This window comes from Bombus affinis, chromosome 2 (assembly GCF_024516045.1).
Source record: "Bombus affinis isolate iyBomAffi1 chromosome 2, iyBomAffi1.2, whole genome shotgun sequence".
Lineage (NCBI taxonomy): Eukaryota > Metazoa > Arthropoda > Insecta > Hymenoptera > Apidae > Bombus > Bombus affinis.
Window position 1 is genome coordinate 7,504,855 of NC_066345.1, and position 72,089 is coordinate 7,576,943.

Below are 72,089 nucleotides of genomic sequence, written 5' to 3' on the forward strand. Positions count from 1 at the left end.
TAACGGTATATACTATAACGCTATAACGTAGAACGTTATATAGTGTTACGTTATAACGTATAACGTTATATAGTGTTACGTTATAACGTATAACGTTATATAGTGTTACGTTATAACGTATAACGTTATATACTATTACGTTATAACGTATAACGTTATATACTATTAGGTAGTAGCGTAGAACGTTATATAGTGTTACGTTATAACGTATAACGTTATATACTAGTAGGTAGTAGCGTATAAAGTTATATAGTGTTACGTTATAACGCATGACGTTATATACTACAACGTTATAACGTATGACGTTATATACTATTAGGTAGCAGCGTATAACGTTATATAGTGTTACGTTATAACGTATAACGTTATATACTATAACGTTATAACGTATGACGTTATATACTGTAGCGTTATAACGCATAACGTTATATACTATTAGGTAGCAGCGTAGTACGTTATATAGTGTTACGTTATAACGTATAACGTTATATACTATTAGGTAGTAGCGTATAACGTTATTTAGTGTTACGTTATAACGTATAACGTTATATACTATTAGGTAGTAGCGTATAACGTTATTTAGTGTTACGTTATAACGTATAACGTTATATACTATAACGTTATAACGTATGACGTTATATACTGTAGCGTTATAACGCATAACGTTATATACTATTAGGTAGCAGCGTAGTACGTTATATAGTGTTACGTTATAACGTATAACGTTATATACTATTAGGTAGTAGCGTATAACGTTATTTAGTGTTACGTTATAACGTATAACGTTATATACTATTAGGTAGTAGCGTATAACGTTATTTAGTGTTACTTTATAACGTATAACGTTATATACTATAACGTTATAACGTATGACGTTATATACTGTAGCGTTATAACGCATAACGTTATATACTATTAGGTAGTAGCGTAGAAAGTTATATAGTGTTACGTTATAACGTATAACGTTATATACTATAACGTTATAACGTATGACGTTATATACTGTAGCGTTATAACGCATAACGTTATATATTATTAGGTAGCAGCGTAGAACGTTATATAGTGTTACGTTATAACGCATAACGTTATATAATATTACTTTATAACGTATAACGTTATATACTATTAGGTAGTAGCATATAACGTTATATAGTGTTACGTTATAACGTATAACGTTATACACTATAACGTTATAACGTATGACGTTATATACTGTAGCGTTATAACGCATAACGTTATATACTATTAGGTAGTAGCGTAGAAAGTTATATAGTGTTACGTTATAACGTATAACGTTATATACTATTAGGTAGTAGCGTATAATGTTATATATTGTTACGTTATAACGCATAACGATATATACTATTACGTTATAACGTATAACGTTATATACTATTAGGTAGTAGCGTATAACGTTATATAGTGATATGTTATAACGTATAACGTTATATACTATTAGGTAGTAGCGTATAACGTTATACAGTGTTTCGTTATAACGTATAACGTTATATACTATAACGTTATAACCTATGACGTTATAAACTGTAGCGTTATAACGTATAACGTTATATACTATTAGGTAGTAGCGTAGAACGTTATATAGTGCTACGTTATAACGTATAACGTTATATACTATTAGGTAGCAGCGTAGAACGTTATATAGTGTTACGTTATAACGTATAACGTTATATACTATAGCGTTATAACGTATGACGTTATACACTGTAACGTTATAACGTATAACGTTATATACTATTAGGTAGTAGCGTAGAACGTTATATAGTGTTGCGTTATGACGTATAAAGTTATATACTGTAACGCAATAACGTATAACGTTATATACTATTAGGTAGTAGCGTATAAGGTTATATAGGGTTACGTTATAACGTATAACGTTATGTACTATTACGTTATAACGCATGACGTTATATACAATAACGTTATAACGTATGACGTTATATACTATAACGTTATAACGTACGACGTTAGATGCTACAACGTTATAACGTATAACGTTATATACTATTACGTTATAACGCATGACGTTATATACAACAACGTTATATACTATTACGTTATAACGCATGACGTTATATACAATAACGTTATAACGTATGACGTTATATACTGTAGCGTTATAACGTATAACGTTATATACTGTTAGGTACTATCGTATAAAGTTAAATAGTGTTACGTTATAACGCATGACGTTATATACTATAACGTTATAACGTATGACGTTATATACTACTAGGTAGTAGCGTATAACGTTATACAGTGTTACGTTATAACGTATAACGTTATATACTGTATCGTTATAACGTATAACGTTATATACTATTAGGTAGTAGCGTAGAACGTTATATAGTGTTACGTTATAACGTATAACGTTATATACTATTAGGTAGTAGCGTATAACGTTATTTAGTGTTACGTTATAACGTATAACGTTATATACTATTAGGTAGTAGCGTATAACGTTATATAGTGTTACGTTATAATGTATAACGTTATATACCATAACGATACAATGTATGACGTTATATACTGTAGCGCTATAACGTATAACGTTATATACTATTAGGTAGTAGCGTAGAACGTTATATAGTGTTACGTTATAACGAATAACGTTATATACTATTACGTTATAACGCATGACGTTATATACAATAACGTTATATACTATTACCATATAACGTATAACGTTATATACTATTAGGTAGTAGCGTATAACGTTATATAGTGTTACGTTATAACGCATGACGTTATATACAATAACGTTATTACGTATAACGTTATATACTATACGTTATAACGTATAACGTTATATACTGTTAGGTACTATCGTATAAAGTTAAATAGTGTTACGTTATAACGCATGACGTTATATACTATAACGTTATAACGTATGACGTTATATACTACTAGGTAGTAGCGTATAACGTTATACAGTGTTACGTTATAACGTATAACGTTATATACTGTAACGTTATAACGTATAACGTTATATACTATTAGGTAGTAGCGTATAAGGTTATATAGTGTTACGTTATAACGTATAACGTTATATACTATAACGTTATAACGTAGGACGTTATATACTGTAACGTTATAACGTATAACGTTATATACTATTAGGTAGTAGCGTATAAGGTTGTATAGTGTTACGTTATAACGTATAACGTTATATACGGTTAGGTACTAACGTATAACGTTATATAGTTTTACATTATAACGTATAACGTTATATAATATTACGTTATAACGCATGACGTTATATACAATAACGTTATATACTATTACGTTATAACGCATGACGTTAAATACAATAGCGTTATAACGTATGACGTTATATACTATTAGGTAGATGCGTATAACCTTATATAGTGATACGTTATAACGTATAACGTTATATATTAATATGTTACAACGAATAACGGTCTATACTATAACGCTATAACGTAGAACGTTATATAGTGTTACGTTATAACGTATAACGTTATATAGTGTTATGTTATAACGTATAACGTTATATACTATTACGTTATAACGTATAACGTTATATACTATTAGGTAGTAGCGTAGAACGTTATATAGTGTTACGTTATAACGTATAACGTTATATACTAGTAGGTAGTAGCGTATAAAGTTATATAGTGTTACGTTATAACGCATGACGTTATATACTATAACGTTATAACGTATGACGTCATATACTATTAGGTAGCAGCGTATAACGTTATATAGTGTTACGTTATAACGTATAACGTTATATACTATAACGTTATAACGTATGACGTTATATACTGTAGCGTTATAACGCATAACGTTATATACTATTAGGTAGCAGCGTAGTACGTTATATAGTGTTACGTTATAACGTATAACGTTATATACTATTAGGTAGTAGCGTATAACGTTATTTAGTGTTACGTTATAACGTATAACGTTATATACTATTAGGTAGTAGCGTATAACGTTATTTAGTGTTACGTTATAACGTATAACGTTATATACTATAACGTTATAACGTATGACGTTATATACTGTAGCGTTATAACGCATAACGTTATATACTATTAGGTAGCAGCGTAGTACGTTATATAGTGTTACGTTATAACGCATAACGTTATATAATATTACTTTATAACGTATAACGTTATATACTATTAGGTAGTAGCATATAACGTTATATAGTGTTACGTTATAACGTATAACGTTATACACTATAACGTTATAACGTATGACGTTATATACTGTAGCGTTATAACGCATAACGTTATATACTATTAGGTAGTAGCGTAGAAAGTTATATAGTGTTACGTTATAACGTATAACGTTATATACTATTAGGTAGTAGCGTATAACGTTATATATTGTTACGTTATAACGCATAACGATATATACTATTACGTTATAACGTATAACGTTATATACTATTAGGTAGTAGCGTATAACGTTATATAGTGATATGTTATAACGTATAACGTTATATACTATTAGGTAGTAGCGTATAACGTTATATAGTGTTTCGTTATAACGTATAACGTTATATACTATAACGTTATAACCTATGACGTTATAAACTGTAGCGTTATAACGTATAACGTTATATACTATTAGGTAGTAGCGTAGAACGTTAAATAGTGCTACGTTATAACGTATAACGTTATATACTATTAGGTAGCAGCGTAGAACGTTATATAGTGTTACGTTATAACGTATAACGTTATATACTATAGCGTTATAACGTATGACGTTATACACTGTAACGTTATAACGCATGACCTTATATACAATAACGTTATAACGTATGACGTTATATACTATAACGTTATAACGTACGACGTTAGATGCTACAACGTTATAACGTATAACGTTATATACTATTACGTTATAACGCATGACGTTATATACAACAACGTTATATACTATTACGTTATAACGCATGACGTTATATACAATAACGTTATAACGTATGACGTTATATACTGTAGCGTTATAACGTATAACGTTATATACTATTAGGTAGTTGCGTATAACCTTATATAGTGATACGTTATAACGTATAACGTTATATATTAATATGTTATAACGAATAACGGTATATACTATAACGCTATAACCTATAACGTTATATAGTGTTACGTTATAACGTATAACGTTATATACTATTACGTTATAACGTATAACGTTATATACTATTAGGTAGTAGCGTAGAACGTTATATAGTGTTACGTTATAACGTATAACGTTATATACTATTAGGTAGTAGCGTATAACGTTATTTAGTGTTACGTTATAACGTATAACGTTAAATACTATTAGGTAGTAGCGTATAACGTTATATAGTGTTACGTTATAATGTATAACGTTATATACCATAACGATACAATGTATGACGTTATATACTGTAGCGCTATAACGTATAACGTTATATACTATTAGGTAGTAGCGTAGAACGTTATATAGTGTTACGTTATAACGAATAACGTTATATACTATTACGTTATAACGCATGACGTTATATACAATAACGTTATATACTATTACCATATAACGTATAACGTTATATACTATTACCATATAACGTATAACGTTATATACTATTAGGTAGTAGCGTATAACGTTATATAGTGTTACGTTATAACGCATGACGTTATATACAATAACGTTATTACGTATAACGTTATATACTATACGTTATAACGTATAACGTTATATACTGTTAGGTACTATCGTATAAAGTTAAATAGTGTTACGTTATAACGCATGACGTTATATACTATAACGTTATAACGTATGACGTTATATACTACTAGGTAGTAGCGTATAACGTTATACAGTGTTACGTTATAACGTATAACGTTATATACTGTAACGTTATAACGTATAACGTTATATACTATTAGGTAGTAGCGTATAAGGTTATATAGTGTTACGTTATAACGTATAACGTTATATACTATAACGTTATAACGTAGGACGTTATATACTGTAACGTTATAACGTATAACGTTATATACTATTAGGTAGTAGCGTATAAGGTTATATAGTGTTACGTTATAACGTATAACGTTATATACGGTTAGGTACTAACGTATGACGTTATATAGTTTTACATTATAACGTATAACGTTATATAATATTACGTTATAACGCATGACGTTATATACAATAACGTTATATACTATTACGTTATAACGCATGACGTTATATACTATTAGGTAGATGCGTATAACCTTATATAGTGATACGTTATAACGTATAACGTTATATATTAATATGTTACAACGAATAACGGTCTATACTATAACGCTATAACGTAGAACGTTATATAGTGTTACGTTATAACGTATAACGTTATATAGTGTTATGTTATAACGTATAACGTTATATACTATTACGTTATAACGTATAACGTTATATACTATTAGGTAGTAGCGTAGAACGTTATATAGTGTTACGTTATAACGTATAACGTTATATACTAGTAGGTAGTAGCGTATAAAGTTATATAGTGTTACGTTATAACGCATGACGTTATATACTATAACGTTATAACGTATGACGTTATATACTATTAGGTAGCAGCGTATAACGTTATATAGTGTTACGTTATAACGTATAAAGTTATATACTATAACGTTATAACGTATGACGTTATATACTGTAGCGTTATAACGCATAACGTTATATGCTATTAGGTAGTAGCGTAGTACGTTATATAGTGTTACGTTATAACGTATAACGTTATATACTATTAGGTAGTAGCGTATAACGTTATTTAGTGTTACGTTATAACGTATAACGTTATATACTATTTGGTAGTAGCGTATAACGTTATTTAGTGTTACGTTATAACGTATAACGTTATATACTATAACGTTATAACGTATGACGTTATATACTGTAGCGTTACAACGCATGACGTTATATATTATTAGGTAGCAGCGTAGAACATTATATAGTGTTACGTTATAACGCATAACGTTATATAATATTACTTTATAACGTATAACGTTATATACTATTAGGAAGTAGCATATAATGTTATATAGTGTTACGTTATAACGTATAACGTTATACACTATAACGTTATAACGTATGACGTTATATACTGTAGCGTTATAACGCATAACGTTATATACTATTAGGTAGTAGCGTAGAAAGTTATATAGTGTTACGTTATAACGTATAACGTTATATACTATTAGGTAGTAGCGTAGAACGTTATATAGTGTTACGTTATAACGTATAACGTTATATACTAGTAGGTAGTAGCGTGGAAAGTTATATAGTGTTACGTTATAACGTATAACGTTATATACTATTAGGTAGTATCATATAATGTTATATAGTGTTACGTTATAACGTATAACGTTATACACCATAACGTTATAACGTATGACGTTATATACTGTAGCGTTATAACGCATAACGTTATATACTATTAGGTAGTAGCGTAGAAAGTTAAATAGTGTTACCTTATAACGTATAACGTTATATACTATAACGTTATAACGTATGACGTTATATATTGTAGCGTTATAACGTATAACGTTATATACTCTTAGGTAGTAGCGTAGAACGTTATATAGTGTTACGTTATAACGTATAACGTTATACACTATTAGGTAGTAGCGTATAACGTTATATAGTGTTACGTTATAACGAATGACGTTATATACTCTAACGTTGTAACGTATGACGTTATGTACTATAACGTTCTAACGTATGACGTTATATGCTATAACGTTATAACGTATGACGTTATATGCTATAACGTTATAACGTATAACGTTGCATACTATTACGTTATAACGTATAACGTTATATACTATTAGGTAGTTGCGTGTAACCTTATATAGTGATACGTTATAACGTATAACGTTATATACTAATATGTTATAACGAATAACGGTATATACTATATCGCTATAACGTATAACGTTATATAGTGTTACGTTATAACGTATAACGTTATACACTATAACGTTATAACGTATGACGTTATATACTGTAGCGTTATAACGCATAACGTTATATACTATTAGGTAGTAGCGTAGAAAGTTATATAGTGTTACGTTATAACGTATAACGTTATATACTATTAGGTAGTAGCGTATAATGTTATATATTGTTACGTTATAACGCATAACGATATATACTATTACGTTATAACGTATAACGTTATATACTATTAGGTAGTAGCGTATAACGTTATATAGTGATATGTTATAACGTATAACGTTATATACTATTAGGTAGTAGCGTATAACGTTATACAGTGTTTCGTTATAACGTATAACGTTATATACTATAACGTTATAACCTATGACGTTATAAACTGTAGCGTTATAACGTATAACGTTATATACTATTAGGTAGTAGCGTAGAACGTTATATAGTGCTACGTTATAACGTATAACGTTATATACTATTAGGTAGCAGCGTAGAACGTTATATAGTGTTACGTTATAACGTATAACGTTATATACTATAGCGTTATAACGTATGACGTTATACACTGTAACGTTATAACGTATAACGTTATATACTATTAGGTAGTAGCGTAGAACGTTATATAGTGTTGCGTTATGACGTATAAAGTTATATACTGTAACGCAATAACGTATAACGTTATATACTATTAGGTAGTAGCGTATAAGGTTATATAGGGTTACGTTATAACGTATAACGTTATGTACTATTACGTTATAACGCATGACGTTATATACAATAACGTTATAACGTATGACGTTATATACTATAACGTTATAACGTACGACGTTAGATGCTACAACGTTATAACGTATAACGTTATATACTATTACGTTATAACGCATGACGTTATATACAACAACGTTATATACTATTACGTTATAACGCATGACGTTATATACAATAACGTTATAACGTATGACGTTATATACTGTAGCGTTATAACGTATAACGTTATATACTGTTAGGTACTATCGTATAAAGTTAAATAGTGTTACGTTATAACGCATGACGTTATATACTATAACGTTATAACGTATGACGTTATATACTACTAGGTAGTAGCGTATAACGTTATACAGTGTTACGTTATAACGTATAACGTTATATACTGTATCGTTATAACGTATAACGTTATATACTATTAGGTAGTAGCGTAGAACGTTATATAGTGTTACGTTATAACGTATAACGTTATATACTATTAGGTAGTAGCGTATAACGTTATTTAGTGTTACGTTATAACGTATAACGTTATATACTATTAGGTAGTAGCGTATAACGTTATATAGTGTTACGTTATAATGTATAACGTTATATACCATAACGATACAATGTATGACGTTATATACTGTAGCGCTATAACGTATAACGTTATATACTATTAGGTAGTAGCGTAGAACGTTATATAGTGTTACGTTATAACGAATAACGTTATATACTATTACGTTATAACGCATGACGTTATATACAATAACGTTATATACTATTACCATATAACGTATAACGTTATATACTATTAGGTAGTAGCGTATAACGTTATATAGTGTTACGTTATAACGCATGACGTTATATACAATAACGTTATTACGTATAACGTTATATACTATACGTTATAACGTATAACGTTATATACTGTTAGGTACTATCGTATAAAGTTAAATAGTGTTACGTTATAACGCATGACGTTATATACTATAACGTTATAACGTATGACGTTATATACTACTAGGTAGTAGCGTATAACGTTATACAGTGTAACGTTATAACGTATAACGTTATATACTGTAACGTTATAACGTATAACGTTATATACTATTAGGTAGTAGCGTATAAGGTTATATAGTGTTACGTTATAACGTATAACGTTATATACTATAACGTTATAACGTAGGACGTTATATACTGTAACGTTATAACGTATAACGTTATATACTATTAGGTAGTAGCGTATAAGGTTATATAGTGTTACGTTATAACGTATAACGTTATATACGGTTAGGTACTAACGTATAACGTTATATAGTTTTACATTATAACGTATAACGTTATATAATATTACGTTATAACGCATGACGTTATATACAATAACGTTATATACTATTACGTTATAACGCATGACGTTAAATACAATAGCGTTATAACGTATGACGTTATATACTATTAGGTAGATGCGTATAACCTTATATAGTGATACGTTATAACGTATAACGTTATATATTAATATGTTACAACGAATAACGGTCTATACTATAACGCTATAACGTAGAACGTTATATAGTGTTACGTTATAACGTATAACGTTATATAGTGTTATGTTATAACGTATAACGTTATATACTATAACGTTATAACGTATGACGCTATATACTGTAGCGTTATAACGCATAACGTTATATACTATTAGGTAGCAGCGTAGTACGTTATATAGTGTTACGTTATAACGTATAACGTTATATACTATTAGGTAGTAGCGTATAACGTTATTTAGTGTTACGTTATAACGTATAACGTTATATACTATTAGGTAGTAGCGTATAACGTTATTTAGTGTTACGTTATAACGTATAACGTTATATACTATAACGTTATAACGTATGACGTTATATACTGTAGCGTTATAACGCATAACGTTATATACTATTAGGTAGCAGCGTAGTACGTTATATAGTGTTACGTTATAACGCATAACGTTATATAATATTACTTTATAACGTATAACGTTATATACTATTAGGTAGTAGCATATAACGTTATATAGTGTTACGTTATAACGTATAACGTTATACACTATAACGTTATAACGTATGACGTTATATACTGTAGCGTTATAACGCATAACGTTATATACTATTAGGTAGTAGCGTAGAAAGTTATATAGTGTTACGTTATAACGTATAACGTTATATACTATTAGGTAGTAGCGTATAACGTTATATATTGTTACGTTATAACGCATAACGATATATACTATTACGTTATAACGTATAACGTTATATACTATTAGGTAGTAGCGTATAACGTTATATAGTGATATGTTATAACGTATAACGTTATATACTATTAGGTAGTAGCGTATAACGTTATATAGTGTTTCGTTATAACGTATAACGTTATATACTATAACGTTATAACCTATGACGTTATAAACTGTAGCGTTATAACGTATAACGTTATATACTATTAGGTAGTAGCGTAGAACGTTATATAGTGCTACGTTATAACGTATAACGTTATATACTATTAGGTAGCAGCGTAGAACGTTATATAGTGTTACGTTATAACGTATAACGTTATATACTATAGCGTTATAACGTATGACGTTATACACTGTAACGTTATAACGCATGACCTTATATACAATAACGTTATAACGTATGACGTTATATACTATAACGTTATAACGTACGACGTTAGATGCTACAACGTTATAACGTATAACGTTATATACTATTACGTTATAACGCATGACGTTATATACAACAACGTTATATACTATTACGTTATAACGCATGACGTTATATACAATAACGTTATAACGTATGACGTTATATACTGTAGCGTTATAACGTATAACGTTATATACTATTAGGTAGTTGCGTATAACCTTATATAGTGATACGTTATAACGTATAACGTTATATATTAATATGTTATAACGAATAACGGTATATACTATAACGCTATAACCTATAACGTTATATAGTGTTACGTTATAACGTATAACGTTATATACTATTACGTTATAACGTATAACGTTATATACTATTAGGTAGTAGCGTAGAACGTTATATAGTGTTACGTTATAACGTATAACGTTATATACTATTAGGTAGTAGCGTATAACGTTATTTAGTGTTACGTTATAACGTATAACGTTAAATACTATTAGGTAGTAGCGTATAACGTTATATAGTGTTACGTTATAATGTATAACGTTATATACCATAACGATACAATGTATGACGTTATATACTGTAGCGCTATAACGTATAACGTTATATACTATTAGGTAGTAGCGTAGAACGTTATATAGTGTTACGTTATAACGAATAACGTTATATACTATTACGTTATAACGCATGACGTTATATACAATAACGTTATATACTATTACCATATAACGTATAACGTTATATACTATTAGGTAGTAGCGTATAACGTTATATAGTGTTACGTTATAACGCATGACGTTATATACAATAACGTTATTACGTATAACGTTATATACTATACGTTATAACGTATAACGTTATATACTGTTAGGTACTATCGTATAAAGTTAAATAGTGTTACGTTATAACGCATGACGTTATATACTATAACGTTATAACGTATGACGTTATATACTACTAGGTAGTAGCGTATAACGTTATACAGTGTTACGTTATAACGTATAACGTTATATACTGTAACGTTATAACGTATAACGTTATATACTATTAGGTAGTAGCGTATAAGGTTATATAGTGTTACGTTATAACGTATAACGTTATATACTATAACGTTATAACGTAGGACGTTATATACTGTAACGTTATAACGTATAACGTTATATACTATTAGGTAGTAGCGTATAAGGTTATATAGTGTTACGTTATAACGTATAACGTTATATACGGTTAGGTACTAACGTATGACGTTATATAGTTTTACATTATAACGTATAACGTTATATAATATTACGTTATAACGCATGACGTTATATACAATAACGTTATATACTATTACGTTATAACGCATGACGTTATATACTATTAGGTAGATGCGTATAACCTTATATAGTGATACGTTATAACGTATAACGTTATATATTAATATGTTACAACGAATAACGGTCTATACTATAACGCTATAACGTAGAACGTTATATAGTGTTACGTTATAACGTATAACGTTATATAGTGTTATGTTATAACGTATAACGTTATATACTATTACGTTATAACGTATAACGTTATATACTATTAGGTAGTAGCGTAGAACGTTATATAGTGTTACGTTATAACGTATAACGTTATATACTAGTAGGTAGTAGCGTATAAAGTTATATAGTGTTACGTTATAACGCATGACGTTATATACTATAACGTTATAACGTATGACGTTATATACTATTAGGTAGCAGCGTATAACGTTATATAGTGTTACGTTATAACGTATAAAGTTATATACTATAACGTTATAACGTATGACGTTATATACTGTAGCGTTATAACGCATAACGTTATATGCTATTAGGTAGCAGCGTAGTACGTTATATAGTGTTACGTTATAACGTATAACGTTATATACTATTAGGTAGTAGCGTATAACGTTATTTAGTGTTACGTTATAACGTATAACGTTATATACTATTTGGTAGTAGCGTATAACGTTATTTAGTGTTACGTTATAACGTATAACGTTATATACTATAACGTTATAACGTATGACGTTATATACTGTAGCGTTACAACGCATGACGTTATATATTATTAGGTAGCAGCGTAGAACATTATATAGTGTTACGTTATAACGCATAACGTTATATAATATTACTTTATAACGTATAACGTTATATACTATTAGGAAGTAGCATATAATGTTATATAGTGTTACGTTATAACGTATAACGTTATACACTATAACGTTATAACGTATGACGTTATATACTGTAGCGTTATAACGCATAACGTTATATACTATTAGGTAGTAGCGTAGAAAGTTATATAGTGTTACGTTATAACGTATAACGTTATATACTATTAGGTAGTAGCGTAGAACGTTATATAGTGTTACGTTATAACGTATAACGTTATATACTAGTAGGTAGTAGCGTAGAAAGTTATATAGTGTTACGTTATAACGTATAACGTTATATACTATTAGGTAGTATCATATAATGTTATATAGTGTTACGTTATAACGTATAACGTTATACACCATAACGTTATAACGTATGACGTTATATACTGTAGCGTTATAACGCATAACGTTATATACTATTAGGTAGTAGCGTAGAAAGTTAAATAGTGTTACCTTATAACGTATAACGTTATATACTATAACGTTATAACGTATGACGTTATATATTGTAGCGTTATAACGTATAACGTTATATACTCTTAGGTAGTAGCGTAGAACGTTATATAGTGTTACGTTATAACGTATAACGTTATACACTATTAGGTAGTAGCGTATAACGTTATATAGTGTTACGTTATAACGAATGACGTTATATACTCTAACGTTGTAACGTATGACGTTATGTACTATAACGTTCTAACGTATGACGTTATATGCTATAACGTTATAACGTATGACGTTATATGCTATAACGTTATAACGTATAACGTTGCATACTATTACGTTATAACGTATAACGTTATATACTATTAGGTAGTTGCGTGTAACCTTATATAGTGATACGTTATAACGTATAACGTTATATACTAATATGTTATAACGAATAACGGTATATACTATATCGCTATAACGTATAACGTTATATAGTGTTACGTTATAACGTATAACGTTATATACTATAACGTTATAACGTATGACGTTATATACTGTTAGGTACTATCGTATAACGTTAAATTGTGTCACGTTATAACGTATAACGTTATATACTATTACGTTATAACTTATAACGATATATACTATTAGGTAGTAGCGTATAACGTTATATAGTGATACATTATAACGTATAACGTTGTATACTAATATGTTATAACCAATAACGGTATATACTATAACGCTATAACGTATAACGTTATATAGTGTTACGTTATAACGTATAACGTTATATAGTGTTACGTTATAACGTATAACGTTATATACTCTTAGGTAGTAGCGTAGAACGTTATATAGTGTTACGTTATAACGTATAACGTTATATACTGTAACGTTATAACGTATAACGTTATATACTATAAGGTAGTAGCGTATAAGGTTATATAGTGTTACGCTATAACGTATAACGTTATATAGTATTACGTTATAACGCATGACGTTATATACAATAACTTTATAACGTATGACGTTAAATACTATAACGTTATAACGTATGACGTTAGATACTACATCGTTATAACGTATAACGTTATATACTATTACGTTATAACGTATAACGTTATATAGTGTTACGTTATAACGTATAACGTTATATACTATTACGTTATAACGTATAACGTTATATACTATTAAGTAGTAGCGTATAACGTTATATAGGGATACGTTATAACGCATAACGATATATACTATAACGTTAGAACGTATAACGTGATATACTGTAGCGTTATAACGTATAACGTTATATACTATTAGGTAGTAGCGTAGAACGTTATATAGTGTTACGTTATAACGTATAACGTTATACACTATTAGGTAGTAGCGTATAACGTTATATAGTGTTACGTTATAACGAATGACGTTATATACTCTAACGTTGTAACGTATGACGTTATATACTATAACGTTCTAACGTATGACGTTATATGCTATAACGTTATAACGTATGACGTTATATGCTATAACGTTATAACGTATAACGCTGCATACTATTACGTTATAACGTATAACGTTATATACTATTAGGTAGTTGCGTGTAACCTTATATAGTGATACGTTATAACGTATAACGTTGTATACTAATATGTTATAACGAATAACGGTATATACTATATCGCTATAACGTATAACGTTATATAGTGTTACGTTATAACGTATAACGTTATATACTATAACGTTATAACGTATGACGTTATATTCTGTTAGGTACTATCGTATAACGTTAAATAGTGTCACGTTATAACGTATAACGTTATATACTATTACGTTATAACTTATAACGATATATACTATTAGGTAGTAGCGTATAACGTTATATAGTGATACATTATAACGTATAACGTTGTATACTAATATGTTATAACCAATAACGGTATATACTATAACGCTATAACGTATAACGTTATATAGTGTTACGTTATAACGTATGACGTTATATATTGTAGCGTTATAACGTATAAAGTTATATACTATTAGGTAGTAGCGTAGAACGTTATATAGTGTTACGTTATAACGTATAACGTTATACACTATTAGGTAGTAGCTTATAACGTTATATAGTGTTACGTTATAACGAATGACGTTATATACTCTAACGTTGTAACGTATGACATTATATACTATAACGTTATAACGTATGACGTTATATGCTATAACGTTATAACGTATAACGTTGCATACTATTACGTTATAACGTATAACGTTTTATACTATTAGGTAGTTGCGTGTAACCTTATATATTGATACGTTATAACGTATAACGTTGTATACTAATATGTTATAACGAATAACGGTATATTCTATATCGCTATAACGTATAACGTTATATAGTGTTACGTTATAACGTATAACGTTATATACTATACGTTATAACGTATAACGTTATATACTAGTATGATATAACGTATAACGTTATATACTTATATGTTGTAACGTATAACATTATATACTATAACGCTATAACGTATAACGTTATATAGTGTTACGTTCTAACGTATAACGTTATATACTATAACGTTATATCGTTTGACGTTATATGCTATACGTTATAACGTATAACGTTATATACTGTTAGGTACTATCGTATAACGTTAAATAGTGTTACGTTATAACGTATAACGTTATATACTATAACGTTATAACGTATGACGTTATATACTGTAGCGTTATACCGTATAACGTTATATACTATTAGGTAGTAGCGTAGAACGTTATATAGTGATACGTTATAACGTATAACGTTATATACTATAAGGTGGTAGCGTATAACGTTATATAGTGTTACGTTACAACGTATAACGTTATATACTATACGTTATAACGTATAACGTTATATACTAGTATGATATAACGTATAACGTTATATACTTATATGTTGTAACGTATAACATTATATACTATAACGCTATAACGTATAACGTTATATAGTGTTACGTTCTAACGTATAACGTTATATACTATTACGTTATAACGTATAACGTTATATACTATTAGGTAGTAGCGTATAACGTTATATAGTGTTACGTTATAACGTATAACATTACATGATGTTACGTTATAACGTATAACGTTAAATAGTGTTACATTATAACGTATAACGTTATGTACTATTATGTTATAACGCAGGACGTTATATACTTTAACGTTATAACGTATGACGTTATATACTGTAACGATATAACGTATAACGTTATATACTATTAGGTAGTAGCGTATAACGTTATATAGTGTTACATTATAACGTATAACGTTATATACTATAACGTTATAACGTATAACGTTATGTACTGTCAGGTGCTAACGTATAACGTTAAATAGTGTTACATTATAACGTATAACGTTATGTACTATTACGTTATGACGCATGACGGTATATACTTTAACGTTATAACGTATGACGTTATATACTGTAACGATATAACGTATAACGTTATATACTATTAGGTAGTAGCGTAGAACGTTATATAGTGTTACGTTATAACGTATAACGATATATACTAATATGATATAACGTTATATACTAATATGTTGTAACGTATAACGTTATATACTATAACGCTATAACGTATAACGTTATATAGTGTTACGTTATAACGTATAACGTTATATACTATTACGTTATAACGTATAACGTTATATACTATTAGGTAGTAGCGTATAACGTTATATAGTGTTACGTTATAACGTATAACGTTACATGATATTACGTTATAACGTATAACGTTAAATAGTGTTACATTATAACGTATAACGTTATGTACTATTATGTTATAACGCAGGACGTTATATACTTTAACGTTATAACGTATGACATTATATACTATTAGGTAGTAGCGTAGAACGTTATATAGTGTTACGTTATAACGTATAACGTTATATACTATTACGTTATAACGTATAACGTTATATACTATTAGGTAGTAGCGTAGAACGTTATATAGTGTTACGTTATAACGTATAACGTTATATGCTATACGTTATAACGTATAACGTTATATACTGTTAGGTACTATCGTATAACGTTAAATAGTGTAACGTTATAACGTATAACGTTATATACTATAACGTTATAACGTATGACGTTATATACTGTAGCGTTATACCGTATAACGTTATATACTATTAGGTAGTAGCGTAGAACGTTATATAGTGATACGTTATAACGTATAACGTTATATACTATTAGGTGGCAGCGTATAACGTTATATAGTGTTACGTTACAACGTATAAGTTATATACTATACGTTATAACGTATAACGTTATATACTAGTATGATATAACGTATAACGTTATATACTTATATGTTGTAACGTATAACATTATATACTATAACGCTATAACGTATAACGTTATATAGTGTTACGTTATAACGTATAACGTTATATACTCTTACTTTATAACGTATAACGTTATATACTATTAGGTAGTAGCGTAGAACGTTATATAGTGTTACGTTATAACGTATAACGATATATACTAATATGATATAACATATAACGTTATATACTAATATGTTGTAACGTATAACGTTATATACTAGAACGCTATAACGCATAACGTTATATAGTGTTACGTTATAACGTATAACGTTATATACTATCACGTAGTAGCGTACGAAAGTTATATAGTGTTACGTTATAACGTATAACGTTATATACTATAACGTTATAACGTATGACGTTATATACTGTTAGGTACTATCGTATAACGTTAAATAGTGTCACGTTATAACGTATAACGTTATATACTATTACGTTATAACTTATAACGATATATACTATTAGGTAGTAGCGTATAACGTTATATAGTGATACATTATAACGTATAACGTTGTATACTAATATGTTATAACCAATAACGGTATATATTATAACGCTATAACGTATAACGTTATATAGTGTTACGTTATAACGTATAACGTTATATACAATAACGTTTTAACGTATGACGTTATATAATGTAACGTTATAACGTATAACGTTGTATACTATTACGTTATAACGTATAACGTTATATACTATTAGGTAGTAGCGTATAACCTTATATAGTGATACTTTATAACGTATAACGTTATATACTATTAGGTAGTAGCGTAGAACGTTATATAGTGTTACGTTATAACGTATAACGTTATATACTATTAGGTAGTAGCGTATAACGTTATATAGTGTTACGTTGTAACGTATGACGTTACATGATATTACGTTATAACGTATAACGTTAAATAGTGTTACATTATAACGTATAACGTTATGTACTGTTATGTTATAACGCAGGACGTTATATACTTTAACGTCATAACGTATGACGTTATATACTGTAACGATATAACGTATAACGTTATATACTATTAGGTAGTAGCGTATAACGTTATATAGTGTTACGTTATAACGTATAACGTTATATACTATAACGTTATACCGTATGACGTCATATACTGTAACGATATAACGTATAACGATATATACTATTAGGTAGTAGCATAGAACGTTATATAGTGTTACGTTATAACGTATGACGTTATATATTGTAGCGTTATAACGTATAAAGTTATATACTATTAGGTAGTAGCGTAGAACGTTATATAGTGTTACGTTATAACGTATAACGTTATACACTATTAGGTAGTAGCTTATAACGTTATATAGTGTTACGTTATAACGAATGACGTTATATACTCTAACGTTGTAACGTATGACGTTATATACTATAACGTTCTAACGTATGACGTTATATGCTATAACGTTATAACGTATGACGTTATATGCTATAACGTTATAACGTATGACGTTATATGCTATAACGTTATAACGTATAACGTTGCATACTATTACGTTATAACGTATAACGTTTTATACTATTAGGTAGTTGCGTGTAACCTTATATAGTGATACGTTATAACGTATAACGTTGTATACTAATATGTTATAACGAATAACGGTATATACTATTAGGTAGTAGCGTAGAACGTTATATAGTGTTACGTTATAACGTATAACCTTATATACTATTAGGTAGTAGCGTATAAAGTTATATAGTGTTACGTTATAACGTATAACGTTATATGCTATACGTTATAACGTATAACGTTATATGCTATACGTTATAACGTATAACGTTATATACTGTTAGGTACTATCGTATAACGTTAAATAGTGTTACGTTATAACGTATAACGTTATATACTATAACGTTATAACGTATGACGTTATATACTGTAGCGTTATACCGTATAACGTTATATACTATTAGGTAGTAGCGTAGAACGTTATATAGTGATACGTTATAACGTATAACGTTATATACTATAAGGTGGTAGCGTATAACGTTATATAGTGTTACGTTACAACGTATAACGTTATATACTATACGTTATAACGTATAACGTTATATGCTAGTATGATATAACGTATAACGTTATATACTTATATGTTGTAACGTATAACATTATATACTATAACGCTATAACGTATAACGTTATATAGTGTTACGTTCTAACGTATAACGTTATATACTATTAGGTAGTAGCGTATAACGTTATATAGTGTTACGTTATAACGTATAACATTACATGATGTTACGTTATAACGTATAACGTTAAATAGTGTTACATTATAACGTATAACGTTATGTACTATTATGTTATAACGCAGGACGTTATATACTTTAACGTTATAACGTATGACGTTATATACTGTAACGATATAACGTATAACGTTATATACTATTAGGTAGTAGCGTATAACGTTATATAGTGTTACATTATAACGTATAACGTTATATATTATAACGTTATAACGTATAACGTTATGTACTGTTAGGTGCTAACGTATAACGTTAAATAGTGTTACATTATAACGTATAACGTTATGTACTATTACGTTATGACGCATGACGGTATATACTTTAACGTTATAACGTATGACATTATATGCCATAACGTTATAACGTATAACGTTACATACTATTACGTTATAACGTATAACGTTATATACTATTAGGTAGTAGCGTAGAACGTTATATAGTGTTACGTTATAACGTATAACGATATATACTAATATGATATAACGTTATATACTAATATGTTGTAACGTATAACGTTATGTACTATTATGTTATAACGCAGGACGTTATATACTTTAACGATATAACGTATGACATTATATACTATTAGGTAGTAGCGTAGAACGTTATATAGTGTTACGTTATAACGTATAACGTTATATCCTATTACGTTATAACGTATAACGTTATATACTATTAGGTAGTAGCGTAGAACGTTATATAGTGTTACTTTATAACGTATAACGTTATATACTATTCCGTTATAACGTATAACGTTATATACTATAACGTTATAACGTATGACGTTATAAATTGTAGCGTTACAACGTATAACGTTATTTACTATTAGGTAGTACCGTAGAACGTTATATAGTGTTACGTTATAACGTATAACGTTATATACTATTACGTTATAACGTATAACGTTATATACTATTACGTTATAACGTATAACGTTATATACTATTAGGTAGTAGCGTAGAACGTTATATAGTGTTACTTTATAACGTATAACGTTATATACTATTACGTTATAACGTATAACGTTATATACTATTAGGTAGTAGCGTATAACATTATATAGTGTTACGTTATAACGTATAACGTTATATACTATTACGTTATAACGTATAACGTTTTATACTATTAAGGTTATAACGTATAACGTTTTATACTGTTAGGTACTAATCTATAACGTTAAATAGTGTTACATTACAACGTATAACGTTATATACTATTACGTTATAACGTATAACGTTATATACTATAACGTTATAACGTATGACGTTATATGCCATAACGTTATAACGTATAACGATACATACTATTACGTTATAACGTATAACGTTATATACTATAAGGTAGTTTCGTATAACCTTATATAGTGATACGGTATAACGTATAACGTTATATACAAATATGTTATAACGTATAACGGTACATACTATAACGCTATAACGTAAAACGTTATATACTATAACGTTATAACGTATGACGTTATATACTGTAACGTTATAACGTATAACGTTATATACTATTAGGTAGTAGCGTAGAACGTTATATAGTGTTACGTTATAACGTATAACGTTATATACTATTACGTTATAACGTATAACGTTATATACTATTAGGTAGTAGCGTATAACGTTATATAGTGTTACGTTATAACGTATAACGTTATATACTATTACGTTATAACGTATAACGTTTTATACTGTTAGGTACTAATCTATAACTTTAAATAGTGTTACATTACAATGTATAACGTTATATACTATTACGTTATAACCTATAACGTTATATACTATTACGTTATAACCTATAACGTTATATACTATAACGTTATAACGTATGACGTTATATATTGTAGCGTTATAACGTATAACGTTATATACTCTTAGGTAGTAGCGTAGAACGTTATATAGTGTTACGTTATAACGTATAACGTTATATACTGTAACGTTATAACGTATAACGTTATATACTATTAGGTAGTAGCGTATAAGGTTATATAGTGTTACGTTATAACGCATAACGTTATATAGTATTACGTTATAACGCATGACGTTATATACAATAACTTTATAACGTATGACGTTATATACTATAACGTCATAACGTATGACGTTAGATGCTACAACGTTATAACGTATAGCGTTATATACTATTACGTTATAACGTATAACGTTATATACTATTACGTTATAACGTATAACGTTATATACTATTAGGTAGTAGCGTATAACTTTATATAGTGATACATTATAACGTATAACGTTGTATACTAATATGTTATAACGAATAACGGTATATACTATAACGCTATAACGTATAACGTTATATAGTGTTGCGTTATAACGTATAACGTTATATACAATAACGTTTTAACGTATGACGTTATATACTGTAACGTTATAACGTATAACGTTATATACTATTAGGTAGTAGCGTATAAGGTTATATAGTGTTACGTTATAACGTATAACGTTATATACAATAACGTTATAACGCATGACGTTATATGCTATAACGTTATAACGTATAACGTTGTATATTATTACGTTATAACGTATAACGTTATATACTATTAGGTAGTAGCGTATAACCTTATATAGTGATACGTTATAACGTATAACGTTATATGCTATACGTTATAACGTATAACGTTATATACTGTTAGGTACTATCGTATAACGTTAAATAGTGTAACGTTATAACGTATAACGTTATATGCTATACGTTATAACGTATAACGTTATATACTATTAGGTAGTAGCGTATAACCTTATATAGTGATACGTTATACCGTATAACGTTATATACTATTAGGTGGTAGCGTATAACGTTATATAGTGTTACGTTACAACGTATAACGTTATATACTATACGTTATAACGTATAACGTTATATACTAGTATCATATAACGTATAACGTTATATACTTATATGTTGTAACGTATAACATTATATACTATAACGCTATAACCTATAACGTTATATAGTGTTACGTTATAACATATAACGTTATATACTATTACGTTATAACGTATAACGTTATATACTATTAGGTAGTAGCGTATAACGTTATATAGTGTTACGTTATAACGTATAACGTTACATGATATTACGTTATAACGTATAACGTTAAATAGTGTTACGTTATAACGTATAACGTTATGTACTATTATGTTATAACGCAGGACGTTATATACTTTAACGTTATAACGTATGACGTTATATACTGTAACGATATAACGTATAACGTTATATACTATTAGGTAGTAGCGTATAACGTTATATAGTGTTACGTTATAACGTATAACGTTATATACTATAACGTTATAACGTATAACGTTATGTACTGTTAGGTGCTAACGTATAACGTTAAATAGTGTTACATTATAACGTATAACGTTATGTACTATTACGTTATAACGCATGACGGTATATGCTTTAACGTTATAACGTATGACGTTATATACTATAACGTTATAACGTATGACGTTATATGCCATAACGTTATAACGTATAACGTTACATACTATTACGTTATAACGTATAACGTTATATACTATTAGGTAGTAGCGTAGAACGTTATATAGTGTTACGTTATAACGTATAACGATATATACTAATATGATATAACATATAACGTTATATACTAATATGTTGTAACGTATAACGTTATATACTAGAACGCTATAACGCATAACGTTATATAGTGTTACGTTATAACGTATAACGTTATATACTATTACGTTATAACGTATTACGTTTTATACTGTTAGGTACTAATCTATAACGTTAAATAGTGTTACATTACAACGTATAACGTTATATACTATTACGTTATAACGTATAACGTTATATACTATAACGTTATAACGTATGACGTTATATATTGTAGCGTTACAAAGTATAACGTTATATACTATCACGTAGTAGCGTAGAAAGTTATATAGTGTTACGTTATAACGTATAACGTTATATACTATTACGTTATAACGTATAACGTTTTATACTGTTAGGTACTAATCTATAACGTTAAATAGTGTTACATTACAACGTATAACGTTATATAGTATTACGTTATAACGCATGACGTTATATACAATAACTTTATAACGTATGACGTTAAATACTATAACGTTATAACGTATGACGTTAGATGCTACATCGTTATAACGTATAACGTTATATACTATTACGTTATAACGTATAACGTTATATAGTGTTACGTTATAACGTATAACGTTATATACTATTACGTTATAACGTATAACGTTATATACTATTACGTTATAACGTATAACGTTATATACTATTACGTTATAACGTATAACGTTATATACTGTAACGTTATAACGTATAACGTTATATACTATTAGGTAGTAGCGTAGAACGTTATATAGTGTTACGTTATAACGTATAACGTTATATACTATTACGTTATAACGTATAACGTTATATACTAGTAGGTAGTAGCGTATAACGTTATATAGTGTTACGTTATAACGTATAACGTTATATACTATTACGTTATAACGTATAACGTTTTATACTGTTAGGTACTAATCTATAACTTTAAATAGTGTTACATTACAACGTATAACATTATATACTATTACGTTATAACCTATAACGTTATATACTATAACGTTATAACGTATGACGTTATATATTGTAGCGTTATAACGTATAACGTTATATACTCTTAGGTAGTAGCGTAGAACGTTATATAGTGTTACGTTATAACGTATTACGTTATATAGTATTACGTTATAACGCATGACGTTATATACAATAACTTTATAACGTATGACGTTATATACTATAACGTTATAACGTATGACGTTAGATGCTACAACGTTATAACGTATAGCGTTATATACTATTACGTTATAACGTATAACGTTATATACTATTACGTTATAACGTATAACGTAACGTTATAATGACGATATATGCCATAACGTTATAACGTATAACGTTACATACTGTTACGTTATAACGTATAACGTTATATACTATTAGGTAGTAGCGTAGAACGTTATATAGTGTTACGTTATAACGTATAACGATATATACTAATATGATATAACATATAACGTTATATACTAATATGTAACGTTATATACTATTAGGTAGTAGCGTAGAACGTTATATAGTGTTACGTTATAACGTATAACGTAATACACTATTAGGTAGTAGCGTATAACGTTATATAGTGTTACGTTATAACGAATGACGTTATATGCTATAACGTTATAACGTATGACGTTATATGCTATAACGTTATAACGTATAACGTTGCATACTATTACGTTATAACGTATAACGTTATATACTATTAGGTAGTAGCGTATAACGTTATATAGTGATACATTATAACGTATAACGTTGTATACTAATATGTTATAACGAATAACGGTATATACTATAACGCTATAACGTATAACGTTATACACAATAACGTTTTAACGTATGACGTTATATACTGCAACGTTATAACGTATAACGTTATATACTATTAGGTAGTGGCGTATAAGGTTATATAGTGTTACGTTATAACGTATAACGTTATATACAATAACGTTATAACGCATGACGTTATATGCTATAACGTTATAACGTATAACGTTGTATATTATTACGTTATAACGTATAACGTTGTATACTGTTAGGTAGTAGCGTATAACCTTATATAGTGATACGTTATAACGTATATCGTTATATACTATTAGGTAGTAGCGTAGAACGTTATATAGTGTTACGTTATAACGTATAACGTTATATACTAATATGATATAACATATAACGTTATATACTAATATGTTGTAACGTATAACGTTATATACTATTAGGTAGTAGCGTATAACGTTATATAGTGTTACGTTATAACGTATAACGTTATATACTATAACGTTATACCGTATGACGTCATATACTGTAACGATATAACGTATAACGTTATATACTATTAGGTAGTAGCGTAGAACGTTATATAGTGATACGTTATAACGTATAACGTTATATACTATTAGGTGGTAGCGTATAACGTTATATAGTGTTACGTTACAACGTATAACGTTATATACTATACGTTATAACGTATAACGTTATATACTAGTATGATATAACGTATAACGTTATATACTTATATGTTGTAACGTATAACATTATATACTATAACGCTATAACGTATAATGTTATATAGTGTTACGTTATAAAGTATAACGTTATATGCTATTACGTTATAACGTATAACGTTATATACTATTAGGTAGTAGCGTATAACGTTATATAGTGTTACGTTATAACGTATAACGTTACATGATATTACGTTATAACGTATAACGTTAAATAGTGTTACATTATAACGTATAACGTTATGTACTATTATGTTATAACGCTGGACGTTATATACTTTAACGTTATAACGTATGACGTTATATACTGTAACGATATAACGTATAACGTTATGTACTGTTAGGTGCTAACGTATAACGTTAAATAGTGTTACATTATAACGTATAACGTTATGTACTATTACGTTATAACGCATGACGGTATATACTTTAACGTTATAACGTATGACGTTATATACTGTAACGTTATACCGTATAACGTTATATACTATTAGGTAGTAGCATAGAACGTTATATAGTGTTACGTTATAACGTATAACGTTATATACTATTACGTTATAACGTATAACGTTATATACTATTAGGTAGTAGCGTATAACGTTATATAGTGTTACGTTATAACGTATAACGTTATATACTATTACGTTATAACGTATAACGTTTTATACTGTTAGGTACTAATCTATAACTTTAAATAGTGTTACATTACAACGTATAACATTATATACTATTACGTTATAACCTATAACGTTATATACTATAACGTTATAACGTATGACGTTATATATTGTAGCGTTATAACGTATAACGTTATATACTCTTAGGTAGTAGCGTAGGACGTTATATAGTGTTACGTTATAACGTATTACGTTATATAGTATTACGTTATAACGCATGACGTTATATACAATAACTTTATAACGTATGACGTTATATACTATAACGTTATAACGTATGACGTTAGATGCTACAACGTTATAACGTATAGCGTTATATACTATTACGTTATAACGTATAACGTTATATACTATTACGTTATAACGTATAACGTAACGTTATAATGACGATATATGCCATAACGTTATAACGTATAACGTTACATACTGTTACGTTATAACGTATAACGTTATATACTATTAGGTAGTAGCGTAGAACGTTATATAGTGTTTCGTTATAACGTATAACGATATATACTAATATGATATAACATATAACGTTATATACTAATATGTAACGTTATATACTATTAGGTAGTAGCGTAGAACGTTATATAGTGTTACGTTATAACGTATAACGTAATACACTATTAGGTAGTAGCGTATAACGTTATATAGTGTTACGTTATAACGAATGACGTTATATGCTATAACGTTATAACGTATGACGTTATATGCTATAACGTTATAACGTATAACGTTGCATACTATTACGTTATAACGTATAACGTTATATACTATTAGGTAGTAGCGTATAACGTTATATAGTGATACATTATAACGTATAACGTTGTATACTAATATGCTATAACGAATAACGGTATATACTATAACGCTATAACGTATAACGTTATATAGTGTTGCGTTATAACGTATAACGTTATACACAATAACGTTTTAACGTATGACGTTATATACTGCAACGTTATAACGTATAACGTTATATACTATTAGGTAGTGGCGTATAAGGTTATATAGTGTTACGTTATAACGTATAACGTTATATACAATAACGTTATAACGCATGACGTTATATGCTATAACGTTATAACGTATAACGTTGTATATTATTACGTTATAACGTATAACGTTGTATACTGTTAGGTAGTAGCGTATAACCTTATATAGTGATACGTTATAACGTATATCGTTATATACTATTAGGTAGTAGCGTAGAACGTTATATAGTGTTACGTTATAACGTATAACGTTATATACTAATATGATATAACATATAACGTTATATACTAATATGTTGTAACGTATAACGTTATATACTATTAGGTAGTAGCGTATAACGTTATATAGTGTTACGTTATAACCTATAACGTTATATACTATAACGTTATACCGTATGACGTCATATACTGTAACGATATAACGTATAACGTTATATACTATTAGGTAGTAGCGTAGAACGTTATATAGTGATACGTTATAACGTATAACGTTATATACTATTAGGTGGTAGCGTATAACGTTATATAGTGTTACGTTACAACGTATAACGTTATATACTATACGTTATAACGTATAACGTTATATACTAGTATGATATAACGTATAACGTTATATACTTATATGTTGTAACGTATAACATTATATACTATAACGCTATAACGTATAATGTTATATAGTGTTACGTTATAAAGTATAACGTTATATGCTATTACGTTATAACGTATAACGTTATATACTATTAGGTAGTAGCGTATAACGTTATATAGTGTTACGTTATAACGTATAACGTTACATGATATTACGTTATAACGTATAACGTTAAATAGTGTTACATTATAACGTATAACGTTATGTACTATTATGTTATAACGCTGGACGTTATATACTTTAACGTTATAACGTATGACGTTATATACTGTAACGATATAACGTATAACGTTATGTACTGTTAGGTGCTAACGTATAACGTTAAATAGTGTTACATTATAACGTATAACGTTATGTACTATTACGTTATAACGCATGACGGTATATACTTTAACGTTATAACTTATGACGTTATATACTGTAACGTTATACCGTATAACGTTATATACTATTAGGTAGTAGCGTAGAACGTTATATAGTGATACGTTATAACGTATAACGTTATATACTATTAGGTAGTAGCGTATAACGTTATATAGTGTTACATTATAACGTATAACGTTATGTATTATTACGTTATAACGCATGACGGTATATACTTTAACGTTATAACGTATGACGTTATATACTGTAACGTTATACCGTATAACGTTATATACTATTAGGTAGTAGCGTAGAACGTTATATAGTGTTTCGTTATAACGTATAACGATATATACTAATATGATATAACATATAACGTTATATACTAATATGTAACGTTATATACTATTAGGTAGTAGCGTAGAACGTTATATAGTGTTACGTTATAACGTATAACGTAATACACTATTAGGTAGTAGCGTATAACGTTATATAGTGTTACGTTATAACGAATGACGTTATATGCTATAACGTTATAACGTATGACGTTATATGCTATAACGTTATAACGTATAACGTTGCATACTATTACGTTATAACGTATAACGTTATATACTATTAGGTAGTAGCGTATAACGTTATATAGTGATACATTATAACGTATAACGTTGTATACTAATATGCTATAACGAATAACGGTATATACTATAACGCTATAACGTATAACGTTATATAGTGTTGCGTTATAACGTATAACGTTATACACAATAACGTTTTAACGTATGACGTTATATACTGCAACGTTATAACGTATAACGTTATATACTATTAGGTAGTGGCGTATAAGGTTATATAGTGTTACGTTATAACGTATAACGTTATATACAATAACGTTATAACGCATGACGTTATATGCTATAACGTTATAACGTATAACGTTGTATATTATTACGTTATAACGTATAACGTTGTATACTGTTAGGTAGTAGCGTATAACCTTATATAGTGATACGTTATAACGTATATCGTTATATACTATTAGGTAGTAGCGTAGAACGTTATATAGTGTTACGTTATAACGTATAACGTTATATACTAATATGATATAACATATAACGTTATATACTAATATGTTGTAACGTATAACGTTATATACTATTAGGTAGTAGCGTATAACGTTATATAGTGTTACGTTATAACCTATAACGTTATATACTATAACGTTATACCGTATGACGTCATATACTGTAACGATATAACGTATAACGTTATATACTATTAGGTAGTAGCGTAGAACGTTATATAGTGATACGTTATAACGTATAACGTTATATACTATTAGGTGGTAGCGTATAACGTTATATAGTGTTACGTTACAACGTATAACGTTATATACTATACGTTATAACGTATAACGTTATATACTAGTATGATATAACGTATAACGTTATATACTTATATGTTGTAACGTATAACATTATATACTATAACGCTATAACGTATAATGTTATATAGTGTTACGTTATAAAGTATAACGTTATATGCTATTACGTTATAACGTATAACGTTATATACTATTAGGTAGTAGCGTATAACGTTATATAGTGTTACGTTATAACGTATAACGTTACATGATATTACGTTATAACGTATAACGTTAAATAGTGTTACATTATAACGTATAACGTTATGTACTATTATGTTATAACGCTGGACGTTATATACTTTAACGTTATAACGTATGACGTTATATACTGTAACGATATAACGTATAACGTTATGTACTGTTAGGTGCTAACGTATAACGTTAAATAGTGTTACATTATAACGTATAACGTTATGTACTATTACGTTATAACGCATGACGGTATATACTTTAACGTTATAACGTATGACGTTATATACTGTAACGTTATACCGTATAACGTTATATACTATTAGGTAGTAGCGTAGAACGTTATATAGTGATACGTTATAACGTATAACGTTATATACTATTAGGTAGTAGCGTATAACGTTATATAGTGTTACATTATAACGTATAACGTTATGTATTATTACGTTATAACGCATGACGGTATATACTTTAACGTTATAACGTATGACGTTATATACTGTAACGTTATACCGTATAACGTTATATACTATTAGGTAGTAGCGTAGAACGTTATATAGTGTTTCGTTATAACGTATAACGATATATACTAATATGATATAACATATAACGTTATATACTAATATGTAACGTTATATACTATTAGGTAGTAGCGTAGAACGTTATATAGTGTTACGTTATAACGTATAACGTAATACACTATTAGGTAGTAGCGTATAACGTTATATAGTGTTACGTTATAACGAATGACGTTATATGCTATAACGTTATAACGTATGACGTTATATGCTATAACGTTATAACGTATAACGTTGCATACTATTACGTTATAACGTATAACGTTATATACTATTAGGTAGTAGCGTATAACGTTATATAGTGATACATTATAACGTATAACGTTGTATACTAATATGCTATAACGAATAACGGTATATACTATAACGCTATAACGTATAACGTTATATAGTGTTGCGTTATAACGTATAACGTTATACACAATAACGTTTTAACGTATGACGTTATATACTGCAACGTTATAACGTATAACGTTATATACTATTAGGTAGTGGCGTATAAGGTTATATAGTGTTACGTTATAACGTATAACGTTATATACAATAACGTTATAACGCATGACGTTATATGCTATAACGTTATAACGTATAACGTTGTATATTATTACGTTATAACGTATAACGTTGTATACTGTTAGGTAGTAGCGTATAACCTTATATAGTGATACGTTATAACGTATATCGTTATATACTATTAGGTAGTAGCGTAGAACGTTATATAGTGTTACGTTATAACGTATAACGTTATATACTAATATGATATAACATATAACGTTATATACTAATATGTTGTAACGTATAACGTTATATACTATTAGGTAGTAGCGTATAACGTTATATAGTGTTACGTTATAACCTATAACGTTATATACTATAACGTTATACCGTATGACGTCATATACTGTAACGATATAACGTATAACGTTATATACTATTAGGTAGTAGCGTAGAACGTTATATAGTGATACGTTATAACGTATAACGTTATATACTATTAGGTGGTAGCGTATAACGTTATATAGTGTTACGTTACAACGTATAACGTTATATACTATACGTTATAACGTATAACGTTATATACTAGTATGATATAACGTATAACGTTATATACTTATATGTTGTAACGTATAACATTATATACTATAACGCTATAACGTATAATGTTATATAGTGTTACGTTATAAAGTATAACGTTATATGCTATTACGTTATAACGTATAACGTTATATACTATTAGGTAGTAGCGTATAACGTTATATAGTGTTACGTTATAACGTATAACGTTACATGATATTACGTTATAACGTATAACGTTAAATAGTGTTACATTATAACGTATAACGTTATGTACTATTATGTTATAACGCTGGACGTTATATACTTTAACGTTATAACGTATGACGTTATATACTGTAACGATATAACGTATAACGTTATGTACTGTTAGGTGCTAACGTATAACGTTAAATAGTGTTACATTATAACGTATAACGTTATGTACTATTACGTTATAACGCATGACGGTATATACTTTAACGTTATAACGTATGACGTTATATACTGTAACGTTATACCGTATAACGTTATATACTATTAGGTAGTAGCGTAGAACGTTATATAGTGATACGTTATAACGTATAACGTTATATACTATTAGGTAGTAGCGTATAACGTTATATAGTGTTACATTATAACGTATAACGTTATGTATTATTACGTTATAACGCATGACGGTATATACTTTAACGTTATAACGTATGACGTTATATACTGTAACGTTATACCGTATAACGTTATATACTATTAGGTAGTAGCGTAGAACGTTATATAGTGTTACGTTATAACGTATAACGTTACATGATATTACGTTATAACGTATAACGTTAAATAGTGTTACATTATAACGTATAACGTTATGTACTATTATGTTATAACGCAGGACGTTATATACTTTAACGTTATAACGTATGACATTATATACTATTAGGTAGTAGCGTAGAACGTTATATAGTGTTACGTTATAACGTATAACGTTATATACTATTACGTTATAACGTATAACGTTATATACTATTAGGTAGTAGCGTAGAACGTTATATAGTGTTACTTTATAACGTATAACGTTATATACTATTCCGTTATAACGTATAACGTTATATACTATAACGTTATAACGTATGACGTTATAAATTGTAGCGTTACAACGTATAACGTTATTTACTATTAGGTAGTACCGTAGAACGTTATATAGTGTTACGTTATAACGTATAACGTTATATACTATTACGTTATAACGTATAACGTTATATACTATTACGTTATAACGTATAACGTTATATACTATTAGGTAGTAGCGTAGAACGTTATATAGTGTTACTTTATAACGTATAACGTTATATACTATTACGTTATAACGTATAGCGTTATATACTATTAGGTAGTAGCGTATAACATTATATAGTGTTACGTTATAACGTATAACGTTATATAGTATTACGTTATAACGTATAACGTTTTATACTATTACGTTATAACGTATAACGTTTTATACTGTTAGGTACTAATCTATAACGTTAAATAGTGTTACATTACAACGTATAACGTTATATACTATTACGTTATAACGTATAACGTTATATACTATAACGTTATAACGTATGACGTTATATGCCATAACGTTATAACGTATAACGATACATACTATTACGTTATAACGTATAACGCTATATACTATAAGGTAGTTTCGTATAACCTTATATAGTGATACGGTATAACGTATAACGTTATATACAAATATGTTATAACGTATAACGGTACATACTATAACGCTATAACGTAAAACGTTATATACTATAACGTTATAACGTATAACGTTATATACTATTAGGTAGTAGCGTATAACCTTATATAGTGATACGTTATAACGTATAACGTTATATACTATTAGGTAGTAGCGTAGAACGTTATATAGTGTTACGATATAACGTATAACGTTATATACTAATATGATATAACATATAACGTTATATACTAATATGTTGTAACGTATAACGTTATATACTATTAGGTAGTAGCGTATAACGTTATATAGTGTTACGTTATAACGTATAACGTTATATACTATAACGTTATACCGTATGACGTCATATACTGTAACGATATAACGTATAACGTTATATACTATTAGGTAGTAGCGTAGAACGTTATATAGTGTTACGTTATAACGTATAACGTTATATGCTATACGTTATAACGTATAACGTTATATACTGTTAGGTACTATCGTATAAAGTTAAATAGTGTAACGTTATAACGTATAACGTTATATACTATAACGTTATAACGTATGACGTTATATGCCATAACGTTATAACGTATAACGATACATACTATTACGTTATAACGTATAACGCTATATACTATAAGGTAGTTTCGTATAACCTTATATAGTGATACGGTATAACGTATAACGTTATATACAAATATGTTATAACGTATAACGGTACATACTATAACGCTATAACGTAAAACGTTATATACTATAACGTTATAACGTATAACGTTATATACTATTAGGTAGTAGCGTATAACCTTATATAGTGATACGTTATAACGTATAACGTTATATACTATTAGGTAGTAGCGTAGAACGTTATATAGTGTTACGATATAACGTATAACGTTATATACTAATATGATATAACATATAACGTTATATACTAATATGTTGTAACGTATAACGTTATATACTATTAGGTAGTAGCGTATAACGTTATATAGTGTTACGTTATAACGTATAACGTTATATACTATAACGTTATACCGTATGACGTCATATACTGTAACGATATAACGTATAACGTTATATACTATTAGGTAGTAGCGTAGAACGTTATATAGTGTTACGTTATAACGTATAACGTTATATGCTATACGTTATAACGTATAACGTTATATACTGTTAGGTACTATCGTATAACGTTAAATAGTGTAACGTTATAACGTATAACGTTATATACTATAACGTTATAACCTATGACGTTATATACTGTAGCGTTATACCGTATAACGTTATATACTATTAGGTAGTAGCGTAGAACGTTATATAGTGATACGTTATAAGGTATAACGTTATATACTATTAGGTGGTAGCGTATAACGTTATATAGTGTTACGTTACAACGTATAAGTTATATACTATACGTTATAACGTATAACGTTATATACTAGTATGATATAACGTATAACGTTATATACTTATATGTTGTAACGTATAACATTATATACTATAACGCTATAACGTATAACGTTATATAGTGTTACGTTATAACGTATAACGTTATATACTCTTACTTTATAACGTATAACGTTATATACTATTAGGTAGTAGCGTAGAACGTTATATAGTGTTACGTTATAACTTATAACAATATATACTAATATGATATAACATATAACGTTATATACTAATATGTTGTAACGTATAACGTTATATACTAGAACGCTATAACGCATAACGTTATATAGTGTTACGTTATAACGTATAACGTTATATACTATCACGTAGTAGCGTAGAAAGTTATATAGTGTTACGTTATAACGTATAACGTTATATACTATAACGTTATAACGTATGACGTTATATACTGTTAGGTACTATCCTATAACGTTAAATAGTGTCACGTTATAACGTATAACGTTATATACTATTACGTTATAACTTATAACGATATATACTATTAGGTAGTAGCGTATAACGTTATATAGTGATACATTATAACGTATAACGTTGTATACTAATATGTTATAACCAATAACGGTATATACTATAACGCTATAACGTATAACGTTATATAGTGTTACGTTATAACGTATAACGTTATATACAATAACGTTTTAACGTATGACGTTATATAATGTAACGTTATAACGTATAACGTTGTATACTATTACGTTATAACGTATAACGTTATATACTATTAGGTAGTAGCGTATAACCTTATATAGTGATACTTTATAACGTATAACGTTATATACTATTAGGTAGTAGCGTAGAACGTTATATAGTGTTACGTTATAACGTATAACGTTATATACTAATATGATATAACATATAACGTTATATACTAATATGTTGTAACGTATAACGTTATATACTATTAGGTAGTAGCGTATAACGTTATATAGTGTTACGTTATAACCTATAACGTTATATACTATAACGTTATACCGTATGACGTCATATACTGTAACGATATAACGTATAACGTTATATACTATTAGGTAGTAGCGTAGAACGTTATATAGTGATACGTTATAACGTATAACGTTATATACTATTAGGTGGTAGCGTATAACGTTATATAGTGTTACGTTACAACGTATAACGTTATATACTATACGTTATAACGTATAACGTTATATACTAGTATGATATAACGTATAACGTTATATACTTATATGTTGTAACGTATAACATTATATACTATAACGCTATAACGTATAATGTTATATAGTGTTACGTTATAAAGTATAACGTTATATGCTATTACGTTATAACGTATAACGTTATATACTATTAGGTAGTAGCGTATAACGTTATATAGTGTTACGTTATAACGTATAACGTTACATGATATTACGTTATAACGTATAACGTTAAATAGTGTTACATTATAACGTATAACGTTATGTACTATTATGTTATAACGCTGGACGTTATATACTTTAACGTTATAACGTATGACGTTATATACTGTAACGATATAACGTATAACGTTATGTACTGTTAGGTGCTAACGTATAACGTTAAATAGTGTTACATTATAACGTATAACGTTATGTACTATTACGTTATAACGCATGACGGTATATACTTTAACGTTATAACGTATGACGTTATATACTGTAACGTTATACCGTATAACGTTATATACTATTAGGTAGTAGCGTAGAACGTTATATAGTGATACGTTATAACGTATAACGTTATATACTATTAGGTAGTAGCGTATAACGTTATATAGTGTTACATTATAACGTATAACGTTATGTATTATTACGTTATAACGCATGACGGTATATACTTTAACGTTATAACGTATGACGTTATATACTGTAACGTTATACCGTATAACGTTATATACTATTAGGTAGTAGCGTAGAACGTTATATAGTGTTACGTTATAACGTATAACGTTACATGATATTACGTTATAACGTATAACGTTAAATAGTGTTACATTATAACGTATAACGTTATGTACTATTATGTTATAACGCAGGACGTTATATACTTTAACGTTATAACGTATGACATTATATACTATTAGGTAGTAGCGTAGAACGTTATATAGTGTTACGTTATAACGTATAACGTTATATACTATTACGTTATAACGTATAACGTTATATACTATTAGGTAGTAGCGTAGAACGTTATATAGTGTTACTTTATAACGTATAACGTTATATACTATTCCGTTATAACGTATAACGTTATATACTATAACGTTATAACGTATGACGTTATAAATTGTAGCGTTACAACGTATAACGTTATTTACTATTAGGTAGTACCGTAGAACGTTATATAGTGTTACGTTATAACGTATAACGTTATATACTATTACGTTATAACGTATAACGTTATATACTATTACGTTATAACGTATAACGTTATATACTATTAGGTAGTAGCGTAGAACGTTATATAGTGTTACTTTATAACGTATAACGTTATATACTATTACGTTATAACGTATAGCGTTATATACTATTAGGTAGTAGCGTATAACATTATATAGTGTTACGTTATAACGTATAACGTTATATAGTATTACGTTATAACGTATAACGTTTTATACTATTACGTTATAACGTATAACGTTTTATACTATAACGTTATAACGTATGACGTTATATGCCATAACGTTATAACGTATAACGATACATACTATTACGTTATAACGTATAACGCTATATACTATAAGGTAGTTTCGTATAACCTTATATAGTGATACGGTATAACGTATAACGTTATATACAAATATGTTATAACGTATAACGGTACATACTATAACGCTATAACGTAAAACGTTATATACTATAACGTTATAACGTATAACGTTATATACTATTAGGTAGTAGCGTATAACCTTATATAGTGATACGTTATAACGTATAACGTTATATACTATTAGGTAGTAGCGTAGAACGTTATATAGTGTTACGATATAACGTATAACGTTATATACTAATATGATATAACATATAACGTTATATACTAATATGTTGTAACGTATAACGTTATATACTATTAGGTAGTAGCGTATAACGTTATATAGTGTTACGTTATAACGTATAACGTTATATACTATAACGTTATACCGTATGACGTCATATACTGTAACGATATAACGTATAACGTTATATACTATTAGGTAGTAGCGTAGAACGTTATATAGTGTTACGTTATAACGTATAACGTTATATGCTATACGTTATAACGTATAACGTTATATACTGTTAGGTACTATCGTATAACGTTAAATAGTGTAACGTTATAACGTATAACGTTATATACTATAACGTTATAACCTATGACGTTATATACTGTAGCGTTATACCGTATAACGTTATATACTATTAGGTAGTAGCGTAGAACGTTATATAGTGATACGTTATAAGGTATAACGTTATATACTATTAGGTGGTAGCGTATAACGTTATATAGTGTTACGTTACAACGTATAAGTTATATACTATACGTTATAACGTATAACGTTATATACTAGTATGATATAACGTATAACGTTATATACTTATATGTTGTAACGTATAACATTATATACTATAACGCTATAACGTATAACGTTATATAGTGTTACGTTATAACGTATAACGTTATATACTCTTACTTTATAACGTATAACGTTATATACTATTAGGTAGTAGCGTAGAACGTTATATAGTGTTACGTTATAACGTATAACAATATATACTAATATGATATAACATATAACGTTATATACTAATATGTTGTAACGTATAACGTTATATACTAGAACGCTATAACGCATAACGTTATATAGTGTTACGTTATAACGTATAACGTTATATACTATCACGTAGTAGCGTAGAAAGTTATATAGTGTTACGTTATAACGTATAACGTTATATACTATAACGTTATAACGTATGACGTTATATACTGTTAGGTACTATCCTATAACGTTAAATAGTGTCACGTTATAACGTATAACGTTATATACTATTACGTTATAACTTATAACGATATATACTATTAGGTAGTAGCGTATAACGTTATATAGTGATACATTATAACGTATAACGTTGTATACTAATATGTTATAACCGATAACGGTATATACTATAACGCTATAACGTATAACGTTATATAGTGTTACGTTATAACGTATAACGTTATATACAATAACGTTTTAACGTATGACGTTATATAATGTAACGTTATAACGTATAACGTTGTATACTATTACGTTATAACGTATAACGTTATATACTATTAGGTAGTAGCGTATAACCTTATATAGTGATACTTTATAACGTATAACGTTATATACTATTAGGTAGTAGCGTAGAACGTTATATAGTGTTACGTTATAACGTATAACGTTATATACTATTAGGTAGTAGCGTATAACGTTATATAGTGTTACGTTGCAACGTATGACGTTACATGATATTACGTTATAACGTATAACGTTAAATAGTGTTACATTATAACGTATAACGTTATGTACTGTTATGTTATAACGCAGGACGTTATATACTTTAACGTCATAACGTATGACGTTATATACTGTAACGATATAACGTATAACGTTATATACTATTAGGTAGTAGCGTATAACGTTATATAGTGTTACGTTATAACGTATAACGTTATATACTATAACGTTATACCGTATGACGTCATATACTGTAACGATATAACGTATAACGTTATATACTATTAGGTAGTAGCATAGAACGTTATATAGTGTTACGTTATAACGTATGACGTTATATATTGTAGCGTTATAACGTATAAAGTTATATACTATTAGGTAGTAGCGTAGAACGTTATATAGTGTTACGTTATAACGTATAACGTTATACACTATTAGGTAGTAGCTTATAACGTTATATAGTGTTACGTTATAACGAATGACGTTATATACTCTAACGTTGTAACGTATGACGTTATATACTATAACGTTCTAACGTATGACGTTATATGCTATTACGTTATAACGTATGACGTTATATGCTATAACGTTATAACGTATAACGTTGCATACTATTACGTTATAACGTATAACGTTTTATACTATTAGGTAGTTGCGTGTAACCTTATATAGTGATACGTTATAACGTATAACGTTGTATACTAATATGTTATAACGAATAACGGTATATACTATTAGGTAGTAGCGTAGAACGTTATATAGTGTTACGTTATAACGTATAACCTTATATACTATTAGGTAGTAGCGTATAAAGTTATATAGTGTTACGTTATAACGTATAACGTTATATGCTATACGTTATAACGTATAACGTTATATGCTATACGTTATAACGTATAACGTTATATACTGTTAGGTACTATCGTATAACGTTAAATAGTGTTACGTTATAACGTATAACGTTATATACTATAACGTTATAACGTATGACGTTATATACTGTAGCGTTATTCCGTATAACGTTATATACTATTAGGTAGTAGCGTAGAACGTTATATAGTGATACGTTATAACGTATAACGTTATATACTATAAGGTGGTAGCGTATAACGTTATATAGTGTTACGTTACAACGTATAACGTTATATACTATACGTTATAACGTATAACGTTATATGCTAGTATGATATAACGTATAACGTTATATACTTATATGTTGTAACGTATTACATTATATACTATAACGCTATAACGTATAACGTTATATAGTGTTACGTTCTAACGTATAACGTTATATACTATTAGGTAGTAGCGTATAACGTTATATAGTGTTACGTTATAACGTATAACATTACATGATGTTACGTTATAACGTATAACGTTAAATAGTGTTACATTATAACGTATAACGTTATGTACTATTATGTTATAACGCAGGACGTTATATACTTTAACGTTATAACGTATGACGTTATATACTGTAACGATATAACGTATAACGTTATATACTATTAGGTAGTAGCGTATAACGTTATATAGTGTTACATTATAACGTATAACGTTATATACTATAACGTTATAACGTATAACGTTATGTACTGTTAGGTGCTAACGTATAACGTTAAATAGTGTTACATTATAACGTATAACGTTATGTACTATTACGTTATGACGCATGACGGTATATACTTTAACGTTATAACGTATGACGTTATATACTATAACGTTATAACGTATGACGTTATATGCCATAACGTTATAACGTATAACGTTACATACTATTACGTTATAACGTATAACGTTATATACTATTAGGTAGTAGCGTAGAACGTTATATAGTGTTACGTTATAACGTATAACGATATATACTAATATGATATAACGTTATATACTAATATGTTGTAACGTATAACGTTATGTACTATTATGTTATAACGCAGGACGTTATATACTTTAACGATATAACGTATGACATTATATACTATTAGGTAGTAGCGTAGAACGTTATATAGTGTTACGTTATAACGTATAACGTTATATCCTATTACGTTATAACGTATAACGTTATATACTATTAGGTAGTAGCGTAGAACGTTATATAGTGTTACTTTATAACGTATAACGTTATATACTATTCCGTTATAACGTATAACGTTATATACTATAACGTTATAACGTATGACGTTATAAATTGTAGCGTTACAACGTATAACGTTATTTACTATTAGGTAGTACCGTAGAACGTTATATAGTGTTACGTTATAACGTATAACGTTATATACTATTACGTTATAACGTATAACGTTATATACTATTACGTTATAACGTATAACGTTATATACTATTAGGTAGTAGCGTAGAACGTTATATAGTGTTACTTTATAACGTATAACGTTATATACTATTACGTTATAACGTATAACGTTATATACTATTAGGTAGTAGCGTATAACATTATATAGTGTTACGTTATAACGTATAACGTTATATACTATTACGTTATAACGTATAACGTTTTATACTATTACGTTATAACGTATAACGTTTTATACTGTTAGGTACTAATCTATAACGTTAAATAGTGTTACATTACAACGTATAACGTTATATACTATTACGTCATAACGTATAACGTTATATACTATAAAGTTATAACGTATGACGTTATATACTATAAGGTAGTTTCGTATAACCTTATATAGTGATACGGTATAACGTATAACGTTATATACAAATATGTTATAACGTATAACGGTACATACTATAACGCTATAACGTAAAACGTTATATACTATAACGTTATAACGTATGACGTTATATACTGTAACGTTATAACGTATAACGTTATATACTATTAGGTAGTAGCGTAGAACGTTATATAGTGTTACGTTATAACGTATAACGTTATATACTATTACGTTATAACGTATAACGTTATATACTATTAGGTAGTAGCGTATAACGTTATATAGTGTTACGTTATAACGTATAACGTTATATACTATTACGTTATAACGTATAACGTTTTATACTGTTAGGTACTAATCTATAACTTTAAATAGTGTTACATTACAATGTATAACGTTATATACTATTACGTTATAACCTATAACGTTATATACTATTACGTTATAACCTATAACGTTATATACTATAACGTTATAACGTATGACGTTATATATTGTAGCGTTATAACGTATAACGTTATATACTCTTAGGTAGTAGCGTAGAACGTTATATAGTGTTACGTTATAACGTATAACGTTATATACTGTAACGTTATAACGTATAACGTTATATACTATTAGGTAGTAGCGTATAAGGTTATATAGTGTTACGTTATAACGCATAACGTTATATAGTATTACGTTATAACGCATGACGTTATATACAATAACTTTATAACGTATGGCGTTATATACTATAACGTCATAACGTATGACGTTAGATGCTACAACGTTATAACGTATAGCGTTATATACTATTACGTTATAACGTATAACGTTATATACTATTACGTTATAACGTATAACGTTATATACTATTAGGTAGTAGCGTATAACTTTATATAGTGATACATTATAACGTATAACGTTGTATACTAATATGTTATAACGAATAACGGTATATACTATAACGCTATAACGTATAACGTTATATAGTGTTGCGTTATAACGTATAACGTTATATACAATAACGTTTTAACGTATGACGTTATATACTGTAACGTTATAACGTATAACGTTATATACTATTAGGTAGTAGCGTATAAGGTTATATAGTGTTACGTTATAACGTATAACGTTATATACAATAACGTTATAACGCATGACGTTATATGCTATAACGTTATAACGTATAACGTTGTATATTATTACGTTATAACGTATAACGTTATATACTATTAGGTAGTAGCGTATAACCTTATATAGTGATACGTTATAACGTATAACGTTATATGCTATACGTTATAACGTATAACGTTATATACTGTTAGGTACTATCGTATAACGTTAAATAGTGTAACGTTATAACGTATAACGTTATATGCTATACGTTATAACGTATAACGTTATATACTATTAGGTAGTAGCGTATAACCTTATATAGTGATACGTTATAACGTATAACGTTATATACTATTAGGTGGTAGCGTATAACGTTATATAGTGTTACGTTACAACGTATAACGTTATATACTATACGTTATAACGTATAACGTTATATACTAGTATCATATAACGTATAACGTTATATACTTATATGTTGTAACGTATAACATTATATACTATAACGCTATAACCTATAACGTTATATAGTGTTACGTTATAACATATAACGTTATATACTATTACGTTATAACGTATAACGTTATATACTATTAGGTAGTAGCGTATAACGTTATATAGTGTTACGTTATAACGTATAACGTTACATGATATTACGTTATAACGTATAACGTTAAATAGTGTTACGTTATAACGTATAACGTTATGTACTATTATGTTATAACGCAGGACGTTATATACTTTAACGTTATAACGTATGACGTTATATACTGTAACGATATAACGTATAACGTTATATACTATTAGGTAGTAGCGTATAACGTTATATAGTGTTACGTTATAACGTATAACGTTATATACTATAACGTTATAACGTATAACGTTATGTACTGTTAGGTGCTAACGTATAACGTTAAATAGTGTTACATTATAACGTATAACGTTATGTACTATTACGTTATAACGCATGACGCTATATGCTTTAACGTTATAACGTATGACGTTATATACTATAACGTTATAACGTATGACGTTATATGCCATAACGTTATAACGTATAACGTTACATACTATTACGTTATAACGTATAACGTTATATACTATTAGGTAGTAGCGTAGAACGTTATATAGTGTTACGTTATAACGTATAACGATATATACTAATATGATATAACATATAACGTTATATACTAATATGTTGTAACGTATAACGTTATATACTAGAACGCTATAACGCATAACGTTATATAGTGTTACGTTATAACGTATAACGTTATATACTATTACGTTATAACGTATTACGTTTTATACTGTTAGGTACTAATCTATAACGTTAAATAGTGTTACATTACAACGTATAACGTTATATACTATTACGTTATAACGTATAACGTTATATACTATAACGTTATAACGTATGACGTTATATATTGTAGCGTTACAAAGTATAACGTTATATACTATCACGTAGTAGCGTAGAAAGTTATATAGTGTTACGTTATAACGTATAACGTTATATACTATTACGTTATAACGTATAACGTTTTATACTGTTAGGTACTAATCTATAACGTTAAATAGTGTTACATTACAACGTATAACGTTATATAGTATTACGTTATAACGCATGACGTTATATACAATAACTTTATAACGTATGACGTTAAATACTATAACGTTATAACGTATGACGTTAGATGCTACATCGTTATAACGTATAACGTTATATACTATTACGTTATAACGTATAACGTTATATAGTGTTACGTTATAACGTATAACGTTATATACTATTACGTTATAACGTATAACGTTATATACTATTACGTTATAACGTATAACGTTATATACTATTACGTTATAACGTATAACGTTATATACTGTAACGTTATAACGTATAACGTTATATACTATTAGGTAGTAGCGTAGAACGTTATATAGTGTTACGTTATAACGTATAACGTTATATACTATTACGTTATAACGTATAACGTTATATACTAGTAGGTAGTAGCGTATAACGTTATATAGTGTTACGTTATAACGTATAACGTTATATACTATTACGTTATAACGTATAACGTTTTATACTGTTAGGTACTAATCTATAACTTTAAATAGTGTTACATTACAACGTATAACATTATATACTATTACGTTATAACCTATAACGTTATATACTATAACGTTATAACGTATGACGTTATATATTGTAGCGTTATAACGTATAACGTTATATACTCTTAGGTAGTAGCGTAGAACGTTATATAGTGTTACGTTATAACGTATTACGTTATATAGTATTACGTTATAACGCATGACGTTATATACAATAACTTTATAACGTATGACGTTATATACTATAACGTTATAACGTATGACGTTAGATGCTACAACGTTATAACGTATAGCGTTATATACTATTACGTTATAACGTATAACGTTATATACTATTACGTTATAACGTATAACGTAACGTTATAATGACGATATATGCCATAACGTTATAACGTATAACGTTACATACTGTTACGTTATAACGTATAACGTTATATACTATTAGGTAGTAGCGTAGAACGTTATATAGTGTTACGTTATAACGTATAACGATATATACTAATATGATATAACATATAACGTTATATACTAATATGTAACGTTATATACTATTAGGTAGTAGCGTAGAACGTTATATAGTGTTACGTTATAACGTATAACGTAATACACTATTAGGTAGTAGCGTATAACGTTATATAGTGTTACGTTATAACGAATGACGTTATATGCTATAACGTTATAACGTATGACGTTATATGCTATAACGTTATAACGTATAACGTTGCATACTATTACGTTATAACGTATAACGTTATATACTATTAGGTAGTAGCGTATAACGTTATATAGTGATACATTATAACGTATAACGTTGTATACTAATATGTTATAACGAATAACGGTATATACTATAACGCTATAACGTATAACGTTATATAGTGTTGCGTTATAACGTATAACGTTATACACAATAACGTTTTAACGTATGACGTTATATACTGCAACGTTATAACGTATAACGTTATATACTATTAGGTAGTGGCGTATAAGGTTATATAGTGTTACGTTATAACGTATAACGTTATATACAATAACGTTATAACGCATGACGTTATATGCTATAACGTTATAACGTATAACGTTGTATATTATTACGTTATAACGTATAACGTTGTATACTGTTAGGTAGTAGCGTATAACCTTATATAGTGATACGTTATAACGTATATCGTTATATACTATTAGGTAGTAGCGTAGAACGTTATATAGTGTTACGTTATAACGTATAACGTTATATACTAATATGATATAACATATAACGTTATATACTAATATGTTGTAACGTATAACGTTATATACTATTAGGTAGTAGCGTATAACGTTATATAGTGTTACGTTATAACGTATAACGTTATATACTATAACGTTATACCGTATGACGTCATATACTGTAACGATATAACGTATAACGTTATATACTATTAGGTAGTAGCGTAGAACGTTATATAGTGATACGTTATAACGTATAACGTTATATACTATTAGGTGGTAGCGTATAACGTTATATAGTGTTACGTTACAACGTATAACGTTATATACTATACGTTATAACGTATAACGTTATATACTAGTATGATATAACGTATAACGTTATATACTTATATGTTGTAACGTATAACATTATATACTATAACGCTATAACGTATAATGTTATATAGTGTTACGTTATAAAGTATAACGTTATATGCTATTACGTTATAACGTATAACGTTATATACTATTAGGTAGTAGCGTATAACGTTATATAGTGTTACGTTATAACGTATAACGTTACATGATATTACGTTATAACGTATAACGTTAAATAGTGTTACATTATAACGTATAACGTTATGTACTATTATGTTATAACGCTGGACGTTATATACTTTAACGTTATAACGTATGACGTTATATACTGTAACGATATAACGTATAACGTTATGTACTGTTAGGTGCTAACGTATAACGTTAAATAGTGTTACATTATAACGTATAACGTTATGTACTATTACGTTATAACGCATGACGGTATATACTTTAACGTTATAACGTATGACGTTATATACTGTAACGTTATACCGTATAACGTTATATACTATTAGGTAGTAGCGTAGAACGTTATATAGTGTTACGTTATAACGTATAACGTTATATACTATTACGTTATAACGTATAACGTTATATACTATTAGGTAGTAGCGTATAACGTTATATAGTGTTACGTTATAACGTATAACGTTATATACTATTACGTTATAACGTATAACGTTTTATACTGTTAGGTACTAATCTATAACTTTAAATAGTGTTACATTACAACGTATAACATTATATACTATTACGTTATAACCTATAACGTTATATACTATAACGTTATAACGTATGACGTTATATATTGTAGCGTTATAACGTATAACGTTATATACTCTTAGGTAGTAGCGTAGAACGTTATATAGTGTTACGTTATAACGTATTACGTTATATAGTATTACGTTATAACGCATGACGTTATATACAATAACTTTATAACGTATGACGTTATATACTATAACGTTATAACGTATGACGTTAGATGCTACAACGTTATAACGTATAGCGTTATATACTATTACGTTATAACGTATAACGTTATATACTATTACGTTATAACGTATAACGTAACGTTATAATGACGATATATGCCATAACGTTATAACGTATAACGTTACATACTGTTACGTTATAACGTATAACGTTATATACTATTAGGTAGTAGCGTAGAACGTTATATAGTGTTTCGTTATAACGTATAACGATATATACTAATATGATATAACATATAACGTTATATACTAATATGTAACGTTATATACTATTAGGTAGTAGCGTAGAACGTTATATAGTGTTACGTTATAACGTATAACGTAATACACTATTAGGTAGTAGCGTATAACGTTATATAGTGTTACGTTATAACGTATTACGTTATATAGTATTACGTTATAACGCATGACGTTATATACAATAACTTTATAACGTATGACGTTATATACTATAACGTTATAACGTATGACGTTAGATGCTACAACGTTATAACGTATAGCGTTATATACTATTACGTTATAACGTATAACGTTATATACTATTACGTTATAACGTATAACGTAACGTTATAATGACGATATATGCCATAACGTTATAACGTATAACGTTACATACTGTTACGTTATAACGTATAACGTTATATACTATTAGGTAGTAGCGTAGAACGTTATATAGTGTTTCGTTATAACGTATAACGATATATACTAATATGATATAACATATAACGTTATATACTTATATGTAACGTTATATACTATTAGGTAGTAGCGTAGAACGTTATATAGTGTTACGTTATAACGAATAACGTAATACACTATTAGGTAGTAGCGTATAACGTTATATAGTGTTACGTTATAACGAATGACGTTATATGCTATAACGTTATAACGTATGACGTTATATGCTATAACGTTATAACGTATAACGTTGCATACTATTACGTTATAACGTATAACGTTATATACTATTAGGTAGTAGCGTATAACGTTATATAGTGATACATTATAACGTATAACGTTGTATACTAATATGCTATAACGAATAACGGTATATACTATAACGCTATAACGTATAACGTTATATAGTGTTGCGTTATAACGTATAACGTTATACACAATAACGTTTTAACGTATGACGTTATATACTGCAACGTTATAACGTATAACGTTATATACTATTAGGAAGTGGCGTATAAGGTTATATAGTGTTACGTTATAACGTATAACGTTATATACAATAACGTTATAACGCATGACGTTATATGCTATAACGTTATAACGTATAACGTTGTATATTATTACGTTATAACGTATAACGTTGTATACTGTTAGGTAGTAGCGTATAACCTTATATAGTGATACGTTATAACGTATATCGTTATATACTATTAGGTAGTAGCGTAGAACGTTATATAGTGTTACGTTATAACGTATAACGTTATATACTAATATGATATAACATATAACGTTATATACTAATATGTTGTAACGTATAACGTTATATACTATTAGGTAGTAGCGTATAACGTTATATAGTGTTACGTTATAACCTATAACGTTATATACTATAACGTTATACCGTATGACGTCATATACTGTAACGATATAACGTATAACGTTATATACTATTAGGTAGTAGCGTAGAACGTTATATAGTGATACGTTATAACGTATAACGTTATATACTATTAGGTGGTAGCGTATAACGTTATATAGTGTTACGTTACAACGTATAACGTTATATACTATACGTTATAACGTATAACGTTATATACTAGTATGATATAACGTATAACGTTATATACTTATATGTTGTAACGTATAACATTATATACTATAACGCTATAACGTATAATGTTATATAGTGTTACGTTATAAAGTATAACGTTATATGCTATTACGTTATAACGTATAACGTTATATACTATTAGGTAGTAGCGTATAACGTTATATAGTGTTACGTTATAACGTATAACGTTACATGATATTACGTTATAACGTATAACGTTAAATAGTGTTACATTATAACGTATAACGTTATGTACTATTATGTTATAACGCTGGACGTTATATACTTTAACGTTATAACGTATGACGTTATATACTGTAACGATATAACGTATAACGTTATGTACTGTTAGGTGCTAACGTATAACGTTAAATAGTGTTACATTATAACGTATAACGTTATGTACTATTACGTTATAACGCATGACGGTATATACTTTAACGTTATAACGTATGACGTTATATACTGTAACGTTATACCGTATAACGTTATATACTATTAGGTAGTAGCGTAGAACGTTATATAGTGATACGTTATAACGTATAACGTTATATACTATTAGGTAGTAGCGTATAACGTTATATAGTGTTACATTATAACGTATAACGTTATGTACTATTACGTTATAACGCATGACGGTATATACTTTAACGTTATAACGTATGACGTTATATACTGTAACGTTATACCGTATAACGTTATATACTATTAGGTAGTAGCGTAGAACGTTATATAGTGTTACGTTATAACGTATAACGTTACATGATATTACGTTATAACGTATAACGTTAGATAGTGTTACATTATAACGTATAACGTTATGTACTATTATGTTATAACGCAGGACGTTATATACTTTAACGTTATAACGTATGACGTTATATACTGTAGCGATATAACGTATAACGATATATACTATTAGGTAGTAGCGTATAACGTTATATAGTGTTACGTTATAACGTATAACGTTATATACTATAACGTTATAACGTATAACGTTATGAACTGTTAGGTGATAACGTATAACGTTAAATAGTGTTACATTATAACGTATAACGTTATGTACTATTACGTTATAACGCATTACTGTATATGCTCTAACGTTATAACGTATGACGTTATATACTATAACGTTATAACGTATGACGTTATATGCCATAACGTTATAACGTATAACGTTACATACTATTACGTTATAACGTATAACGTTATATACTATTAGGTAGTAGCGTAGAACGTTATATAGTGTTACGTTATAACGTATAACGATATATACTAATATGATATAACATATAACGTTATATGTTATAATATGTTGTAACGTATAACGTTATATACTAGAAAGCTATAACGCATAACGTTATATAGTGTTACGTTATAACGTATAACGTTATATACTATTACGTTATAACGTATTACGTTTTATACTGTTAGGTACTAATCTATAACGTTAAATAGTGTTACATTACAACGTATAACGTTATATACTATTACGTTATAACGTATAACGTTATATACTATAACGTTATAACGTATGACGTTATATATTGTAGCGTTACAAAGTATAACGTTATATACTATCACGTAGTAGCATAGAAAGTTATATAGTGTTACGTTATAACGTATAACGTTATATACTATTACGTTATAACGTATAACGTTTTATACTGTTAGGTACTAATCTATAACGTTAAATAGTGTTACATTACAACGTATAACGTTATATAGTATTACGTTATAACGCATGACGTTATATACAATAACTTCATAACGTATGACGTTAAATACTATAACGTTATAACGTATGACGTTAGATGCTACATCGTTATAACGTATAACGTTATATACTATTACGTTATAACGTATAACGTTATATAGTGTTACGTTATAACGTATAACGTTATATACTATTACGTTATAACGTATAACGTTATATACTATTACGTTATAACGTATAACGTTATATACTATTACGTTATAACGTATAACGTTATATACTATTACGTTATAACGTATAACGTTATATACTGTAACGTTATAATGTATAACGTTATATACTATTAGGTAGTAGCGTAGAACGTTATATAGTGTTAAGTTATAACGTATAACGTTATATACTATTACGTTATAACGTATAACGTTATACACTATTAGGTAGTAGCGTATAACGTTATATAGTGTTACGTTATAACGTATAACGTTATATACTATTACGTTATAACGTATAACGTTATATACTATTACGTTATAACGTATAACGTTATATACTATTACGTTATAACGTATAACGTTATATACTGTAACGTTATAACGTATAACGTTATATACTATTAGGTAGTAGCGTAGAACGTTATATAGTGTTAAGTTATAACGTATAACGTTATATACTATTACGTTATAACGTATAACGTTATACACTATTAGGTAGTAGCGTATAACGTTATATAGTGTTACGTTATAACGTATAACGTTATATACTATTACGTTATAACGTATAACGTTTTATACTGTTAGGTACTAATCTATAACTTTAAATAGTGTTACATTACAACGTATAACGTTATATACTATTACGTTATAACCTATAACGTTATATACTATAACGTTATAACGTATGACGTTATATATTGTAGCGTTATAACGTATAACGTTATATACTCTTAGGTAGTAGCGTAGAACGTTATATAGTGTTACGTTATAACGTATAACGTTATATAGTATTACGTTATAACGCATGACGTTATATACAATAACTTTATAACGTATGACGTTATATACTATAACGTTATAACGTATGACGTTAGATGCTACAACGTTATAACGTATAGCGTTATATACTATTACGTTATAACGTATAACGTTATATACTATTACGTTATAACGTATAACGTTATATACTATTACGTTATAACGTATAACGTTATATACTATTCCGTCATAACGTATAACGTTATATACTATTAGGTAGTAGCGTATAACGTTATATAGTGATACATTATAACGTATAACGTTGTATACTAATATGTTATAACGAATAACGGTATATACTATAACGCTATAACGTATAACGTTATATAGTGTTGCGTTATAACGTATAACGTTATATACAATAACGTTTTAACGTATGACGTTATATACTGTAACGTTATAACGTATAACGTTATATACTATTAGGTAGTAGCGTATAAGGTTATATAGTGTTACGTTATAACGTATAACGTTATATACAATAACGTTATAACGCATGACGTTATATGCTATAACGTTATAACGTATAACGTTGTATATTATTACGTTATAACGTATAACGTTGTATACTATTAGGTAGTAGCGTATAACCTTATATAGTGATACGTTATAACGTATAACGTTATATACTATTAGGTAGTAGCGTAGAACGCTATATAGTGTTACGTTATAACGTATAACGTTATATACTAATATGATATAACATATAACGTTATATACTAATATGTTGTAACGTATAACGTTATATACTATTAGGTAGTAGCGTATAACGTTATATAGTGTTACGTTATAACGTATAACGTTATATACTATAACGTTATACCGTATGACGTCATATACTGTAACGATATAACGTATAACGTTATATACTATTAGGTAGTAGCGTAGAACGTTATATAGTGTTACGTTATAACGTATGACGTTATATATTGTAGCGTTATAACGTATAACGTTATATACTATTAGGTAGTAGCGTAGAACGTTATATAGTGTTACGTTATAACGTATAACGTTATACACTATTAGGTAGTAGCGTATAACGTTATATAGTGTTACGTTATAACGAACGACGTTATATACTCTAACGTTGTAACGTATGACGTTATATACTATAACGTTCTATCGTATGACGTTATATGCTATAACGTTATAACGTATGACGTTATATGGTATAACGTTATAACGTATAACGATGCATACTATTACGTTATAACGTATAACGTTTTATACTATTAGGTAGTTGCGTGTAACCTTATATAGTGATACGTTATAACGTATAACGTTGTATACTAATATGTTATAACGAATAACGGTATATTCTATATCGCTATAACGTATAACGTTATATACTATTACGTTATAACGTATAAAGTTATATACTATTGGGTAGTAGCGTATAACGTTATATAGTGATACATTATAACGTATAACGTTGTATACTAATATGTTATAACGAATAACGGTATATACAATAACGCTATAACGTATGACGTTATATAGTGTTGCGTTATAACGTATAACGTTATATACAATAACGTTTTAACGTATGACGTTATATACTGTAACGTTATAACGTATAACGCTATATACTCTTAGGTAGTAGCGTATAAGGTTATATAGTGTTACGTTATAACGCATAACGTTATATAGTATTACGTTATAACGCATGACGTTATATACAATAACTTTATAACGTATTGTATTATAATTACTATAACGTTATAACGTATGACGTTAGATGCTACAACGTTATAACGTATAGCGTTATATACTATTACGGTATAACGTATAACGTTATATACTATTACGTTATAACGTATAACGTTATATACAATAACGTTATAACGCATGACGTTATATGCTATAACGTTATAACGTATAACGTTGTATATTATTACGTTATAACGTATAACGTTATATACTATTACGTTATAACGTATAACGTTATATACTATCAGGTAGTAGCGTATAACGTTATATAGTGTTACGTTATAACGTATAACGTTATATACTATAACGTTATACCGTATGACGTCATATACTGTAACGATATAACGTATAAGGTTATACACTATTAGGTAGTAGCGTAGAACGTTATATAGTATTACGTTATAACGTATGACGTTATATATTGTAGCGTTATAACGTATAACGTTATATACTATTAGGTAGTAGCGTAGAACGTTATATAGTGTTACGTTATAACGTATAACGTTATACACTATTAGGTAGTAGCGTATAACGTTATATAGTGTTACGTTATAACGAATGACGTTATATACTCTAACGTTGTAACGTATGACGTTATATACTATAACGTTCTAACGTATGACGTTATATGCTATAACGTTATAACGTATGACGTTATATGCTATAACGTTATAACGTATAACGTTGCATACTATTACGTTATAACGTATAACGTTTTATACTATTAGGTAGTAGCGTAGAACGTTATATAGTGATACGTTATAACGTATAACGTTATATACTGTTAGGTGGTAGCGTATAACGTTATATAGTGTTACGTTACAACGTATAACGTTATATACTATACGTTATAACGTATAACGTTATATACTAGTATGATATAACGTATAACGTTATATACTTATATGTTGTAACGTATAACATTATATACTATAACGCTATAACGTATAATGTTATATAGTGTTACGTTATAAAGTATAACGTTATATGCTATTACGTTATAACGTATAACGTTATATACTATTAGGTAGTAGCGTATAACGTTATATAGTGTTACGTTATAACGTATAACGTTACATGATATTACGTTATAACGTATAACGTTAAATAGTGTTACATTATAACGTATAACGTTATGTACTATTATGTTATAACGCTGGACGTTATATACTTTAATGTTATAACGTATGACGTTATATACTGTAACGATATAACGTATAACGTTATGTACTCTTAGGTGCTAACGTATAACGTTAAATAGTGTTACATTATAACGTATAACGTTATGTACTATTACGTTATAACGCATGACGGTATATACTTTAACGTTATAACGTATGACGTTATATACTGTAACGTTATACCGTATAACGTTATATATTATTAGGTAGTAGCGTAGAACGTTATATAGTGTTACGTTATAACGTATAACGTTATATACTATAACGTTATAACGTATAACGTTATGTACTGTTAGGTGCTAACGTATAACGTTAAATAGTGTTACATTATAACGTATAACGTTATGTACTATTACGTTATAACGCATAACGGTATATACTTTAACGTTATAACGTATGACGTTATATACTATAACGTTATAACGTATGACGTTATATGCCATAACGTTATAACGTATAACGTTACATACTATTACGTTATAACGTATAACGTTATATACTATTAGGTAGTAGCGTAGAACGTTATATAGTGTTACGTCATAACGTATAACGATATATACTAATATGATATAACATATAACGTTATATACTAATATGTTGTAACGTATAACGTTATATACTATAACGCTATAACGCATAACGTTATATAGTGTTACGTTATAACGTATAACGTTATATACTATTACGTTATAACGTATTACGTTTTATACTGTTAGGTACTAATCTATAACGTTAAATAGTGTTACATTACAACGTATAACGGTACATACTATAACGCTATAACGTAAAACGTTATATACTATAACGTTATAACATATGACGTTATATACTGTAACGTTATAACGTATAACGTTATATACTATTAGGTAGTAGCGTAGAACGTTATATAGTGTTACGTTATAACGTATAACGTTATATACTATTACGTTATAAGGTATAACGTTATATACTGTTAGGTAGTAGCGTATAACGTTATATAGTGTTACGTTATAACGTATAACGTTATATACTATTACGTTACAACGTATAACGTTTTATACTGTTAGGTACTAATCTATAACTTTAAATAGTGTTACATTACAACGTATAACGTTATATACTATTAGGTAGTAGCGTATAACCTTATATAGTGATACGTTATAACGTATAACGTTATATACTATTAGGTAGTAGCGTAGAACGTTATATAGTGTTACGTTATAACGTATAACGTTATATACTAATATGATATAACATATAACGTTATATACTAATATGTTGTAACGTATAACGTTATATACTATTAGGTAGTAGCGTATAACGTTATATAGTGTTACGTTATAACGTATAACGTTACATGATATTACGTTATAACGTATAACGTTAAATAGTGTTACATTATAACGTATAGCATTATGTACTATTATGTTATAACGCAGGACGTTATATACTTTAACGTTATAACGTATGACCTTATATACTGTAACGATATAACGTATAACGTTATATACTATTAGGTAGTAGCTTATAACGTTATATAGTGTTACGTTATAACGTATAACGTTATATACTATAACATTATAACGTATGACGTTATATACTGTAACGTTATAACGTATAACGATGTATACTATTAGGTAGTAGCGTAGAACGTTATATAGTGTTACGTTATAACGTATAACGTTATATACTATTACGTTATAACGTATAACGTTATATACTATTAGGTAGTAGCGTATAATGTTATATAGTGTTACTTTATAACGTATAACGTTATATACTATTACGTTATAACGTATAACGTTTTATACTGTTCGGAACTAATCTATAACGTTAAATAGTGTTACATTACAACGTATAACGTTATATACTATTCCGTTATAACGTATAACGTTATATACTATAACGTTATAACGTATGACGTTATATATTGTAGCGTTACAACGTATAACGTTATATACTATTAGGTAGTAGCGTAGAACGTTATATAGTGTTACGTTATAACGTATAACGTTATATATAATTACGTTATAACGTATGACGTTATATACTATTACGTTATAACGTATAACGTTGTATATTATTACGTTATAACGTATAACGTTATATACTATTAGGTAGTAGTGTATAACCTTATATAGTGATACGTTATAACGTATAACGTTATATACAATTAGGTAGTAGCGTATAACGTTATATAGTGTTACGTTATAACGTATAACATTACATGATATTACGTTATAACGTATAACGTTAAATAGTGTTACATTATAACGTATAACGTTATGTGCTATTATGTTATAACGCAGGACGTTATATACTTGAACGTTATAACGTATGAGGTTATGTACTGTAACGATATAACGTATAACGTTATATACTATTAGGTAGTAGCGTATAACGTTATATAGTGTTACGTTATAACGTATAACGTTATATACTATTAGGTAGTAGCGTAGAACGTTATATAGTGTTACGTTATAACGTACAACGTTATATACTAATATGATATAACGTATAACGTTATATACTAATATGTTGTAACGTATAACGTTATATACTATAACGCTATAACGTATAACGTTATATAGTGTTACGTTACAACGTATAACGTTATATACTATTACGTTATAACGTATAACGTTATATACTATTAGGTAGTAGCGTATAACGTTATATAGTGTTACGTTATAACGTATAACGTTACATGATATTACGTTATAACGTATAACATTAAATAGTGTTACATTATAACGTATAACGTTATGTGCTATTATGTTATAACGCAGGACGTTATATACTCTAACGTTATAACGTATGACGTTATGTACTGTAACGATATAACATATAACGTTATATACTATTAGGTTGTAGCGTATAACGTTATATAGTGTTACGTTATAACGTATAACGTTATATAGTGTTACGTTATAACGTATAACGTTACATGATATTACGTTATAACGTATAACATTAAATAGTGTTACATTATAACGTATAACGTTATGTGCTATTATGTTATAACGCAGGACGTTATATACTTTAACGTTATAACGTATGACGTTATATATTGTAGCGTTACAACGTATAACGTTATATACTATTAGGTAGTAGCGTAGAACGTTATATAGTGTTACGTTATAACGTATAACGTTATATACTATTACGTTATAACGTATAACGTTATATACTATTAGGTAGTAGCGTATAACGTTATATAGTGTTACGTTATAACGTATAACGTTATATACTATTACGTTATAACGTATAACGTTTTATACTGTTAGGTACTAATCTATAACGTTAAATAGTGTTACATTACAACGTATAACGTTATATACTATTACGTTATAACGTATAACGTTATATACTAATATGATATAACGTATAACGTTATATACAAATATGTTGTAACGTATAACGTTATATACTATAACGCCATAACGTATAACGTTATATAGTGTTACGTTATAACGTATAACGTTATATACTATTTCGTTATAACGTATAACGTTATATACTATTAGGTAGTAGCGTATAACGTTATATAGTGTTAAGTTATAACGTATAACGTTACATGATATTACGTTATAACGTATAACGTTCAATATTGTTACATTATAACGTATAACGTTATGTACTATTATGTTATAACGCAGGACGTTATATACTTTAACGTTATAACGTATGACGTCATATACTGTAACGATATAACGTATAACATTATATACTATTAGGTAGTAGCGTAGAACGTTATATAGTGTTACGTTATAACGTATAACGTTATATACAATAACGTTATAACGCATGACGTTATATACTATTAGGTAGTAGCGTAGAACGTTCTATAGTGTTACGTTATAACGTATAACGTTATATACTATTACGTTATAACGTATAACGTTTTATACTGTTAGGTACTAATCTATAACGTTAAATAGTGTTACATTACAACGTATAACGTTATATACTATTACGTTATAACGTATAACGTTATATGCTATAACGTTATAACGTATGACGTTATATATTGTAGCGTTATAACGTATAACGTTATATACTCTGAGGTAGTAGCGTAGAACGTTATATAGTGTTACGTTATAACGTATAACGTTATATACAATAACGTTATAACGCATGACGTTATATGCTATAACGTTATAACGTATAACGTTGTATATTATTACGTTATAACGTATAACGTTATATACTATTAGGTAGTAGTGTATAACCTTATATAGTGATACGTTATAACGTATAACGTTATATACAATTAGGTAGTAGCGTATAACGTTATATAGTGTTACGTTATAACGTATAACATTACATGATATTACGTTATAACGTATAACGTTAAATAGTGTTACATTATAACGTATAACGTTATGTGCTATTATGTTATAACGCAGGACGTTATATACTTTAACGTTATAACGTATGACGTTATGTACTGTAACGATATAACGTATAACGTTATATACTATTAGGTAGTAGCGTATAACGTTATATAGTGTTACGTTATAACGTAGAACGTTATATACTATTACGTTATAACGTATAACGTTTTATACTGTTAGGTACGAATCTATAACGTTAAATAGTGTTACATTACAACGTATAACGTTATATACTATTCCGTTATAACGTATAACGTTATATACTATAACGTTATAACGTATGACGTTATATATTGTAGCGTTACAACGTATAACGTTATATACTATTAGGTAGTAGCGTACAACGTTATATAGTGTTACGTTATAACGTAGAACGTTATATACTATTACGTTATAACGTATAACGTTTTATACTGTTATGTACGAATCTATAACGTTAAATAGTGTTACATTACAACGTATAACGTTATATACTATTCCGTTATAACGTATAACGTTATATACTATTACGTTATAACGTATAACGTTATATACTATTAGGTAGTAGCGTATAACGTTATATAGTGTTACGTTATAACGTAAAACGTTATATACTATAACGTTATAACGTATGACGTTATATACTGTAACGTTATAACGTATAACGTTATATACTACTAGGTAGTAGCGTAGAACGTTATATAGTGTTACGTTATAACGTATAACGTTATATACTATTACGTTATAACGTATAACGTTATATATTGTAGCGTTATAACGTATAACGTTATATACTCTTAGGTAGTAGCGTAGAACGTTATATAATGTTACGTTATAACGTATAACGTTATATACAATAACGTTATAACGCATGACGTTATATGCTATAACGTTATAACGTATAACGTTGTATATTATTACGTTATAACGTATAACGTTATATACTATTAGGTAGCAGCGTAGAACGTTATATAGTGTTACGTTATAACGTATAACGTTATATACTAATATGATATAACGTATAACGTTATATACTAATATGTTGTAACGTATAACGTTATATACTATAACGCTATAACGTATAACGTTATAAAGTGTTACGTTACAACGTATAGCGTTATATACTATTACGTTATAACGTATAACGTTATATACTATTAGGTAGTAGCGTATAACGTTATATAGTGTTACGTTATAACGTATAACGTTACATGATATTACGTTATAACGTATAACGTTATGTACTGTTAGGTACTAACGTATAACGTTAAATAGTGTTACATTATAACGTATAACGTTATGTACTATTACGTTATAACGCATGACGGTATATACTATTAGGTAGTAGCGTATAACGTTATATAGTGTTACGTTATAACGTATAACGTTATATACTATTAGGTAGTAGCGTAGAACGTTATATAGTGTTACGTTATAACGTATAACGTTATATACTAATATGATATAACGTATAACGTTATATACTAATATGTTGTAACGTATAACGTTATATACTATAACGCTATAACGTATAACGTTATATAGTGTTACGTTATAACGTATAACGTTACATGATATTACGTTATAACGTATAACGTTAAATAGTGTTACACTATAACGTATAACGTTATGTGCTATTATGTTATAACGCAGGACGTTATATACTTTAACGTTATAACGTATGACGTTATGTACTGTAACGATATAACGTATAACGTTATATACTATTAGGTAGTAGCGTATAACGTTATATAGTGTTACGTTATAACGTATAACGTTATATACTATAACGTTATAACGTATGACGTTATACACTGTAACGTTATAACGTATAACGTTATATACTATTAGGTAGTAGCGTAGAACGTTATATAGTGTTACGTTATAACGTATAACGTTATATACTATTACGTTATAACGTATAACGTTATATACTATTAGGTAGTAGCGTATAACGTTATATAGTGTTACGTTATAACGTATAACGTTATATACTATTACGTTATAACGTATAACGTTATATACTATTACGTTATAACGTATAACGTTTTATACTGTTAGATACTAATCTATAACGTTAAATAGTGTTACATTACAACGTATAACGTTATATACTATTACGTTATAACGTATTACGTTATATACTATAACGTTATAACGTATGACGTTATATATTGTAGCGTTATATCGTATAACGTTATATACTCTTAGGTAGTAGCGTAGAACGTTATATAGTGTAACGTTATAACGTATAACGTTATATACTATTACGTTATAACGTATAACGTTTTATACTGTTAGGTACTAATCTATAACGTTAAATAGTGTTACATTACAACGTATAACGTTATATACTATTACGTTATAACGTATTACGTTATATACTAAAACGTTATAACGTATGACGTTATATATTGTAGCGTTATATCGTATAACGTTATATACTCTTAGGTAGTAGCGTAGAACGTTATATAGTGATACGTTATAACGTATAACGTTATATACTATTAGGTAGTAGCGTAGAACGTTATATAGTGTTACGTTATAACGTATAACCTTATATACTAATATGATATAACGTATAACGTTATATACTAATATGTTGTAACGTATAACGTTATATACTATAACGCTATAACGTATAACGTTATATAGTGTTACGTTATAACGTATAACGTTATATACTATTACGTTATAACGTATAACGTTATATACTATTAGGTAGTAGCGTATAACGTTATATAGTGTTACGTTATAACGTATAACGTTACATGATATTACGTTATAACGTATAACGTTAAATAGTGTTACATTATAACGTATAACGTTATGTACTATTATGTTATAACGCAGGACGTTATATACTTTAACGTTATAACGTATGACGTTATATACTGTAACGATATAACGTATAACGTTATATACTATTAGGTAGTAGCGTATAACGTTATATAGTGTTACGTTATAACGTATAACGTTATATACTATAACGTTATAACGTATAACGTTATATACTATAACGTTATAACGTATAACGTTATGTACTGTTAGGTACTAACGTATAACGTTAAATAGTGTTACATTATAACGTATAACGTTATGTACTATTACGTTATGACGCATGACGGTATATACTTTAACGTTATAACGTATGACGTTATATACTATAACGTTATAACGTATGACGTTATATGCCATAACGTTATAAAGTATAACGTTACATACTATTACGTTATAACGTATAACGTTATATACTATTAGGTAGTAGCGTATAACCTTATATAGTGATACGTTATAACGTATAACGTTATATACTATTAGGTAGTAGCGTAGAACGTTATATAGTGTCACGTTATAACGTATAACGTTATATACTATTAGGTAGTAGCGTATAACGTTATATAGTGTTACGTTATAACGTATAACGTTATATAGTGTTACGTTATAACGTATAACGTTATATAGTGTTACGTTATAACGTATAACGTTATATACTATTACGTTATAACGTATAACGTTATATACTATTAGGTAGTAGCGTATAACGTTATATAGTGTTACGTTATAACGTATAACGTTATATACTATTACTTTATAACGTATAACGTTTTCTACTGTTAGGTACTAATCTATAATGTTAAATAGTGTTACATTACAACGTATAACGTTATATTCTATTCCATTATAACGTATAACGTTATATACTATAACGTTATAACGTATGACGTTATATATTGTAGCGTTACAACGTATAACGTTATATACTATTAGGTAGTAGCGTAGAACGTTATATAGTGTTACGTTATAACGTATAACGTTATATACTGTAACGTTATAACGTATAACGTTATATACTGTAACGATATAACGTATAACGTTATATACTATTAGGTAGTAGCGTATAAGGTTATATAGTGTTACGTTATAACACATAACGTTATATAGTATTACGTTATAACGCATGCCGTTATATACAATAACTTTATAACGTATGACGTTATATACTATAACGTTATAACGTATGACGTTAGATGCTACAACGTTATAACGTATAGCGTTATATACTATTACGTTATAACGTATAACGTTATATACAATAACGTTTTAACGTATGACGTTATATACTGTAACGTTATAACGTATAACGTTATATACTATTAGGTAGTAGCGTAGAACGTTATATAGTGTTACGTTATAACGTATAACGTTATATATAATTACGTTATAACGTATAACGTTATATACTATTACGTTATAACGTATAACGTTATATACTATTAAGTAGTAGCGTATAACGTTATATAGCGATACGTTATAACGCATAACGATATATACTATAACGTTATAACGTATAACGATATATACTATTAGGTAGTAGCGTAGAACGTTATATAGTGTTACGTTATAACGTATAACGTTATATACTATTACGTTATAACGTAAAACGTTATATACTATTAGGTAGTAGCGTATAACGTTATATAGTGTTGCGTTATAACGTATAACGTTATATACTATTACGTTATAACGTATAACGTTTTATACTGTTAGGTACTAATCTATAACGTTAAATAGTGTTACATTACAACGTATAACGTTATATACTATTACGTTATAACGTATAACGTTATATACTATAACGTTATAACGTATGACGTTATTTATTGTAGCGTTATAACGTATAACGTTATATACTCTTAGGTAGTAGCGTAGAACGTTATATAGTGATACGTTATAACGTATAACGTCATATACTATTAGGTAGTAGCGTAGAACGTTATATAGTGTTACGTTATAACGTATAACGTTATATACTAATATGATATAACGTATAACGTTATATACTAATATGTTGTAACGTATAACGTTATATACTATAACGCTATAACGTATAACGTTATATAGTGTTACGTTATAACGTATAACGTTATATACTATTACGTTATAACGTATAACGTTATATACTATTAGGTAGTAGCGTATAACGTTATATAGTGTTACGTTATAACGTATAACGTTACATGATATTACGTTATAACGTATAACGTTAAATAGTGTTACATTATAACGTATAACGTTATGTACTATTATGTTATAACGCAGGCCGTTATATACTTTAACGTTATAACGTATGACGTTATATACTGTAACGATATAACGTATAACGTTATATACTATTAGGTAGTAGCGTATAACGTTATATAGTGTTACGTTATAACGTATAACGTTATATACTATAACGTTATAACGTATAACGTTATGTACTGTTAGGTACTAACGTATAACGTTAAATAGTGTTACATTATAACGTATAACGTTATGTACTATTACATTATAACGCATGACGGTATATACTTTATCGTTATAACGTATGACGTTATATACTATAACGTTATAACGTATGACGTTATATGCCATAACGTTATAAAGTATAACGTTACATACTATTACGTTATAACGTATAACGTTATATACTATTAGGTAGTAGCGTATAACCTTATATAGTGACACGTTATAACGTATAACGTTATATACTATTAGGTAGTAGCGTAGAACGTTATATAGTGTTACGTTATAACGTATAACGTTATATACTAATATGATATAACGTATAACGTTATATACTAATATGTTGTAACGTATAACGTTATATACTATAACGCTATAACGTATAACGTTATATAGTGTTACGTTATGACGTATAACGTTATATACTATTACGTTATAACGTATAACGTTATATACTATTAGGTAGTAGCGTATAACGTTATATAGTGTTACGTTATAACGTACAACGTTACATGATATTACGTTATAACGTATAACGTTAAATAGTGTCACATTATAACGTATAACGTTATGTGCTATTATGTTATAACGCAGGACGTTATATACTTTAACGTTATAACGTATGACGTTATGTACTGTAACGATATAACGTATAACGTTATATACTATTAGGTAGTAGCGTATAACGTTATATAGTGTTACGTTATAATGTATAACGTTATATACTATAACGTTATAACGTATGACGTTATATACTGTAACGTTATAACGTATAACGTTATATACTATTAGGTAGTAGCGGAGAACGTTATATAGTGTTACGTTATAACGTATAACGTTATATACTATTACGTTATAACGTATAACATTATATACTATTAGGTAGTAGCGTATAACGTTATATAGTGTTACGTTATAACGTATAACGTTATATACTATTACGTTATAACGTATAACGTTTTATACTGTTAGGTACTAATCTATAACGTTAAATAGTGTTACATTACAACGTATAACGTTATAAACTATTACGTTATAACGTATAACGATATATACTATAACGTTATAACGTATGACGTTATATATTGTTGCGTTATAACGTATAACGTTATATACTCTTAGGTAGTAGCGTAGAACGTTATATAGTGTTACGTTATAACGTATAACGTTATATACTGTAACGTTATAACGTATAACGTTATATACTGTAACGTTATAACGTATAACGTTATATACTATTAGGTAGTAGCGTATAAGGTTATATAGTGTTACGTTATAACGCATAACGTTATATAGTATTACGTTATAACGCATGCCGTTATATACAATAACTTTATAACGTATGACGTTATATACTATAACGTTATAACGTATGACGTTAGATGCTACAACGTTATAACGTATAGCGTTATATACTATTACGTTATAACGTATAACGTTATATACAATAACGTTTTAACGTATGACGTTATATACTGTAACGTTATAACGTATAACGTTATATACTATTAGGTAGTAGCGTAGAACGTTATATAGTGTTACGTTATAACGTATAACGTTATATATAATTACGTTATAACGTATAACGTTATATACTATTACGTTATAACGTATAACGTTATATACTATTAAGTAGTAGCGTATAACGTTATATAGCGATACGTTATAACGCATAACGATATATACTATAACGTTATAACGTATAACGATATATACTATTAGGTAGTAGCGTAGAACGTTATATAGTGTTACGTTATAACGTATAACGTTATATACTATTACGTTATAATGTATAACGTTATATACTATAACGTTATAACGTATGACGTTATTTATTGTAGCGTTATAACGTATAACGTTATATACTCTTAGGTAGTAGCGTAGAACGTTATATAGTGATACGTTATAACGTATAACGTTATATACTATTAGGTAGTAGCGTAGAACGTTATATAGTGTTACGTTATAACGTATAACGTTATATACTAATATGATATAACGTATAACGTTATATACTAATATGTTGTAACGTATAACGTTATATACTATAACGCTATAACGTATAACGTTATATAGTGTTACGTTATAACGTATAACGTTATATACTATTACGTTATAACGTATAACGTTATATACTATTAGGTAGTAGCGTATAACGTTATATAGTGTTACGTTATAACGTATAACGTTACATGATATTACGTTATAACGTATAACGTTAAATAGTGTTACATTATAACGTATAACGTTATGTACTATTATGTTATAACGCAGGACGTTATATACTTTAACGTTATAACGTATGACGTTATATACTGTAACGATATAACGTATAACGTTATATACTATTAGGTAGTAGCGTATAACGTTATATAGTGTTACGTTATAACGTATAACGTTATATACTATAACGTTATAACGTATAACGTTATATACTATAACGTTATAACGTATAACGTTATGTACTGTTAGGTACTAACGTATAACGTTAAATAGTGTTACATTATAACGTATAACGTTATGTACTATTACGTTATAACGCATGACGGTATATACTTTAACGTTATAACGTATGACGTTATATACTATAACGTTATAACGTATGACGTTATATGCCATAACGTTATAAAGTATAACGTTACATACTATTACGTTATAACGTATAACGTTATATACTATTAGGTAGTAGCGTATAACCTTATATAGTGATACGTTATAACGTATAACGTTATATACTATTAGGTAGTAGCGTAGAACGTTATATAGTGTTACGTTATAACGTATAACGTTATATACTAATATGATATAACGTATAACGTTATATACTATAACGCTATAACGCATAACGTTATATAGTGTTACGTTATGACGTATAACGTTATATACTATTAGGTAGTAGCGTAGAACGTTATATAGTGTTACGTTATAACGTATAACGTTATATACTAATATGATATAACGTATAACGTTATATACTAATATGTTGTAACGTATAACGTTATATACTATAACGCTATAACGTATAACGTTATATAGTGTTACGTTATAACGTATAACGTTATATACTATTACGTTATAACGTATAACGTTATATACTATTAGGTAGTAGCGTATAACGTTATATAGTGTTACGTTATAACGTATAACGTTATATACTATTACGTTATAACGTATAACGTTTTATACTGTTAGGTACTAATCTATAACGTTAAATAGTGTTACATTACAACGTATAACGTTATATACTATTCCATTATAACGTATAACGTTATATACTATAACGTCATAACGTATGACGTTATATATTGTAGCGTTACAACGTATAACGTTATATACTATTAGGTAGTAGCGTAGAACGTTATATAGTGTTACGTTATAACGTATAACGTTATATACTATTACGTTATAACGTATAACGTTATATACTATTAGGTAGTACCGTAGAACGTTATATAGTGTTACGTTATAACGTATAACGTTATATACTATTACTTTATAACGTATAACGTTTTATACTGTTAGGTACTAATCTATAACTTTAAATAGTGTTACATTACAACGTATAACGTTATAAACTATTACGTTATAACGTATAACGATATATACTATAACGTTATAACGTATGACGTTATATATTGTTGCGTTATAACGTATAACGTTATATACTGTAACGTTATAACGTATAACGTTATATACTATTAGGTAGTAGCGTATAAGGTTATATAGTGTTAAGTTATAACGCATAACGTTATATAGTATTACGTTATAACGCATGCCGTTATATACAATAACTTTATAACGTATGACGTTATATACTATAACGTTATAACGTATGACGTTAGATGCTACAACGTTATAACGTATAGCGTTATATACTATTACGTTATAACGTATAACGTTATATACAATAACGTTTTAACGTATGACGTTATATACTGTAACGTTATAACGTATAACGTTATATACTATTAGGTAGTAGCGTAGAACGTTATATAGTGTTACGTTATAACGTATAACGTTATATATAATTACGTTATAACGTATAACGTTATATACTATTACGTTATAACGTATAACGATATATACTATTAAGTAGTAGCGTATAACGTTATATAGGGATACGTTATAACGCATAACGATATATACTATAACGTTATAACGTATAACGATATATACTATTAGGTAGTAGCGTAGAACGTTATATAGTGTTACGTTATAACGTATAACGTTATATACTATTACGTTATAATGTAAAACGTTATATACTATTAGGTAGTAGCGTATAACGTTATATAGTGTTACGTTATAACGTATAACGTTATATACTATTACGTTATAACGTATAACGTTTTATACTGTTAGGTACTAATCTATAACGTTAAATAGTGTTACATTACAACGTATAACGTTATATACTATTACGTTATAACGTATAACGTTATATACTATAACGTTATAACGTATGACGTTATTTATTGTAGCGTTATAACGTATAACGTTATATACTCTTAGGTAGTAGCGTAGAACGTTATATAGTGATACGTTATAACGTATAACGTTATATACTATTAGGTAGTAGCGTAGAACGTTATATAGTGTTACGTTATAACGTAAAACGTTATATACTAATATGATATAACGTATAACGTTATATACTAATATGTTGTAACGTATAACGTTATATACTATAACGCTATAACGTATAACGTTATATAGTGTTACGTTATAACGTATAACGTTATATACTATTACGTTATAACGTATAACGTTATATACTATTAGGTAGTAGCGTATAACGTTATATAGTGTTACGTTATAACGTATAACGTTACATGATATTACGTTATAACGTATAACGTTAAATAGTGTTACATTATAACGTATAACGTTATGTACTATTATGTTATAACGCAGGACGTTATATACTTTAACGTTATAACGTATGACGTTATATACTGTAACGATATAACGTATAACGTTATATACTATTAGGTAGTAGCGTATAACGTTATATAGTGTTACGTTATAACGTATAACGTTATATACTATAACGTCATAACGTATAACGTTATGTACTGTTAGGTACTAACGTATAACGTTAAATAGTGTTACATTATAACGTATAACGTTATGTACTATTACGTTATAACGCATGACGGTATATACTTTAACGTTATAACGTATGACGTTATATACTATAACGTTATAACGTATGACGTTATATGCCATAACGTTATAAAGTATAACGTTACATACCATTACGTTATAACGTATAACGTTATATACTATTAGGTAGTAGCGTATAACCTTATATAGTGATACGTTATAACGTATAACGTTATATACTATTAGGTAGTAGCGTAGAACGTTATATAGTGTTACGTTATAACGTATAACGTTATATACTAATATGATATAACGTATAACGTTATATACTAATATGTTGTAACGTATAACGTTATATACTATAACGCTATAACGTATAACGTTATATAGTGTTACGTTATAACGTATAACGTTATATACTATTACGTTATAACGTATAACGTTATATACTATTAGGTAGTAGCGTATAACGTTATATAGTGTTACGTTATAACGTATAACGTTACATGATATTACGTTATAACGTATAACGTTACATGATATTATGTTATAACGTATAACGTTAAATAGTGTTACATTATAACGTATAACGTTATGTACTATTATGTTATAACGCAGGACGTTATATACTTTATCGTTATAACGTATGACGTTATATACTGTAACGATATAACGTATAACGTTATATACTATTTGGTAGTAGCGTATAACGTTATATAGTGTTACGTTATAACGTATAACGTTATATACTATAACGTTATAACGTATGACGTTATATACTGTAACGTTATAACGTATAACGTTATATACTATTAGGTAGTAGCGTAGAACGTTATATAGTGTTACGTTATAACGTATAACGTTATATACCATTACGTTATAACGTATAACGTTATATACTATTAGGTAGTAGCGTATAACGTTATATAGTGTTACGTTATAACGTATAACGTTATATACTATTACGTTATAACGTATAACGTTTTATACTGTTAGGTACTAATCTATAACGTTAAATAGTGTTACATTACAACATATAACGTTATATACTATTCCGTTATAACGTATAACGTTATAT